The sequence below is a fragment of the Entelurus aequoreus genome, linkage group LG02 (assembly GCF_033978785.1).
Source record: "Entelurus aequoreus isolate RoL-2023_Sb linkage group LG02, RoL_Eaeq_v1.1, whole genome shotgun sequence".
Lineage (NCBI taxonomy): Eukaryota > Metazoa > Chordata > Actinopteri > Syngnathiformes > Syngnathidae > Entelurus > Entelurus aequoreus.
Window position 1 is genome coordinate 93,639,654 of NC_084732.1, and position 71,222 is coordinate 93,710,875.

General features: G+C 33.8%; 3 protein-coding genes across 7 annotated transcripts in view; all 3 read left to right on the plus strand.

The window, feature by feature from the left end:
- The window catches only part of LOC133641460 (ephrin type-A receptor 6-like), a 212,922-nt gene extending 210,597 nt beyond the window's left edge, over positions 1–2,325 (plus strand). For all 4 annotated transcript variants that reach the window (XM_062035201.1, XM_062035204.1, XM_062035209.1 and 1 more), the window contains one exon: positions 1,775–2,325. In XM_062035201.1, the coding sequence (XP_061891185.1) occupies positions 1,775–1,889 (115 nt within the window). In that variant the 3' untranslated portion in view covers positions 1,890–2,325. The remainder of the gene's footprint in view (positions 1–1,774) is intronic.
- A 4,318-nt stretch (positions 2,326–6,643) lies between these two features.
- Positions 6,644–19,650, plus strand: LOC133665024 (ADP-ribosylation factor-like protein 6). 2 transcript variants are annotated; one of them, XM_062070171.1, is made up of 8 exons: positions 6,644–6,816; positions 10,268–10,415; positions 13,549–13,610; positions 13,695–13,763; positions 13,841–13,935; positions 15,440–15,569; positions 18,419–18,474; positions 19,263–19,650. In XM_062070171.1, exons 2-8 carry the CDS (start codon positions 10,296–10,298, stop codon positions 19,286–19,288), a joined length of 558 nt encoding a protein of 185 aa, XP_061926155.1. In that variant the 5' UTR covers positions 6,644–6,816; positions 10,268–10,295; the 3' UTR covers positions 19,289–19,650. The 2 variants fall into 2 exon arrangements, with proteins under 2 accessions (XP_061926155.1, XP_061926164.1); XM_062070180.1 differs by having other exon boundaries at positions 6,644–6,778.
- A 9,642-nt stretch (positions 19,651–29,292) lies between these two features.
- Positions 29,293–60,614, plus strand: LOC133665035 (high-affinity choline transporter 1-like). Its single transcript, XM_062070191.1, has 9 exons — positions 29,293–29,334; positions 29,683–29,894; positions 41,693–41,806; positions 48,102–48,257; positions 48,351–48,499; positions 51,542–51,685; positions 54,653–54,806; positions 57,548–57,765; positions 59,001–60,614. The coding sequence occupies exons 2-9, from the start codon at positions 29,711–29,713 to the stop codon at positions 59,670–59,672; spliced, it is 1,791 nt and encodes a 596-aa protein (XP_061926175.1). The 5' UTR covers positions 29,293–29,334; positions 29,683–29,710; the 3' UTR covers positions 59,673–60,614.
- Positions 60,615–71,222: the final 10,608 nt, after the last annotated feature.

A 71,222-nucleotide genomic window follows, 5' to 3' on the forward strand; every position in this document is an offset into this window, starting at 1 on the left:
TCAAATCAACGTCAGGACCCAATATTGATTTAACGTTGTTGTTTCGACGTTGTATTTGTGTTGTGGAATATTTGTTGGGAAATGACCAAAATTCAACGGTCAAATCAACGTCAGGACCCAATATTGATTTAACGTCGTCAAAAAGCATGTTGTTTCAACGTTGTATTTGTGTTGTAGAATATTGGTTGAGAAATGACCAAAATTCAATGGTCAAATCAATGTCACAACCTGACGTTGAATAAACGTCGTCAAAAAGATGTTGTAGAATATCCATCCATCCATCCATTTTCTACCACTTCAATGTCAGAACCCATCATTGAATAAACGTCAAACAGCATGTTGTTTCAACGTTGTATTTGTGTTGTAGAATATTGGTTGGGAAATGACCAAAATTCAACGGTCAAATCAACGTCAGGACCCAATATTGATTTAACGTTGTTGTTTCGACGTTGTATTTGTGTTGTGGAATATTTGTTGGGAAATGACCAAAATTCTACGGTCAAATCAACATCAGAACCCAACATTGATTAAACGTCATCAAAAAGCATGTTGTTTCAATGCTGTATTTGTGTTGTAGAATATTGGTTGGGAAATGACCAAAATTCAACGGTCAAATCAATGTCACAACCTGACGTTGAATAAACGTCGTCAAAAAGATGTTGTAGAATATCCATCCATCCATCCATTTTCTACCACTTCAACGTCAGAACCCAACATTGAATAAACGTCAAACAGCATGTTGTTTCAACGTTGTATTTGTGTTGTAGAATATTTGTTGGGAAATGACCAAAATTCTACGGTCAAATCAACATCAGGACCCAACATTGATTTAACGTCGTCAAAAAGCATGTTGTTTCAACGTTGTATTTGTGTTGTAGAATATTGGTTGGGAAATGACCAAAATTCAATGGTCAAATCAACGTCAGGACCCAATATTGATTTAACGTCGTCAAAAAGCATGTTGTTTCAACGTTGTATTTGTGTTGTAGAATATTTGTTGGGAAATTACCAAAATTCAATGGTCAAATCAACGTCACAACCTGACGTTGAATAAACGTCGTCAAAAAGATGTTGTACAATATCCATCCATCCATCCATTTTCTACCACTTCAACGTCAGAACCCATCATTGAATAAACGTCAAACAGCATGTTGTTTCGACGTTGTATTTGTGTTGTGGAATATTGGTTGGGAAATGACCAAAATTCAACGGTCAAATCAACGTCAGGACCCAATATTGATTTAACGTCGTCAAAAAGCATGTTGTTTCAACGTTGTATTTGTGTTGTAGAATATTTGTTGGGAAATTACCAAAATTCAATGGTCAAATCAACGTCACAACCTGACGTTGAATAAACGTCGTCAAAAAGATGTTGTAGAATATCCATCCATCCATCCATTTTCTACCACTTCAACGTCAGAACCCATCATTGAATAAACGTCAAACAGCATGTTGTTTCGACGTTGTATTTGTGTTGTGGAATATTGGTTGGGAAATGACCAAAATTCAACGGTCAAATCAACGTCAGGACCCAATATTGATTTAACGTCGTCAAAAAGCATGTTGTTTCAACGTTGTGTTTGACTTGCTCGACGTCAGGACCTAATTCAACAAGTTCTCAACGTTGTTTCAACGTCTTATGTTTCTTATGGGAACATTTTCACGCCGAACCTTTAGGAGCTACATTTGTTTGCCGAACCTTTAGGAGTTAAATACTCCCAAAGACTGCTGCTGTTTTTCCCAACAATTCCACTCAAACTGTTTTCTCCCTCAGCGACATCCGGCGAATCGGGATCTGCCTGATCGGCCACCAGAGGAGGATCATAAGCAGCATCCAATCCCTGCGCCTGCAGTTCCACCACATCCAACAGAGCGGCTTTCAAGTGTAACGGACCGCGTGGGCAGACTGCTGGGTTTAGGGGGTTGGGCGTCACACGACCAGAGCCAGCCGCCGTCTGGTCCCTCATCATCTCATCGGTCTTCGGACCGCCGCCGACCTCAGCCGGCTCTCGTTAGCTCAGCAAACATTAGGCCAGCTTTGAATTGAGTGTGTGGGTTGAAGTGGCGGTCAGCGAAGGCCTCGGCTCTCTCCGAGCTTCTCATCCACTTGAATCTGATACCTCAACACCAGAGCAACGTGTGGTGTTTTCAGAGCAAATTTGAGGCTGGTTTATTGAGTTGTGTCATGACAAAAATGGTAAATACGATCCTATTAATGAACTGAAGACCACTGAATGTCAAAAGATTTTATAGATCCACATCCATGGTATTAAAGTGCGTCTTGTACTGGAAGTCATGTAAAAGGTGTATGTCTCTTCCTTAATAAACGACTCTATTTTAACTCCCTTTTAATGACTCCCTACACACACACACACGTGTGTATCTATGGAAACGTCCTCTTAGCCGTTACTCAAGAGACTGACACGTTTTGTGGACATGGAGTGTTGTCAGGTGAGTTTGTCAAGCAGGTGCTTATGTGGGCTACACACCACACCGGTGTGGTGTCCAAAGTACGGCCCAGGAGCCTGTAGCTCATTTTTGTAGCTACCTGTGGCACATTCTTAATAAAACAAAAACCTCCATATTCAATAAAAGTGAAATAGAAGAGAAAAAGTTGCAATGTTGGCTCCAATAACACAAAGGCTGTTTTTGTTCCTTTAAAACTGTCATTGCTCAAAAATAATAATGAATAAACATCAATGTTGTTATGAATTATTGACCTATTCAAGGCTCAAATTACGTCACATCAATTGAATTATTTTTAGGAACATATTGCATATTTTGTGTGTTTACCATGAAAAAAACAAAGTTTTCTTTGACGAAAAGGCATAAAAACAGCAAAAAAAAATAAAAATTATTGGATCACTGAGAATTTTAGTGTGATTTTCTTTTTTAATTGTCACTACTCAAAAAATAATAATGAATCAAAATCAATGTTGTTGTTTATTATTGACATATTTAAAAACCAAGCTGTTTGTTCACATGCTTTTTTTATTTCTCTTTGGGCTTATTGGACCCTAAGTAGAATAACAAACTAAGAATCATCTTTTTATATGATGTACTTAAGTCCATAAGTAAAAACGTGTACTTCATGTGTAGTGCTAATTTGCTAATTCTTATTTTTACACTTTTTCCCCCCAAATTTCATTGTATGTTATACTCTTCTGACACCACCAGATGGCAGTATAAGTGTCCACATAAGTGGCCATAAGACCCCAATTCAGTAGTGTACACAATTTTGGAAATAAGAGCTAAAAGGTGCTGTCCACGCATGTGGCCACTAAGCCATTAGAGGTGTTAAGGCTTCAATTACTTCACATCAAATATTCCACTTTGAAATATAATTTGTGTTTGTGATATAAAATTAAAAAAAATTTGACAAAAGGGCATAAAACAAGCAAAAAAACAAAACAAACTAAAAAAATGTATTGGATGCCTGAGAATTTTAGTGCGATTTTCTTTTTTAATTGTCATTACTCAAAAAATAATAATGAATCAAAATCAATGTTGTTATATATTATTGACATATGTAAGGCTTCAATTACTTCACATCAAATATTCCACTTTGAAATATTTGTTTGGGAAACATATTGCATATTTTGTGTGTTTGCAATATAAAAAACAAAGTTTTCTTTGACGAAAGGGCATAAAACAAACAAACAAAAAAACATTTGAAAAAAATAAAAATGTATGACTTTTTAACACTTTTATGAGTGTGTGCCTTTTGGATCCCTGAGAATTTTAGTGCGATATTCTTTTTTAACTGTCATTGCTCAAAAAATAATAATGAATCAAAATCAATGTTGTTATGAATTATTAACATTTTTAAGGCCTCAATTACTTCACATCAAATATTGTACATTGAAATATTTTTTCGGAAAAACATGGCATGTTTTGTGTGTTTGCAATATAAAATATGAAGTTTTCTTAGACAAAAAAGGCATAAAACAAACACAATTTCAAAAAAGATATAATTAATGAATACATCTGAAGTTGATATAGCTTTAAATTTTAAAAAGTCACCAAAAAAAATGCTCAAAAAATAATAATGAACCAAAATCAGTGTTATGAATTATTGACCTATTTCAGACTCCAATTACTTCACATCAAATATTACACTTTGACATATTTATTGGGGAAAATGTTGCGTAATTTGTGTTTGCGATATAAATTAACATTTTATTTGACAAAAAGGCATAAAACAAGCAAAAAACAAAACAAACAAAAAAAATGTTTTGGATACCTGAGAATTTTAGTGCGATTTTGTTTTTTAATTGTCACTACTCAAAAAATAATAATGAATCAAAATCAATGTTGTTATATATTATTGACATTTTTAAGGCTTCAATTATTTCACATCAAATATTCCACTTTGAAATATTTTTGTGGAAACATATTGCATATTTTGTGTGTTTACCATAAAAAAAACAACGTTTTCTTTGACAAAAATGCATAAAACAAGCAAAAAAAATTAAAATGTATTTGATCCCTAAGAATTTTAGTGCGATTTTCTTTTTTAATTGTCACTACTCAAAAAATAATAATGAATCAAAATCAAAGTTGTTATATATTATTGACATATTTAAGGCTTCAATTACTTCACATCAAATATTCCACTTTGAAATATTTTTTTGGGAAACATATTGCATATTTTGTGTGTTAGCAATATAAAAAACAAAGTTTTCTTTGACGAAAGGGCATAAAACAAACAAACAAAAAAACATTTAAAAAAAATAAAAATGTATGACTTATTTTTTAACACTTTCATGAGTGTGTGCCTTTTGGATCCCTGAGAATTTTAGTGTGATTTTCTTTTTTAACTGTCATCGCTCAAAAAATAATAATGAATCAAAATCAATGTTGTTATAAATTATTGACATTTTTAAGGCCTCAATTACTTCACATCAAATATTGTACTTTGAAATATTTTTTCGGAAAAACATGTTTTGCAATATAAAATAAGAAGTTTTCTTAGAAAAAAAAAAAGGCATAAAACAAACCATTTAAAAAAATATATAATTGATGAATGGATCTGAAGTTGATCTTGGAATTTAAGCTTTAAAAAGTAAAAAAAAAATGCTCAAAAAATAATAATGAATCAAAATCAGTGTTATGAATTATTGACCTATTTCAGACTCCAAATACTTCACATCACTTTGACATTTATTGGGGAAAATGTTGCATATTTTGTGTGTTTGCAATATAAAATAACATTTTGTGTGACAAAAAGGGCATACAACTAACAAACAAAAAAAAACATTAAAAAGTTATAAAAACGTTTATTCGACGGAGAGATCTGAAGTTAAACTGGACACTTATGCGTTTAATGTTATTTTAAAATGTATAAACTTTTTCCCAACAGTTTTTGGATTCCTCTAAATTTTTACAGATTTTTTTTTTACTGTTATTACACACAAAATAATAATGAATCGAAATCAATGCTGTTAATTATTGAACAATTCATAGCTCACATTACTTCACATCAAATGTTCCACTTTGACATTTTTGGGGATTTCTATGACAAAAAGGACATAAAACAAAAAAAATGAAAACAATATATAAAACTTATAATTGATATATAGATTTGAAGTTGATCTAGATATTTGTAACACTTTTATGAGTGGGGCCTTTTTGGATCCCTGAGAAGTCTAGTGAGATTATTTTTAAACTGTCATTGCTAAAATAATAATAATAAATTAATATCAATGTTGTTATGACTTATTGATCCATTTAAAGCTCCAATTAATTTGAATCAAATGTTTCACTTAAACATTTTTGAGGAGTAAATGTTGCACATTTTGTGTTTTTGCCATAAAAAAATTGGTTTTCTTTAACAAAAAGGGCACAAAACGTAACTAAAAAAAAGTAAACTTTATATTGACTGATAGATCTAAAGCGTTGAATGTAAAAAAAATATATATATATATATATATATATATATATATATATATATATATATATATGACTTATTTTTAACATTTTTATGACTGAGACCCTTCCGGTTCCCCGGGACCAAACTTAAGAGGAGAGCTGAAGGTTAAAAAAAATACAATATTTTTTTTATGGTTTTAAAAATGTTTTGTTTTTTTTAATGCTATGATTTTTCAGTATGCAGTGTATCATAAAAATTATCAGAAAATAATATATAAAACATTTTAATTTTTTTTTTTTTTTTACATATCCTTGATGCTTTCTTTTTGAGCAATACCTTCATTTGGCCTGCAGGTGTCAGGATGGAGTCGGGCGCTGTGGTCGCCCGGCAACAACAGTGCGTGTTTAAAGGACCCACGGAAAGTAGAGTACTTTGATCAATTGCATCTAATTCGCGCGCACACGTACAATTACGTCAAATACACGAATGATTTATACAATTAAAATGCATCAATAAAGATCAAGCTGACCACATAGGATCATTTGTTTATTTATCTGATTATTTTTCGCCCCTCCGAATGCGAGCCAACACACTGAGGTAAGTTTGCTTAGTTTATCGACATCAACCCACATAAATGATCAATTGTTTCCACGTTAGTGTAAATTTAAGTAGTTTATGCCCACTCTAAAGCCGAGGGACGCAAATTCGTAGCTGAAGGGGGCGTTCCGCGCACTGTCAACTGCCTTGATACTCCAAAATCCCGCACCCGCCAGTGCAATTGAAGGCAGCATAAATCAGGAGCGTATCCTGGTCACCATGAGAGAAACAATAATGAAACATTGGACTTACTGCTGATGGAATAAACTTGCTTGTGGCATCAACAACTCGGAGTTAAATCCCAGCCAGGTACAATCCAGCACATTCCAAGCAATACAAGCATCTGGGTAAGAGTTACAGGTTGCATGTTAGCGTTAGCCCAGCTAGCTTGAATATTAGCTGTTTACGTGCTTCTACGTTGTTTTTGTGACTTGCCTAAGTTCTTGTGTTTTGTCTTCGAAAACACGATTAATTGTGTCGCACGTATACAAACTGAAGCGTGAAGCCGTGCGGTGTTAGCGTGGTGGCATGTAGAGAAGATTAACATAATGGCACTGCGGCTGTTAATTCTCTTTAGCCCCGTTAGCGGATAACCAGCTAATGAACCCTTTTTTTTAAAACACCTGGCCAACAAAAACATTACCATGTGACTCTTCGATAACGTGTTCTCTATAAACTGTAAGTTCAGAATACCTGGCCAACAAAAACATTACCATGTGACGCATGACTCTTCTATAACGTGTTCGCTATAAAGTGACATTTCAGAATACCTGGCCAACAAAAACATTACCAAGTGACACTTCGGTATTTGTTCGCTATGAAGTGTAATTTCAGAATACCTGGCCAACAAAAAAATTACCATGTGACACATGACTCTTCGATAACGTGTTTGCTATAAAGTGTAATTTAAGAATACCTGGCCAACAAAAACAAAACCATGTGACGCATGACTCTTCGATAACGTGTTCGCTATAAAGTTTAATTTCAGAATGCCTGGCCAACAAAAACATTACCAAGTGACACTTCGGTATTTGTTCGCTATAAAGTGTAATTTAAGAATACCTGGCCAACAAAAACAAAACCATGTGACGCATGACTCTTCGATAACGTGTTCGCTATAAAGTGTAATTTCAGAATACCTGGCCAACAAAAACATTACCATGTGACACATGACGCTTTGGTATTTGTTTGCTATAAAGTGTAATTTCAGAACACCTGGCCAACAAAAACATTACCATGTGACGCATGACTCTTCGATAACGTGTTCGCTATAAAGTGTAAGTTCAGAAACCCTGGCCATCAAAAACATTACCGTGACTCTTCGATAAAGTGTTCTCTATAAAGTGTAATTTCAGAATACCTGGCCAACAAAAACATTACCATGTGACGCATGACGCTGTGGTATTTGTTCGCTATAAAGTGTCATTTCAGAACATCTAGCCAACAAAAACATTACCATGTGACACATGACTCTTCGATAACGTGTTCGCTATAAAGTGTAATTTCAGAATGCCTGGCCAACAAAAACATTACCATGTGACGCATGACTCTTCGATAACGTGTTCGCTATAAAGTGTAAATTCAGAATACCTGGCCAACAAAAACATTACCGTGACTCTTCAATAACGTGTTCGCTATAAAGTGTAATTTCAGAATACCTGGCCAACAAAAACATTACCATGTGACGAATGACGCTGTGGTATTTGTTCGCTATAAAGTGTAATTTCAGAACACCTGGTCAACAAAAACATTACCATGTGACACATGACTCTTCGATAACGTGTTCGCTATAAAGTGTAAGTTCAGAACACCTGGCCAACAAAAACATTACCATGTGACGCATGACTCTTCGATAACGTGGTCGCTATAAAGTGTAAATTCAGAATACCTGGCCATCAAAAACATTACCGTGACTCTTCGATAAAGTGTTCTCTATAAACTGTAGTTTCAGAATACCTGGCCAACAAAAACATTACCATGTGACGCATGACGCTGTGGTATTTGTTCGCTATAAAGTGTAATTTCAGAACACCTGGCCAACAAAAACATTACCATGTGACGCATGACTATTCGATAACGTGTTCGCTATAAAGTGTAATTTCAGAATACCTGGCCAACAAAAACATTACCATGTGACACATGACTCTTTGATAACGTGTTCGCTATAAAGTGTAAATTCAGAACACCTGGCCAACAAAAACATTACCATGTGACGCATGACTCTTTGATAACGTGTTCGTTATAAAGTGTAAATTCATAATACCTGGCCAACAAAAACATTACTGTGACTCTTCGATAACGTGTTCGCTATAAAGTGTAATTTCAGAATACCTGGCCAACAAAAACATTACCATGTGACGCATAACGCTTCGGTATTTGTTCGCTATAAAGTGTAAGTTCAGAATACCTGGCCAACAAAAACATTACCATGTGACACATGATTCTTTGATAACGTGTTCGCTATAAAGTGTAAATTCAGAATACCTGGCCAACAAAAACATTACCGTGACTCTTCAATAACGTGTTCGCTATAAAGTGTAATTTCAGAATACCTGGCCAACAAAAACATTACCATGTGACGCATGACTCTTCGATAACGTGTTTGCTATAAAGTGTAATTTCAGAATACCTGGCCAACATATACATTACCATGTGACACAAGACTCTTCGATAACGTGTTCGCTGGAAAGTGTAATTTCAGAATACCTGGCCAACAAAAACATTACCATGTGATGCATGACTCTTCGATAACGTGTTCGCTATAAAGTGTAATTTCAGAATACCTGGCCAACAAAAACATTACCATGTGACACAAGACTCTTCGATAACGTGTTCGCTGGAAAGTGTAATTTCAGAACACCTGGCCAACAAAAACATTACCATGTGATGCATGACTCTTCGATAACGTGTTCGCTATAAAGTGTAATTTCAGAATGCCTGGCCAACAAAAACATTACCATGTGACGCATGACTCTTTGATAATGTGTTTGCTATAAAGTGTAAATTCAGAACACCTGGCCAACAAAAACATTACCATGTGACGCATGACTCTTCGGTATTTGTTCGCTATAAAGTGTAATTTCAGAACACCTGGCCAACAAAAACATTACCATGTGACGCATGACGCTTCAGTATTTGTTCGCTATAAAGTGTAATTTCAGAATACCTGGCCAACAAAAATATTACCTTGTGACACATGACTCTTCGATAACGTGTTCGCTATAAAGTGTAATTTCAGAAAATAATACCTGGCCAACAAAAACATTACCATGTGACGCATGACTCTTCGGTTGGAATTGGGGGTTAAATCACCAAAAATGATTCCTGGGCGCGGCCACCGCTGCTGCTCACTGCTCCCCTCACCTCCCAGGGGGTGATCTAGGGTGGTGGGTCAAATGCAGAGAATAATTTTGCTACACCTCGTGTTATGTGTGTGACAATCATTGGTACTTTAACTTAATATAATCTATAAATAAAATGTATTTTTGTGAGCTCACGATTCCTGATCGAACCGAAAGTTTTGATATCCGAACGGTTCCGATCGGATGAAAACTGGACTGTGAAAGCGGACGAACTTTGGCGGAATAAGAATTGGAATAACAGATTGTTTGGTGTAGAATAGCATATGTATATGTGTATATATATTTATATATATATATATATATATATATATATATATATATATATATATATATATATATATATATATATATACAGCATATGTATATACAAGAATAGCATATATATATATATACACAAGATGAGCGTTCACACAGTGAGATGTTACTTGTGTTGCAGAGCGGACGACAGCGGATGGTTGCTGCCAATGGGGCTGTTTGACAAGTTGGCAGGATGGCTGGGCTTCAAGAAGGAGGTGAACGTGCTTTGTCTGGGCCTGGACAACAGCGGGAAAACCACCATCATCAACAAACTCAAACCTTCCAACGTAGGTCCACTTCTGTTTGTTGGGCTCTTTCTATATATCAACAATATAATGCCAAATGAGTGAAATATTACCCAAACTACAGCTTTCTTTCTAGGTGAAATACAAAAACTTAGGTATGTTGAGGGTTCCATACTGCCGATTGTGATACTGATTGTCCGTAAATGAGATTGGCCGATACCAAACACATTTATTAGCTGTACATATTTCAGTTTATATATGGTGACTGTTATTGACAGTTTAACCATATCAACACAATATTTAAACTAGTTCCTTATTCTCTTTTATCACATACAATTGTTTGAACATAACAAAAGTATTAAAGGCCTACTGAAACCCACTACTACCGACCACGCAGTCTGATAGTTTATATATCAATGAGGAAATCTTAACATTGCAACACATGCCAATACGATTAGATTAGTAAAGTGCAATTTTAAATTTCCCGCAAAATATCCTGCTGAAAACATCTCGGTATGATGACGTCTGCGCGTGACGTCACGGATTGTAGCGGACATTTTGGGACACCATTGTGGCCAGCTATTAAGTCGTCTGTTTTCATCGCAAAATTCCACAGTATTCTGGACATCTGTGTTGGTGAATCTTTTGCAATTTGTTTAATGAACAATGGAGACAGCAAAGAAGAAAGTTGTAGGTGGGAAGCGGTGTATTAGCGGCCGGCTGCAGCAACACAAACACGTAGCCGGTGTTTCATCGTTTACATTCCCGAAGGATGACAGTCAAGCTTTACCATTGGCTTGTGGAGAACTGGGAAAACAGAGACTCTTACCAGGAGGACTTTGAGTTGGATACGCAGTACCGTGAGTACGCAGCTGCGGCTTCCAAACATTTGATCGCTTGCCCGTACGTGCGTGCCGCTATGTGCATGTCACGTACGTAACTTTGGGGACTTTGGGAAAATATATGTGCTGTATGAACTTTGCGGAGGTGAACGGTACTTTGGGATTGAGTGTGTTGTGCGGGTGTTTGAGTTGTATTGGCGGGTTATATGGACGGGAGTGGGGAGGTGTTTGTTATGCGGGATTAATTTGTGGCATATTAAATATTAGCCTGGTTGTGTTGTGGCTAATAGAGTATATATATGTCTTGTGTTTATTTACTGTTTTAGTCATTCCCAGCTGAATATCAGGTCCTACCCGCCTCTCACAGTATCTTCCCTATCTGGATCGCTTCCACTGCCCTCTAGTCCTTCACTTTCACTTTCCTCATCCACGAATCTTTCATCCTCGCTCAAATTAATGGGGAAATCGTCGCTTTCTCGGTCCGAATCGCTCTCGCTGCTGGTGGCCATGATTGTAATCAATGTGCAGATGTGAGGAGCTCCACAACCTGTGACGTCACGCTACTTCCGGTATAGGCAAGGCTTTTTTATCAGCGACCAAAAGTTGTGAACTTTATCGTCGATGTTCCCTACTAAATCCTTTCAGCAAAAATATGGCAATATCGAGAAATGATCTCATTTCAGTAGGCCTTTAATATATAATAACTAATCAAGAATAGAAACTACTATCTACTAGGGTTGTACGGTATACCGATACTAACAAAGTACTGCGGTACTAATTAATTAAAAACGGTACTACACTGCTTCTGAAAAATACCGATGGATGGATATAACTTTATTGATTCCTTCAGGAGAGTTCCCTCAGGAAAATTAACATTCCAACAGCAGTGTACAGAATTGAGATCGAATTTAAAAAGTCAATAATGGGGGTATAAATGGAAACAAAATAGAAAATTATTACAATAAAAAATAAAAACAACAATGACAATAAAAATATAACAGTCAAATAAGAATATAACAAGAGAAACTAGGCAGTAGTGACCATGTTATGAAAAAGTATTGCACTGTCATTGTTTACTAATTGATACTAATATACTAAGAAATGCAGTTTATTTGCTGCAATGAATGTGATTATTATTAGCTTAGAAGAGCGGCTCCACACTGTGTATGGAGACACATAATTAGCTGATATTAAATACAGTATCGGCCAGAGGGGCAATAACCAACAATGGCGATTACCAATGTTCCCTCTAATTGTTCATGTGTGTGAGCAAACACAAAAACTCCCTGAGCATTCAGTGGAGCACATGTGAGCAACATCACACGTGGCAATGCCAGCAGCACCCCTGTCTCAAACCAATCTTTTATTATAACACTCAAATGACAGGAGTCATTTTCATGAGATTATTTTGTAATATTAGTGATTTGGCCCACTTGTAATGAAAATAAAAGAAATCTTGTTTTTCATAAGCTATGGATGAGTATTGTACAATATGTCTGGGTGGGGGTCCTGCTTTGGAAATCATTTGTACCCCTTTCAGAGATCACATTTAGTTCCCCTTAAACATCCTCATGTTGCACAATGAAATGTAAGCATAGGATGAAGTGTGCATTCCTGTAACTTTCTCTAGTAACAGCATTCCATGATTATTATCAATAAATTAACATTAATAATAAATGACAGTAGAATAAGCACATGTATGACTGAGGAGTCATAGTGTAACTTTGTGTGGTGTTTGAGTTTTCAGACTTTTTGTGTGGCCATAAACGCACCAGTGGTTTAGTGGTATGCGTGTTAGTGACAGATGACAAGTTGGTTTTGGCCTGGTTTGTACGGCAGAAAATGACTAGTTTTTCGAGATAGAAGTGTTTTACTCATGTTTTTGGTGTGGTTATGGCCGAATATAAACAGTTTTGCTCAATAAAATGATCGATATAATTCCTGTCCTCGAAGCATCTCGATAGACGTTACAATAATTGAACGGTGTTCAATTGAACGGTGTTGACGAACACCGTTAGGACCGCTTGTTGTCACTGTCACTCAGAGTTGCATTGCAAAATTACACAGAATAAATGTGTTTATTTTGTTTAGAATTCAGACGGGGATTTGATTTGGTGCGCGGCATATATTTGCTGTGCGCAGAGGACGCTTGAGCAGTGCGCAATTGCGCAGGCGCGCACCTTAGAGGGAACGTTGGCGATTACATACCTTTTTGTACTGATCTGTGGCCAATGGATCGGCACATCCCTAAAAAAATTAATGCAATAAGTCATTTTTCCTGTATGTGTTCACCATGAAGACTTGAATAATAACGTACAAAATCTGTCTCCCAGGCCCAGGCACAAGACATCGTCCCGACCATTGGGTTCAGCATAGAGAAGTTCAAGACATCCAGGTAGCTTTTCATATTAACACAGCAGCGTGTTGTTGTTGATTCAGTCCAGCTTGAAATGAAACATGTGTCCCTGTCTTGGTGCAGTCTCTCCTTCACGGTGTTTGACATGTCTGGCCAAGGCAGATACAGAAACCTCTGGGAGCACTACTACAAGTCAGTGTGCAGACTTTTTCTTTCCCTCACTATTGTTATTATGTTTACTAATGTCGCTGCGATGTTTGTGTTGTCAGGGAGGGCCAGGCTGTCATATTTGTCATCGATAGTGCAGATAAGCTTAGGATGGTTGTGGCCAAAGAAGAATTGGACACTTTATTAAATCATCCTGGTAAGTTGTGGGCTACCTTTTACATTTTTAGTACAGCTAGCAGATACTATACACTGTAACAACGCTCAACGGGACAACAACTCTCTGTTTGTAAGATGATTTTTTTCCCAAAATGTCTCTTTAAAGGCCTACTGAAATGATTTTTTTTTTTATTTAAACGGGGATAGCAGATCCATTTTATGTGTCATACTTGATCATTTCGCGATATTGCCATATTTTTGCTGAAAGGATTTAGTAGAGAACATCAACGATAAAGTTCGCAACTTTTGGTCGCTGATAAAAAAAGCCTTGCCTGTACCGGAAGTAGCGTGACGTCACAGGTTGAAAGGCTCCTCACATTTCTCCATTGTTTACACCAGCAGCGAGAGGGATTCGGACCGAGAAAGCGACGATTACCCCATTAATTTGAGCGAGGATGAAAGATTCGTGGATGAGGAACGTGAGAGTGAAGGACTAGAGTGCAGTGCAGGACGCATCTTTTTTCGCTCTGACCGTAACTTAGGTACAAGCTGGCTCATTGGATTCCACACTTTCTCCTTTTTCTGTTGTGGATCACGGATTTGTATTTTAAACCACCTCGGATACTATATCCTCTTGAAAATGAGAGTCGAGAACGCGAAATGGACATTCACAGTGACTTTTATCTCCACAACAATACATCGGCGAAGCACTTTAGCTACGGAGCTAACGTGATAGCATCGGGCTTAACTGCAGATAGAAACAAAAGAAATAAACCCCTGACTGGAAGGATAGACAGAAAATCAACAATACTATTAAACCATGGACATGTAACTACACGGTTAATGCTTTCCAGCCTGGCGAAGCGTAACAATGCTGTTGCTAACGACGCCATTGAAGCTAACTTAGCTACGGGACCTCGACAGAGCTATGCTAAAAACATTAGCTATCCACCTACGCCAGCCAGCCCTCATCTGCTCATCAACACCCGTGTTCACCTGCGTTCCAGCGATCGACGAAGGACTTCACCCGATCATAGATGCGGTCGGCGGCCCGGAGACGGAGTCAAGGTGAGGTCGGCGGCTAGCGCGTCTGCTATCCATCTCAAAGTCCTCCTGGTTGTGTTGCTGCAGCCAGCCGCTAATACACCGATCCCACCTACAGCTTTCTTCTTTGCAGTCTTCATTGTTCATTAAACAAATTGCAAAAGATTCACCAACACAGATGTCCAGAATACTGTGGAATTATGTGGTGAAAACAGAGCTTTTTGTATTGGATACAATGGGGTCCGAATACTGCCGTTCACTCCGTGACGTCACGCGCAAACGTCATCATACCGAGACGTTTTCAACCGGAAGTTTCGCGGGAAATTTAAAATTGCACTTTATAAGTTAACCCGGCCGTATTGGCATGTGTTGCAATGTTAAGATTTCATCATTGATATATAAACTATCAGACTGCGTGGTCGTTAGTATTGGCTTTCAGTAGGCCTTTAAGAGTACTGCTGAAAGTATATTTTCCCAACACTGTCCTGTCCGCACAACAGACATCAAGCACAGGAGAATTCCCATCCTGTTCTTGGCTAACAAGATGGACGTCCGAGACGCTTTGTCTTCGGTCAAGGTCTCCCAGCTGCTCTGCTTGGAAAATATCAGGGACAAACCCTGGCAAATCTGGTAAAACATATTATTATTATTATTAGGGATGTCCGATAAATGCTTTAAAATGTAATATCGGAAATTATCGGTATCTGTTTCATAATTATCGGTATCGGCTTCAAAAAGTAAAATTCATGACTTTTTAAAACGCCGCTGTGTACACGGACGTGGGGAGAAGTACCTTATTTTCCGCACTATAAGGCGCACCTTCAATGAATGGCCTATTTTAAAACTTAGTTCATATATAAGGTGCACCGCATTATAAGGCGCATAGAATGGAGGATACAGTAGAGGCTGGGGTTGCGAGACCTGTTGTGGCTCAATATTGGTCCATATATAAGGCGCACCGTATTATAAGGCGCACTGTCAGCTTTTGAGAAAATTGGGAGGTTTTTAGGTGCGCCTTATAGTGCGGAAAATACGGTACAGAGCACCAATAAACCTTAAAGGCACTTCCTCTGCGTGCCGGCCCAGTCACAGGATATCTACGGCTTTTCACACACACAAGTGAATGCCATGCATACTTGGTCAACAGCCATACAGGTCACACTGAGGGTGTACGTATAAACAACTTTAACACTGTTACAAATATGCGCCACACTGTGAACCCACACCAAACAAGAATGACAAACAGAGAACATCCGCACCGTAACACAACATAAACACAACAGAACAAATACCCAGAACCCCTTGCAGCACTAACTCTTCCGGGACGCTACAATATACACCCCCCGCCCAACCCCGCCCACCTCATAGTCTCTCTCAGGGAGAGCATGTCCCAAATTCCAAGCTGCTGTTTTGAGGCATGTTAAAAAAAACAATGCACTTTGTGACTTCAATAATAAATATGGCAGTGCCATGTTGGCATTTTTTTTTCCATAACTTGAGTTGATTTATTTTGGAAAACCTTGTAACATTGTTTAATGCATCCAGCGGGGCATCACAACAAAATTAGGCATAATAATGTGTTAATTCCACGACTGTATATATCGGTATCGGTTGATATCGGTATCGGTAATTAAGAGTTGGACAATATCGGTGTCAGAAAAATTGTATTTAAATTATCAAAAAACTTTCCATTGTGAGTTTCCATTGAACAGACAAGAAGCTGTCTTTGTGGCACCAAGCCAAACGCTCGGAAGATTCCGCTGTGTACGATGGAATCAGACGGGAGGGGTCATCCATTGTCCTCCAAAACCTGCCAAAGCTGAATCCACGACAAGCCCAGGCCCGAGGGATCTTCTTCTTTTGTCTTCTAATGTGACCGAAAACAAGGACTGTTTACATACTACCCATTCCTGTTGAGACAGGTGTTGTTGCGTAAACATTGAACATCTAAATAAAAGAGAGGACGAAAACCTTCTTCGTCAGAGCGTGGTGCAGGACTGTACAGAAAGTACAGTGGCCATGTCTCTCCTCAATATTGAGTCCAAATTTAATTCTGTCTCTGTTTGATTCCTTGTCTTTTGTCTTGTTTAATACATGTCATCAGTGTTTGAACCTAACAATCGGAATATCGGTAAAAAATCCATTATCGGACCTCTCTAATTATTATTATTATTTTCATTAGGTCTGCTCTCATTTTATGCTTTCTGCTGTTCGTGTACATTGTAGCGTTAAATGTATTGTGTTCATTACTGGACTATTTTCACACAAAATGTGTAAGCAACCTCAAAACACTTTCTACAATAATGTGCCGAAACATTTATCAGTAGAGATGTCCGATAATGGCTTTTTAGCCGATATTCCGATATTGTCCAACTCTTAATTACCGATTGTGATATCAACCGATACCGATATATACAGTCGTGGAATTAACACATTATGATGCCTAATTTTGTTGTGATGCCCCGCTGGATGCATTAAACAATGTAACAAGGTTTTACAAAATAAATCAACTCAAGTTATGGAAAAAAAAGTGCCAACATGGCACTGCCATATTTATTATTGAAGTCACAAAGTGCATTATTTTTTTTAACATGCCTCAAAACAGCAGCTTGGAATTTGGGACATGCTCTCCCTGAGAGAGCATGAGGAGGTTGAAGTGGACGGGGTTGGGGGGGGGGGGGGGGGGGGGGGGGGGGGGGTGGGGGGGGGGGGGGGGGGGGGGCGGGGGGGGTTTGGTAGGGGTAGCGAGGGGTGTATATTGTAGCGTCCCGGAAGAGTTAGTGCTGCAAGGGGTTCTGGGTATTTATTCTGTTGTGTTTATGTTGTGTTACGGTGAGGATGTTCTCCCGAAATGTGTTTGTTTGGTGTGGGTTCACAGTGTGGCGCATATTTGTAACAGTGTTAAAGTTGTTTATACGGCCGCCCTCAGTGTGACATGTATGGCTGTTGACCAAGTATGCTTTGCATTCGCTTGTGTGTGTGACAAGTCGTAGATATTATGTGATTGGACCGGCACACTAAGGCAGTGCCTTTAAGGTTTATTGGCGCTCTGTACTTCTCCCTACATCCGTGTACACAGCGGCGTTTTAAAAAGTCATACATTTTACTTTTTGAAACCGATACCGATAATTTCCGATTTTAAAGCGTTTATCGGCCGATAATACCGGCAGTCCGATATTATCGGACATCTCCAATTATTATTATTATTATTTTCATTAAGTCTGCGCTCACTTTCTGCTTTCTGCTGTTTGTGTACATTGTAGCGTTAAATGTATTTTGTTCATAACTGGACTATTTTCACACAAAATGTGTAAGCAACCTCAAAACACTTTCCACAATAATGTGCCGAAACACTTATCAGCTTTATTAAACTTGTGTCACTTTAATTACATCTGACTTATTTATTGTTCGTTTGTACTAAAACATGGTCATGTAAAGTGAAATGTCGTGATGTTAATGTAAGTGTTGATATGTTTCAGTGGCACTGACGCTCTAAGAGGAGATGGTTTACAGGAGGGAGTGGAATGGTTACAAGGTAAACTTGACACGAGGTGTGTGTTTGTGCGCGTGTGCTTGTAGTTTTTGCATTAACATGCTAATATTTTCCAAAAGTAATTCATGTCATCAACTACAGCTGGGTATTGGCAAGGACTTTTTGATATAATAAGTATCACGATAGATGTGTACGTATCGTACATTTCACAATAGGGAGAATTTGTGTCGCGATACGTGTCACAATAAGTAACACAATATTCGAGTCACAATACGTATCACAATATGGTACAGTATTGTTTTTTTAATTTTTATCAGGGTCATTTGGGTACTTTCTTTTGTCATTTTGATTTAAAAAGAGTAAACATAGTTGTTTGCTAATAAATAGCTTCACACAACCATTAAGTATGAGTGGAAGAAAGGTTTTTGTGTTATCAGTCATATTCTCTAAAGAAGGCCAAGAAATCATAAATTCTCCCAGGGTATGTAAACTTATGAGCACAACTGTATACAAATATTTATTTAGAAATAATGAAAATATAAATGTTTCCTAAATAAACTGTCAACAAGATTAAAGTGCAAATGAAAATGAAGCTTCATCACTTTGGTCATCATTTTAGCGCTTAAACGCAACCGTGACTTTTATACCAGACTTCTTCTCATTGTTTGACATTGTCACGCGTCAACTGACTGACTCGTTACTGCCACTAGTGGTGGAAAAGTGTAAAACATTTTTAAAAAATGGATGTTGTATAGTCAGAGTGTTTTCCCCCCCCCCCCCCGTCCCTATAAACAACTGTACAATGAAATGTGTGTGTATGTTATTTCCAGATCAAATCAAGTCATTGAGGACATGAGGACGTGAAGACGAGAAGAAGGTACCAAAAACATTTCAGATGTGGTTGACTTGAAATCTGAGCGCAATTGGGACGATTCCCAAATATTTATTAGAACAGATCACGGACACCAATTGTGCTAAGTCGGCAAGAATCACAATCGCGGTGTTTTTGGGCAAATATATTCTATTACAAGTGTAATTTGCTTCTGTCTAAATCATCAATATAATTCATGTTTGAAAATATTCTTGGTTTCTGCGGATTGTTTGGAGTACTGTAAAACATTTACTCGTGTGTATTTTATTTTCTATACAATTTTGTATATTGTGTATATTGGCAATAGTTATCTTGGGAAAACATGTTGTCTAATAAAATATTTCAAACCATCACAATGATCATATACACATGCACTGTACCTCTGCATAAAACAACACTGCACACAAAATGGGCCAATATAAAATTATGATAGTTTAATAGCTTATTTGCTTTTTAAAGAAACACAACAAATATGTCATTTAGTAAAGAAAGTAAAAACCATGGGTAATATAATAATATAATCACATACAATGTAACAATATACTTCAAGTAGTATTGAAACATTCACACGCAATTACTTCAGGAATTGCTTCATCTAGTTATAATTTGTTATTATTCAATCTATAGATCAACTTGAAGTCTATCTGTCAAAGTAAAACAATTGTTTTTATGTTTTGTGTCAAAGAAAACACTGTTTTTAATGGCAGAAACACAACATATGCAATTTCCCCCATCAAAAAATATTTTAAAGTGGAATATTTGATTCAATTAGAGCCTTAAAAAGTGCAATATTTCATAACAACATTGATTTTAATTCATTATTATTAATTTGAGCAATGAAAGTTTAAAATGAAAAATTCCACTAAAAATGATTGCGGCTCCAAAAGTCCCACTCATAAAAGTTGTATTTTTTTAATTTCATTTTTATTTATTTTTCAACACTTAAGTCTGTTGATCAACTTCAGATCTAGTAAAAATTAAATAAAGAAATAAATTATGTTTTATGCCTTTTTTGCTTAAGAAAACCTTTGTTTTGTTTTGTTTTATGGCAAAAACACAACATATGCAATTTCCCCCATCAAAAAATATTTTAAAGTGGAATATTTGATGTGAAGTAATTAGAGCCTTAACAAGTGCAATATTGATTTTAAATTATTATTAATTTGAGCAATGACTGTTTAAAAGGAAAAATCCCACTAAAAATGATTGCAGCTCCAAAAGTCCCACTCATAAAAGTGTTTATTTTATTTATTTTTTTGTCAACACTTAAGTCTGTAGATCAACTTCAGATCTAGCCGTCAAAAAGTGAAAATTAAATAAAGAAATAAATTATGTTTTAAGCCCTTTTTTGCTTAAGAAAACCTTTGTTTTGTTTTGTTTCATGGCAAAAACACAACATATGCAATTTCCCCCATCAAAAAACATTTTAAAGTGGAATATTTGATGTGAAGTAATTAGAGCCTTAAAAAGTGCAATATTGATTTGAATTCATTATTATTTATTTGAGCAATGACAGTTTAAAATGAAAAATCCCACAAAAAATTATTGCGGCTCCAAAAGTCCCACTCATAAAAGTTGATTTATTTTGTTTTTTATTTTCAACACTTAAGTCTGTAGGTCAACTTCAGATCTAGCCGTCAAAAAGTGAAAATTAAATAAAGAAATAAATGATGTTTTATGCCCTTTTTTGCTTATGTAAACCTTTGTTTGTTTTGTTTTGTTTCATGGCAAAAACACAACATATGCAGTTTCCCCCATCAAAAAATATTTTTAAAGTGGAATATTTGATGTGAAGTAATTAGAGCCTTAAAAAGTGCAATATTGATTTTAATGTATTATTATTTATTTGAGCAATGACAAGTTTAAAATGAAAAATCCCACTAAAAATCATTGCAGCTCCAAAAGTCCCACTCATAAAAGTTGATTTTGTTTTGTTTTTAATTTTCAACACTTAAGTCTGTAGATCAACTTCAGATCTAGCCGTCAAAAAGTATAATTTAAATAAATAAATTATGTTTTATGCCCTTTTTGCTTAAGAAAACTTTTGCTTTGTTTTGTTTTATAGCAAACACACAAAATATGCAATATTTTCCCCAAAAAATATTTTGATGTAAAGTAAATGGAACCTAAAACTTGTTCAATAATCCATAACATTGATTTTGATGATTATTTTTTGAGCAATGAGTTTTTTTTTAATCCCACTAAAACTATTGTGCCAACTTGTTCAATCATTCATAACATCAATTTTAATTATTAATTTTTTGAGCAATGACCGTTTTTTTTAATCTCACTTACATTATTGTGACTACTTGTTCAATGAATCATAACATTAATTTTAATTATTATTTTTTGAGCAATGACATTTTTTTTTTAATCCCACTAAAATTCTTGTGGCAACTTGTTCAATAATTCATAACATCAATTTTAATAATTTTTTGAGCAATGACAGTTTTTTTTTAATCCCACCAAAATTATTGTGGATCGAAAAGGGCCCCGCTCATAGAAGTGTTAAAAATAAATCACGTTTTATTTTTGTTTGTTTTAACTCTCACTTAAGTCTCCAGATCAACTTCAGATTTATTTGTTAATTATTAATTTTGACTTTTTTTTCTAATTTGTTCTATTTCCTTTTTGTCAAAGAAACATGTGTTTTTGACATGGCAAACACAAAATATGCACAATTTCCACCCCAAAATATTTTAAGGTTCAATATTTGATATGAAATAATTGGAGACTTGATCAATAATTGATAACAACATTGATTTTGATTCATTGTTTTTTGAGCAATGACCTTTTTAAAGAAAAAAAAAACAGCCTGCATGGCAACTTTCTGTTATTGGAGTCAACATTTCACCTTTTTATTTTTTATATAGTATTTTTAGAATGTGCCATTTAATATCGCAGATAAGCTGATGTATGGTTTGTAACTGTCCATGGTGCTGAAAGGCGCCATACCGCTGCTCTACCAGCAGGGGGCAGTGCAAGTGCTCAAAGTCTTCAATATGGTTTTCTTTCAATTAGCTCTGAGAGCAGCAATGTGGATGTTTGTGTGCTCCTGCACTTGGCAGGCGAGCATCATGTGTGCGCCAGGAAGACTTTAAAAGTCAGATGTGTCATTAGAGTTTCTCCCCACCATCCATCCTAATTGGCTACCTGTCAGCTCGCACATGCGCTAACTGCACATCTCATGCAGGACGCCATTAAGCAGCTACACTTTATTCACATTTACACTGTGTGAAGGCAAAGTGGCACTTTTGGGTTTACCTTGAAACAATATACACTTAGGTGTGTTATGAGGGTGAATACACGTCATTACTTGCTAAATGTACGGAGATCTTATACAAAGCCATACAAAAAATGTTGGCAGGTATATTAATACGGCCGAGGAGAGAAGTTATTGTATTGTTTAAATGTTTTTTGTGGTTGGAACATTACAAGATTACGTACATATTTTAATTTTCAAGTTTGCTCACTCCCTGTGTTTAATTGTTGCTGTTTTGTATTTGAAGAGAAAGGAATAATTGCAGTAAAAATTAGATATGTTAAAATAAAAGTGAAAAAAAATGTTATGACAGTAAATGAAATAAGACGAAACAGAATTAGTCTTAGTTAATTTAAAAAAAAAAGTGTATATATATATATATATATATATATATACTTTTTTTTTTTTAAATGAACTTAGCCGAATATATTAAGACTTAATTAATGAAGAGATACTGGAGGAAACTGTTTGACTAAAAAGCAACATTTATTTATAAAAAAAAGCATATCAAATTTATATATATATATTTATATATATATAAAATAATTTTATATATTTACATTATTTATATATATATATATATATATTTTTATATATATATAATCATTTTTTAAATAAATTGGGCTTTTTTGTCAAAACAGTTTCATCCAGTATCTCTTCATTAATTAAGTCTTAATATATTCAGCTAAATTAATCAAATTAAAAAAGGTGTACATGTATATATATATATTTATATATATATATATATGTATATATATATATATATATATTTATATATATATATATATATATATATATATATATATATATATATATATATATATATATATATATATATATGTATATATATATTTATATATATATATGTATATATATATATATATGTATATATATATTTATATATATATATATATACATATGTATATATATATATTTATATATATATATACATATATATATATATATACATACATATATTTTTCTTTTTCTTTATACTTATATATATATATATACATACACTATATACAGTATATATTAATATATATACCTGTATACATATATATTTAAATAAATATATATATATGTATATTTTTTAATAAATTGTGCTTTTTTGTCAAACAGTTTCCTCCAGTATCTCTTCATTAATTAAGTCTTAAGAATATTCAGCTAAATTAATCAAATTAAAAAAGGTGTATATATATATATATATATATATATATATATATATATATATATATACACACTACCGTTCAAAAGTTTGGGGTCACCCAAACAATTTTGTGGAATAGCCTTCATTTCTAAGAACAAGAATAGACTGTCGAGTTTCAGATGAAAGTTCTCTTTTTCTGGCCATTTTGAGCGTTTAATTGACCCCACAAATGTGATGCTCCAGAAACTCAATCTGCTCAAAGGAAGGTCAGTTTTGTAGCTTCTGTAACGAGCTAAACTGTTTTCAGGTGTGTGAACATGATTGCACAAGGGTTTTCTAATCATCAATTAGCCTTCTGAGCCAATGAGCAAACACATTGTACCATTAGAACACTGGAGTGATAGTTGCTGGAAATGGGCCTTTATACACCTATGTAGATATTGCACCAAAAACCAGACATTTGCAGCTGGAATAGTCATTTACCACATTAGCAATGTATAGAGTGTATTTCTTTAAAGTTAAAACTAGTTTAAAGTTATCTTCATTGAAAAGTACAGTGCTTTTCCTTCAAAAATAAGGACATTTCAATGTGACCCCAAACTTTTGAATGGTAGTGTATATATATATATATATATATATATATATATACATATATATATATATATATATATATATATATATATATATATATATATATATATATATATATATATATATATATATATATATATATATATATATATATATATATATATATATATATATATATATATATATATATATATATATATATATATACACATGTATATATATATATATATACATATTTTTATACATACATATATATGTATAAAAATAAAATAAATATATATATAAATATATATACACTATATATATTAATATATATATATATTTAAATAAATACATTTAAAAATATATATATATATATATATTAATAAAAATATATATATATTTAAATAAACATATATATACATATAAAATATATATAATATATATTTGTATTTAGTTTTTTAAATTTGATTAATTAAGCTGAATATATTAAGATGAAGAGATACTGGAGGAAACTGTTTGACAAAAAAAGCACAATTTATTTTAAAAAAAAATGGATGGGCCATTAATGAAAGACACGTGTTGGGGAAAATGCCAGTAACCAAATATGAGTTGGGAGGAAAGAAAGAAATGTTAAAAATAAATACAAAATACATTGTAATCTCCCTCTTTGTTACATGCATATCCATTGTAATCATTTAATATTGTTTTTATTTGTATTTTTTTAGGGCTGTCAAAAATAACGATTGAAGGCGTGATTAATCGCAGAAAATATCACACTAATGATGTATAGTTTCTGATTAACCACACAATTGGTTTAGATTTTTATGAAATTATTTTTTTCTATGAATTAATTTTGAGCCTCTACATTACCCGTGCCTGGATGGCAGCATGCGTTGACACAAGGTCAGTGATCAGGTCCCAGAATGTTGTTTTCAAAATAAAGGACTTTAGATCATGCTTTTACTAGCTTTTCAGCAAATACATTTCGTACATTTCAGTAAAAACATTTTATAAAATGTTTGTGGATGACATTGCATTTGTGTCAATGATGTAACTTTTGCAAGCAAGTAATTGACTGTGAATAATCACGATTAATTTAAACTGAAAAGTGCGATTAATCTGATTTTTTTTTAAATGCATCATAAGGACTACTTGTTATGTATTTGTTTAATTTTTTGGGTTGAGTGGAAGTCTGTTATAACAAAAAATCAAAGTTTTTGTTTATCCATGTACTGTGTTGTATTGCATAATATTAAAACATTTTTTTTTATAATAAATACAAAAATGCAATTAAAATGTAATGCTTTACCATAAACTAAACCATTACGGTTTAGTTAAGTTATATAAGTTATAAGTATAAGCGATTCTTAAAATGCATGTTCTGATTAGTGACGTCTTCAACCCCCCCCCCCCCCCCCCCCCACCCCCCCAAGTTGTCCCGTTTGTTTGTGCTGCAAAACTAGTTTGTTCACAATCGCATGAAAACTATTTTGTTGTTATTGTTATTTAATGTGTGTTATTATGTGTTTTATTAATGTGTTATTATCCACAATCAGCCCCATTACATGAAAACTATTTTATGTTATTAACGTTATTTAATGTGTGCGTTGTTATTCACAATCGCATGAAAACTATTTTGTTATTAATGTTACTTAATTTGTGTCATTCATGTGTTATTATTCACAATCAGCCCCATTACATGAAAACTATTTTATGTTATTAACATTATTTAATTTGTTTATTAACGTGTTGTTATTCACAATCGCATGAAAACTATTTTGTTATTAATGTTATTTAATGTGTTTTTATTCACAATCAGCCCCATTACATGAAAACTATTTTATGTTATTAACATTATGTAATTTGTTTATTAACATGTTGTTATTCACAATCGCATGAAAACTATTTTGTTATTAATGTTATTTAATGTGTTTTTATTCACAATCAGCCCCATTACATGAAAACTCTGTTATGTTATTAACGTTTTTTTAATTTGTTTATTAACATGTTATTATTCATGATCGCATTCAAACGACTTTGTTAATGTTATTTAATATGTGTTATTAATGTATTATTCACAATCAGCCCCATTACATGAAAACTATTTTATGTTATTAACGTTATTTAATTTGTTTATTAACGTGTTAGTCACAATCGCATGAAAACTATGTTGTTATTAATGTTATTTAATGTGTTATTATTCACAATCAGCCCTATTACATGAAAACTATTTTATGTTATTAACGTTATTTAATTTGTTTATTAATGCGTTATTATTCACAATCGCATGAAAACTATTTTGTAAATGTTATTTAATGTGTGTTATTCATGTATTATTCACAATCAGCCCCATTACATAAAACAATGTTATGTTATTAACGTTTTTTAATTTTTTTATTAGCGTGTTATTATTCATAATCGCATGCAAACTATTTTGTTAATGTTATTTAATATTTGTTAATGTATTATTCACAATCAGCCCCATTACATGAAAACTATTTTATGTTATTAACGTTATTTAATGTGTGTTATTATTCACAATCGCATGAAAACTATTTTGTTATTGTTATTTAATGTGTGTTATTATGTGTTTTATTAATGTGTTATTATCCACAATCAGCCCCATTACATGAAAACTATTTTATGTTATTAACGTTATTTAATGTGTGCGTTGTTATTCACAATCGCATGAAAACTATTTTGTTATTAATGTTACTTAATTTGTGTCATTCATGTGTTATTATTCACAATCAGCCCCATTACATGAAAACTATTTTATGTTATTAACATTATTTAATTTGTTTATTAACATGTTGTTATTCACAATCGCATGAAAACTATTTTGTTATTAATGTTATTTAATGTTTTTTTATTCACAATCAGCCCCATTACATGAAAACTCTGTTATGTTATTAACGTTTTTTTAATTTGTTTATTAACATGTTATTATTCATAATCGCATTCAAACGACTTTGTTAATGTTATTTAATATGTGTTATTAATGTATTATTCACAATCAGCCCCATTACATGAAAACTATTTTATGTTATTACCGTTATTTAATTTGTTTATTAACGCGTTAGTCACAATCACATGACAACTATTTTGTTATTAATGTTATTTAATGTGTTATTATTCATAATCAGCCCCATTACATGAAAACTATTTTATGTTATTAACGTTATTTAATTTGTTTATTAATGCGTTATTATTCACAATCGCATGACAACTATTTTGTTAATGTTATTTAATGTGTGTTATTCATGTATTATTCACAATCAGCCCCATTACATAAAACAATTTTATGTTATTAACGTTTTTGAATTTTTTTATTAGCGTGTTGTTATTCATAATCGCATGCAAACTATTTTGTTAATGTTATTTAATATGTGTTATTAATGTATTATTCACAATCAGCCCCATTACATGAAAACTATTTTATGTTATTAACGTTATTTAATGTGTGTTATTATTCACAATCGCATGAAAACTATTTTGTTATTAATGTTACTTGATGTGTGTTATTCATGTGTTATTATTCACAATCAGCCCCATTACATGAAAACTATTTTATGTTATTAACGTTATTTAATTTGTTTATTGACATGTTATTATTCTTAATCGTATGAAAACTATTTTGTTAATGTTATTTAATGTGTGTTATTAATGTATTATTCACAATCAGACGCGTCACAAAGTTCACTTTTCCAAACAACAACAACAACAACAACACTACTACTCATGGCAGACTCCATGACAGCCAGCCAACAAAGACTACTTTGGGACAAATGATTATATATTTTTGAGCCTGAATATAAGGAGGATGACCTACAAACAGACCCAGCTTCAGTGAAACACTACGCATCATGCAGCATAATTGCTAAACACAAACTACTGTATGAACGTATTAAAACAATCACTTATTGTACAACGTCTGCTCTCACTGGGATGCCGACTGATGGGATGTTTATATCTTCCAGCACCGGACTTGTGTCCCCTGTTTAAATGGAAAATTCATTATAACCCTCTGGTTACAAAAAAAATAGGAGCAAACAAGTCTCTTTTTACGTCTTCTTTGTGATGTTTTCAGGTCGAGACTAAAGTTGACCAACTTCTCGATTTATGGCCATATACCCTTCTACTACACAAGTATGATTTATAATCTTGAATTCACTTTGACCAACTCCGAGGCGACGCAGCAGCTCAATACGCCAATAGCTGCATTACAATGTGCCACGTTACAAGAAGTAGTTCCTCTGCTTTAGCTCGTATAATAACAATATCACCGATCCGTGGTTGTTATGTAGGTTTACCACATGTAAATAGAGTATTGTTGGCGGTTTTGGGATGATTTTTTTAGAGGGTTTTACAGACTGAATAAATGGCTGCATTGTTAGCCGCCTCTTGCTAGAGTTTTTTTGTGATTTAGAGTCAACAAAAATGGGGATTGGTAATGATAGGTTGGTTTGTAAAATCTTAAGAATACATTTTATAAGCAGTACAGTCAACAAAAAAGTGCCATTTTTATGCAATATATGCTTCTAACCCAGTGGTTGTCAAACTGTGGTACGCCAGAGAATCACTTAATTGAATATTCAAAGCCAGTGTTACTGTTCAAACTGCGGCGCAAAAGCAAAAATATTAAATATACTTGTTAAATAAAACCTCCGTCTCTTTTTTTAACGAATACTTAGGCCTACTACGCTACTGTATTTGAATGTTGGCGGTACTTGGTAGAGCCGAGTGTTGGTGGGAAAAAAAGGTAGTGAACCACTTTTTGTAAGCCATGAGAGACTTTTGATATAGACAAAAAAAAATAGTCCATCCATCCATTTCCTACCGCTTGTCCCTAGTCAAATTGTGTAAACGTATCATTGCATTTCCTTTGACGCATGTTACCGGTCCTCTGACGTAAGCCCTCTGTAAAAAAAAAAAAAAAAAGAGCCACCAAAGTCACCCGGCAGACCCTCCGCCATTGTCTCATTGGCGCGCTCCACGCAGGATCTCCCACGGAGCCGTCGGCACATGTTTCTAGACGCTCCTCAGGTACGTTGGAAAATACTTTTTAACCTTTTTGTCATAATATTTACCTTTTTTTTTTTGCAAGTCTAACGTGGTCGCGGAAGAAGTCACGTCTACGTGCGTAATGCGCCAAATTACGCACGGATTTGGTTCATTACAAAGTAACGCAAACATAATTGTAACCACTCTTTTATTTTTAATAACTTCTTTTAAAATCAAATGTCTTGTTTTATGTGTTTTATGAGCATTTTTTTCCCCACATTTTAATGCGTTTTATGTATTTGCGTAATTGTGACATTCCGTCCCTCATTTGATGTACAAACCATGTTTTATTCTTTACGCACATGCGCGCGCGTACTCGCACCCACGCAGGTCCTCCGTGCGTCCTCGCTGCGCGGCCATGACCATCCACGTGGAAGGACTGGTGGCCATCGCGGTCTTCTACCTGCTCATCCTCTTCGTGGGCATCTGGGCGGCGTGGAAGAACAAACACTCGGGGGAGGCGGAGGGCACGGACCGCAGCGAGACCATCATGGTGGGAGGCAGAGACATCGGCTTGTTCGTCGGGGGATTTACCATGACGGGTAATTATTGATTTACTTTCACTTTCACTTCTGAAATAACATGTTTTGTAATTATTGCAATACACATATTTATTTACTTTCACTTTCACTTCTGAAATAACATGTTTTGTAATTATTGCAATACACATATTTATTTACTTTCACTTTCACTTCTGAAATAACATGTTTTGTAATTATTGCAATACATATATTTATTTACTTTCACTTTCACTTCTGAAATAACATGTTTTGTAATTATTGCAATACACATATTTATTTACTTTCACTTCTGAAATAACATGTTTTGTCATTTTTGCAATACACATATTTATTTACTTTCACTTTCACTTCTGAAATAACATGTTTTGTAATTATTGCAATACACATATTTATTTACTTTCACTTTCACTTCTGAAATAACATGTTTTGTAATTATTGCAATACACATATTTATTTACTTTCACTTTCACTTCTGAAATAACATGTTTTGTAATTTTTGCAATACACATATTTGTTTACTTTCACTTTCACTACTGAAATAACATGTTTTGGTTTTGAGGAGTTTTGTTGACACGTTTGATTTAGATGGACGCCGACGGCCAGTTCATTAGGTACACCAGCACAACAATTATCTACAAACTACTATTACATTAAACCTCGTTAAAATAAATGTATATGTTTTTGTTAAAATATAATTTTTGTTTGGCCCCCCTGGTCGTTGTCAATATTAAAATAGCACTGCTGTAAACATTGGCATTCGTGCCATTACGGTTTAGTTAAGTTATACAAGTTGTAAATATAAGCGATTGTAATATACATTTTTCTGACTAGTGACGTCATACACCCCCCCCCCGCCCCCACCTTGTCAAAATCCCCCCCAAAGTTGTCCCGTTTGTTTGTGCTGCAAAACTAGTTTGTTCTTTTTGTTATTAACGTTATTTAATGTGTGTGTTATTATTCACAATCGCATGAAAATTATTTTGCTATTAATGTTACTTAATGTGTTATTATTCACAATCAGCCCCATTACATGAAAACTATTTTATGTTAACGTTATTTAATTTGTTTATTAACGTGTTAGTATTCACAATCGCATGAAAACTATTTTGTTATTGTTTTTTAATGTGTGTTATTATGTGTTATTATTCACAATCAGCCCCATTACATGAAAACTATTTTATGTTATTAACATTATTTAATTTGTTTGTTAACGTGTTATTATTCACAATCGCATGAAAATTATTTTGCTATTAATGTTACTTAATGTGTGCTATTCATGTGTTATTATTCACAATCAGCCCCATTACATGAAAACTATTTTATGTTAACGTTATTTAATTTGTTTATTAACGTGTTAGTATTCACAATCGCATGAAAACTATTTTGTTATTGTTTTTTAATGTGTGTTATTATGTGTTATTATTCACAATCAGCCCCATTACATGAAAACTATTTTATGTTATCAACATTATTTAATTTGTTTGTTAACGTGTTATTATTCACAATCGCATGAAAATTATTTTGCTATTAATGTTACTTAATGTGTGCTATTCATGTGTTATTATTCACAATCAGCCCCATTACATGAAAACTATTTTATGTTAACGTTATTTAATTTGTTTATTAACGTGTTAGTATTCACAATCGCATGAAAACTATTTTATTATTGTTTTTTAATGTGTGTTATTATTCACAATCAGCCCCATTACCTGAAAAGTATTTTATGTTATTAACGTTATTTAATGTGTGTGTTATTATTCACAATCGCATGAAAACTATTTTGTTATTAATGTTACTTAATGTGTGTTATTAATGTGTTATTATTCACAATCAGCCCCATTACATGAAAACTTTTATGTATTTTATGTTATTAACGTTATTTAATGTGTGTTATTATTCACAATCGCAGGAAAACTATTTGGTTATTGTTATTTAATGTGTGTTATTCATGTGTTATTATTCACAATCAGCCCCATTACATGCAAACTATTTTATGTTATTAACGTTATTTAATTTGTTTATTAAAGTGTTATTATTCACAATCGCATGAAAACTATTTTGTTATTAATTTTATTTAATGTGTGTTATTAACGTGTTATTATTCACAATCAGCCCCATTACATGAAAACTATTTTATATTATTAACGTTATTTAATTTGTATATTAACGTGTTGTTATTCACAATCGCATGAAAACTATTTTGTTATTGTTATTTAATGTGTGTTATTAATGTGTTATTATTCACAATCAGCCCCATTACATGAAAACTATTTTATGTTATTAACATTATTTAATTTATTTAACGTGTTATTCACAATTGCATGAAAACTATTGTTATTAATGTTATTTAATGTGTGTTAACGTGTTATTATTGACAATCAGCCCCATTACATGAAAACTTTTGTTATTAACATTATTTAATTTGTTTAACGTGTTATTCACAATCGCATGAAAACTATTTTGTTATCAATGTTACTTAATGTGTGTTATTCATGTGTTATTATTCACAATCAGCCCCATTACATGAAAACTTTTGTTATTAAAGTGATTTGATTTGTTTATTAACGTGTTATTATTCACAATCGCATGAAAACTATTTTGTTATTAACGCTATTTAATGTGTGTTAACATATTATTCACAATCAGCCCCATTACATGAAAACTATTTTATGTATTTTATGTTATTAACGTTATTTAATGTCTGTTATTATTCACAATCGCATGAAAACTATTTTGTTATTAATGTTATTTAATGTGTGTTATTAATGTGTTATTATTCTCAATCAGCCCCATTACATAAACTATTTTATGTTATTAACGTTATTTAATTATTTTATTAACGTGTTATTATTCACAATCGCATGAAAACTATTTTGTTATTAATGTTATTTAATGTGTGTTATTAATGTGTTATTGTTCTCAATCAGCCCCATTACATGAAAACTATTTTATGTTATTAACATTATTTAATTTGTTTATTAACGTGTTATTATTCACAATCGCATAAAACTATTTTGTTATTAATGTTATTTAATGTGTGTTATTAATGTGTTATTGTTCTCAATCAGCCCCATTACATGAAAACTATTTTGTTATTATCGTTATTTAAATTTGTTTATTAACGTGTTACTATTCACAATCGCATGAAAACTATTTTGTTATTAATGCTATTTAATGTGTGTTATTAACGTGTTATTATTCACAATTATTACATGAAAACGTATGTTATTACCGTTATTTAAAAGTTGTATGTTTTTAACGTGTTGTTATTCACAATTTTCCCTATTACATGAAAACTATTTTGTTATTAACGTTATTTAATGTGTATGTTATTAACGTGTTATTATTCACAATCAGTCCCATTACATGAAAACTATTTTGTGTTATTAACATTATTTCATTTGTATGTTATTAGCGTGTTATTATTCACAATCAGCCCCATTCCATGATAACTATTTTATGTTATTAACGTTATTTCGTTTGTTTATTAACGTATTATTCACAATCGCATAAAACTATTTTGTTATTAATGTTATTTAATGTGTGTTATTAACGTGTTATTATTCATAATCAGCCCCATTGCATGAAAACTATTTTATTTTGTTATTTTTTTAATGTGTGTTATTAACGTGTTATTATTCACAATCGCATGAAAACTATTTTGTTATTAATATTACTTAGTGTGTGTTATTCATGTGTTATTATTCACAATCAGCCCCATTACATGAAAACTATTTTATGTTATTAACGTCACTTAATTAGTTTATTAACGTGTTGTTATTCACAATCGCATGAAAACTATTTTATTACTAACGCCATTTAATGTGTGTTATTAACATATTATTCACAATTAGCCCCATTACATGAAAACTTTTGTTATTAACGTTATTCAATTTGTTTTTTTAACGTGTTATTATTCACAATCGCATGAAAACTATTTTGTTATTAACGCCATTTAATGTGTGTTATTAACATATTATTCACAATCAGCCCCATTACATGAAAACTTTTTGTTATTAACGTTATTTAATGTGTGTTATTAACATGTTATTATTCACAATTATTACACGAAAACGTATGTTATTGCCATTATTTAATGTGTATGTTATTAACGTGTTATTATTCACAATTTTCCCCATTACATGAAAACTATTTTATGTTATTAACGTTACTTAATTTGTGTGTTATTAACGTGTTATTATTCACAATCAGCCCCATTACATGAAAACTATTTTTATTTTATGTTATTTAATGTGTGTTATTAACGTGTTATTATTCACAATCAGCCCCATTACATGAAAACTATTTTATGTTATTAACGTTATTTAACGTAATGTGTATGTTATTAACGTGTTATTATTCACAATAAGCCCCATTACCTGAAAACTTTTAAGTTATTAATGTTATTTAACGTGTATGTTATTAACGTGTTATTATTCACAATCAGCCGCATTACATGAAAACTATTTTATGTTATCAACATTATTTAATTTGTTTATTAACGTGTTATTATTCACAATCGCATAAAACTATTTTGTTATTAATGTTATTTAATGTGTGTTATTAATGTGTTATTGTTCTCAATCAGCCCCATTACATGAAAACTATTTTGTTATCGTTATTTAAATTTGTTTATTAACGTGTTACATTCACAATTGCATGAAAACTATTTTATTATTAATGCTATTTAATGTGTGTTATTAACGTGTTATTATTCACAATTATTACATGAAAACGTATGTTATTACCGTTATTTAAAAGTTGTATGTTTTTAACGTGTTGTTATTCACAATTTTCCCTATTACATGAAAACTATTTTATGTTATTAACGTTATTTAATGTGTATGTTATTAACGTGTTATTATTCACAATCAGTCCCATTACATGAAAACTATTTTATGTTATTAACGTTATTTCGTTTGTTTATTAACGTATTATTCACAATCGCATAAAACTATTTTGTTATTAATGTTATTTAATGTGTGTTATTAACGTGTTATTATTCATAATCAGCCCCATTACATGAAAACTATTTTATTTTGTTATTTTTTTAATGTGTGTTATTAACGTGTTATTATTCACAATCGCATGCAAACTATTTTGTTATTAATATTACTTAGTGTGTGTTATTCATGTGTTATTATTCACAATCAGCCCCATTACATGAAAACTATTTTATGTTATTAACGTTACTTAATTAGTTTATTAACGTGTTGTTATTCACAATCGCATGACAACTATTTTATTATTAACGCCATTTAATGTGTGTTATTAACATATTATTCACAATCAGCCCCATTACATGAAAACTTTTGTTATTAACGTTATTCAATTTGTTTTTTAATGTGTTATTATTCACAATCGCATGAAAACTATTTTTTTATTAACGCTATTTAATGTGTGTTATTAACATATTATTCACAATCAGCCCCATTACATGAAAACTTTTGTTATTAACGTTATTTAATGTGTGTTATTAACATGTTATTATTCAAAATTATTACACGAAAACGTATGTTATTGACATTATTTAATGTGTATGTTATTAACGTGTTATTATTCACAATTTTCCCCATTACATGAAAACTATTTTATGTTATTAACGTTACTTAATTTGTGTGTTATTAACGAGTTATTATTCACAATCAGCCCCATTACATGAAAACTATTTTTATTTTATGTTATTTAATGTGTGTTATTAACGTGTTATTATTCACAATTTTCCCCATTACATGAAAACTATTTTATGTTATTAACGTTATTTAACGTAATGTGTATGTTATTAACGTGTTATTATTCACAATAAGCCCCATTACCTGACAACTTTTAAGTTATTAATGTTATTTAACGTGTATGTTATTAACGTGTTATTATTCACAATCAGCCGCATTACATGAAAACCATTTTATGTTATCAACATTATTTAATTTGTTTATTAACGTGTTATTATTCACAATCGCATAAAACTATTTTGTTATTAATGTTATTTTATGTGTGTTATTAATGTGTTATTGTTCTCAATCAGCCCCATTACATGAAAACTATTTTGTTATTATCGTTATTTAAATTTGTTTATTAACGTGTTACTATTCACAATCGCATGAAAACTATTTTGTTATTAATGCTATTTAATGTGTGTTATTAACGTGTTATTATTCACAATTATTACATGAAAACGTATGTTATTACCGTTATTTAAAAGTTGTATGTTTTTAACGTGTTGTTATTCACAATTTTCCCTATTACATGAAAACTATTTTATGTTATTAACGTTATTTAATGTGTATGTTATTAACGTGTTATTATTCACAATCAGTCCCATTACATGAAAACTATTTTGTGTTATTAACATTATTTAATTTGTATGTTATTAGCGTGTTATTATTCACAATCAGCCCCATTCCATGATAACTATTTTATGGTATTAACGTTATTTCGTTTGTTTATTAACGTATTATTCACAATCGCATAAAACTATTTTGTTATTAATGTTATTTAATGTATGTTGTTAACGTGTTATTATTCACAATCGCATGAAAACTATTTTGTTATTAATATTACTTAGTGTGTGTTATTCATGTGTTATTATTCACAATCAGCCCCATTACATGAAAACTATTTTATGTTATTAACGTTATTTAATTAGTTTATTAACGTGTTGTTATTCACAATCGCATGAAAACCATTTTATTATTAACGCCATTTAATGTGTGTTATTAACATATTATTCACAATCAGCCCCATTACATGAAAACTTTTGTTATTAACGTTATTTAATTTGTTTTTTTAACATGTTATTATTCACAATCGCATGAAAACTATTTTGTTATTAACGCTATTTAATGTGTGTTATTAACATATTATTCACAATCAGCCCCATTACATGAAAACTTTTGTCATTAACGTTATTTAATGTGTGTTATTAACATGTTATTATTCACAATTATTACACGAAAAACGTATGTTATTGCCATTATTTAATGTGTTTGTTATTAACGTGTTATTATTCACAATTTTCCCCATTACATGAAAACTATTTTATGTTATTAACGTTACTTAATTTGTGTGTTATTAACGAGTTATTATTCACAATCAGCCCCATTACATGAAAACTATTTTTATTTTATGTTATTTAATGTGTGTTATTAACGTGTTATTATTCACAATTTTCCCCATTACATGAAAACTATTTTATGTTATTAACATTATTTAACGTAATGTGTATGTTATTAACGTGTTATTATTCACAATAAGCCCCATTACCTGAAAACTTTTAAGTTATTAATGTTATTTAACGTGTATGTTATTAACGTGTTATTATTCACAATCAGCCGCATTACATGAAAACTATTTTATGTTATCAACATTATTTAATTTGTTTATTAAAGTGTTATTATTCACAATCGCATAAAACTATTTTGTTATTAATGTTATTTAATGTGTGTTATTAATGGGTTATTGTTCTCAATCAGCCCCATTACATGAAAACTATTTTGTTATTATCGTTATTTTAATTTGTTTATTAACGTGTTACTATTCACAATCGCATGAAAACTATTTTGTTATTAATGCTATTTAATGTGTGTTATTAACGTGTTATTATTCACAATTATTACATGAAAACGTATGTTATTACCGTCATTTAAAAGTTGTGTGTTTTTAACGTGTTGTTATTCACAATTTTCCCTATTACATGAAAACTATTTTATGTTATTAACGTTATTTAATGCTTATGTTATTAACGGGTTATTATTCACAATCAGTCCCATTACATGAAAACTATTTTATGTTATTAACATTATTTAATTTGTATGTTATTAGCGTGTTATTATTCACAATCAGCCCCATTCCATGATAACTATTTTATGTTATTAACGTTATTTCGTTTGTTTATTAACGTATTATTCACAATCGCATAAAACTATTTTGTTATTAATGTTATTTAATGTGTGTTATTAACGTGTTATTATTCATAATCAGCCCCATTACATGAAAACTATTTTATTTTGTTATTTTTTTAATGTGTGTTATTATCATGTTATTATTCACAATCGCATGAAAACTATTTTGTTATTAATATTACTTAGTGTGTGTTATTCATGTGTTATTATTCACAATCAGCCCCATTACATGAAAACTATTTTATGTTATTAACGTTACTTAATTAGTTTATTAACGTGTTGTTATTCACAATCGCATGAAAACTATTTTATTATCAACGCCATTTAATATGTGTTATTAACATATTATTCACAATCAGCCCCATTACATGAAAACCTTTGTTATTAACGTTATTTAATTTGTTTTTTTAACGTGTTATTATTCACAATCGCATGAAAACTATTTTGTTATTAACGCTATTTAATGTGTGTTATTAACATATTATTCACAATCAGCTCCATTACATGAAAACTTTTGTTATTAACGTTATTTAATGTGTGTTATTAACATGTTATTATTCACAATTATTACACGAAAAACGTATGTTATTGCCATTATTTAATGTGTATGTTATTAACGTGTTATTATTCACAATTTTCCCCATTACATGAAAACTATTTTATGTTATTAACGTTACTTAATTTGTGTGTTATTAACGTGTTATTATTCACAATCAGCCCCATTACATGAAAACTATTTTTATTTTATGTTATTTAATGTGTGTTATTAACGTGTTATTATTCACAATCAGCCCCATTACATGAAAACTATTTTATGTTATTAACGTTATTTAACGTAATGTGTATGTTATTAACGTGTTATTATTCACAATAAGCCCCATTACCTGAAAACTTTTAAGTTATTAATGTTATTTAACGTGTATGTTATTAACGTGTTATTATTCACAATCAGCCGCATTACATGAAAACTATTTTATGTTATCAACTATATTTAATTTGTTTATTAACGTGTTATTATTCACAATCGCATACAACTATTTTGTTATTAATGTTATTTAATGTGTGTTATTAATTTGTTATTGTTCTCAATCAGCCCCATTACATGAAAACTATTTTGTTATTATCGTTATTTAAATTTGTTTATTAACGTGTTACTATTCACAATCGCATGAAAACTATTTTGTTATTAATGCTATTTAATGTGTGTTATTAACGTGTTATTATTCACAATTATTACATGAAAACGTATGTTATTACCGTTATTTAAAAGTTGTATGTTTTTAACGTGTTGTTATTCACAATTTTCCCTATTACATGAAAACTATTTTATGTTATTAACGTTATTTAATGTGTATGTTATTAACGGGTTATTATTCACAATCAGTCCCATTACATGAAAACTATTTTATGTTATTAACATTATTTAATTTGTATGTTATTAGCGTGTTATTAGTCACAATCAGCCCCATTCCATGATAACTATTGTATGTTATTAACGTTATTTCGTTTGTTTATTAACGTATTATTCACAATCGCATAAAACTATTTTGTTATTAATGTTATTTAATGTGTGTGATTAACGTGTTATTATTCACAATCGCATGAAAACTATTTTGTTATTAATATTACTTAGTGTGTGTTATTCATGTGTTATTATTCACAATCAGCCCCATTACATGAAAACTATTTCATGTTATTAACGTTACTTAATTAGTTTATTAACGTGTTGTTATTCACAATCGCATGAAAACTATTTTATTATTAACGCCATTTAATGTGTGTTATTAACATATTATTCACAATCAGTCCCATTACATGAAAACTATTTTATGTTATTAACATTATTTAATTTGTATGTTATTAGCGTGTTATTATTCACAATCAGCCCCATTCCATGATAACTATTTTATGTTATTAACGTTATTTCGTTTGTTTATTAACGTATTATTCACAATCGCATAAAACTATTTTGTTATTAATGTTATTTAATGTGTGTTATTAACGTGTTATTATTCATAATCAGCCCCATTACATGAAAACTATTTTATTTTGTTATTTTTTTAATGTGTGTTATTAACGTGTTATTATTCACAATCGCATGAAAACTATTTTGTTATTAATATTACTTAATGTGTGTTATTAACGTGTTATTATTCACAATCGCATGAAAACTATTTTGTTATTAATATTACTTAGTGTGTGTTATTCATGTGTTATTATTCACAATCAGCCCCATTACATGAAAACTATTTTATGTTATTAACGTTACTTAATTAGTTTATTAACGTGTTGTTATTCACAATCGCATGAAAACTATTTTATTACTAATGCCATTTAATGTGTTATTAACATATTATTCACAATTAGCCCCATTACATGAAAACTTTTGTTATTAACGTTATTTAATTTGTTTTTTTAACGTGTTATTATTCACAATCGCATGAAAACTATTTTGTTATTAATGCTATTTAATGTGTGTTATTAACATATTATTCACAATCAGCCCCATTACATGAAAACTTTTGTTATTAACGTTATTTAATGTGTGTTGTTAACATGTTATTATTCACAATTATTACACGAAAACGTATGTTATTGCCATTATTTAATGTGTATGTTATTAACGTGTTGTTATTCACAATTTTCCCCATTACATGAAAACTATTTTATGTTATTAACGTTACTTAATTTGTGTGTTATTAGCGTGTTATTATTCACAATCAGCCCCATTACATGAAAACTATTTTTATTTTATGTTATTTAATGTGTGTTATTAACGTGTTATTATTCACAATTTTCCCCATTACATGAAAACTATTTTATGTTATTAATGTTATTTAACGTAATGTGTATGTTATTAACGTGTTATTATTCACAATAAGCCCCATTACCTGACAACTTTTAAGTTATTAATGTTATTTAACGTGTATGTTATTAACGTGTTGTTATTCACAATCGCATGAAAACTATTTTATTATTAACGCCATTTAATGTGTGTTATTAACATATTATTCACAATCAGCCCCATTACATGAAAACCTTTGTTATTAACGTTATTTAATTTGTTTTTTTAACGTGTTATTATTCACAATCGCATGAAAACTATTTTGTTATTAACGCTATTTAATGTGTGTTATTAACATATTATTCACAATCAGCCCCATTACATGAAAACTTTTGTTATTACCGTTATTTAATGTGTGTTATTAACATGTTATTATTCACAATTATTACACGAAAAACGTATGTTATTGCCATTATTTAATGTGTATGTTATTAACGTGTTATTATTCACAATTTTCCCCATTACATGAAAACTATTTTATGTTATTAACGTTACTTAATTTGTGTGTTATTAACGAGTTATTATTCACAATCAGCCCCATTACATGAAAACTATTTTTATTTTATGTTATTTAATGTGTGTTATTAACGTGTTATTATTCACAATTTTCCCCATTACATGAAAACTATTTTATGTTATTAACGTTATTTAACGTAATGTGTATGTTATTAACGTGTTATTATTCACAATCAGCCGCATTACATGGAAACTATTTTATGTTATTAATGGTATTTAATTTGTATGTTATGTTGGCCTGTGATGAGGTGGCGACTTGTCCAGGGTGTACACCGCCTTCCGCCCGATTGTAGCTGAGATAGGCTCCAGCGACCCCCGCGACCCCGAAGGGAATAAGCGGTAGAAAATGGATGGATGGATGAACGTGTTAATTATTCACAATCAGCCCCATGGATGACGTCACTAGTCACCAGTCAGAAAATGTGTTCTAAAATAATTTCAGGAGCTCGTTAGGTGTACCTAATGGAGTGGCCCCACGCGTAGGTAATAATAAAACATAATAATATTCGTTATTAAAAATGTGCTTACCGTGTTGCCTTTTTAAAATGTGATTTCAGCAACTTGGGTGGGAGGAGGATACATTAACGGCACTGCTGAGTATGTTTATCTCCCGGATAACGGCTTGGCTTGGGCACAAGCCCCCTTTGGATACGCCCTCAGTCTCGTGGTTGGTGAGTGACGCTCCACTGTAGCCGTGTGTCATCAGCGCATGTGTGTCATCCTCTCTTTAAAGGAAAACATCAATATCTACATTTAAAACACTTCCTTGTGCTCTACATAATATGTATTGGATATGATTTGGTGTACATTTCAACAGTGTCACATTTGGACTTTCCCTGATTACATGGCAACAGCTGTTTCTAAGGGACGTGGGTCGTAAACAGCCATCGCCTTTGGTTACAGAACAGTTGAAAGAAAAGGTTGTAAAACAGTTCAAACAAGCGGTTCCTGCCCTGCTTCCTCTCCTCTTTGTTGTTCTTGGGTCAGACAATATCTTTCTCTTGATTACAATACATGAAAGAAACAGAACACCTTCATGTTGATTCTCATCCTACACAGTGGAGTTTTACAAGCCGTCTGCTTGGTAGGTTCAAAGACAGCTTTTGTCTTCTCGCCGGGAACTAATTTCAACACTAAGTTTTGTGATAACTTAGATACAATTATTCTAATTATAGCATGCTTAAAGTTAGCATTAGTGAAATACTAAAACTAAAACTGAGGCACAAACCTGCTAAATTAGCCAAAACAGCTGAAGAATGTGTTTAAAATGCTAGCATGCTAACATTAGCATGCATCAAGTACCAAAACATAGATGACGTGTATATCTACAAAATTAGCTTAACAAAAAACAAAATAAGTGAGCATACTAATGTTAGCATGCTAACAGGTATCATCTGTCAGGTAACAAGGTATTTGACATTAAGGTGTATAGCTGCTAAATTAGTTAAAAAAAGCTAGAATGCTAACAGTAACATGCGTCAAGTACCAAAATATATTACTCTGAGGTGTGTACCTGAAGAATGTTTTTAAAATGCTAGCATGCTAACGTTAGCATACATCAAGTACCAAAGATATGACTGAGGTGTATATCTGCAAAATTAGCTAAAAAAAAAAAGCAAGCTGACTAATGTTAGCATGCTATCATCTGTCAAGTAACAAGATATATGACACTGAGGTGTATACCTGCTAAATTAGCTAAAAAAGCTAGAATGCTAAAATGCAACCTGTAACATGCATCAAGTACCCAAATATATTACTCTGAGGTGTGTACCTGACGAATGTGTTTAAAATGCTACAATGCTACTGTTAGCATACATCAAGTACCAAAACATGACTGAGGTGTAAATACAAAATTAGCTTAAAAAAAAAAAACTAGCAAACTAACGTAGCATGCTAACATTCGTCAAGTAACAAAATATTTGATGCTGAGGTGTACACCTGCAAAACAAGCACAAAAAAAAGATAACATGCTTGTCAGGTTCAAACACTGATGACATCTATTAAACAAGACAAGAAGCAAGGAATCAAACAGAGACAGAATAAAATTTGGCTCAGTGAGGAGAAACGCGTACACCTGTACCCTTGGACAGAGTCACCACGCTCTGACGAAAGATTGTACGCCTCCTCTTTTATTTGGACTTTCCCTGATTACATGGCAACAGCTGTTTCTAAAGGGACGGGGGTCGTAAACAGCCATCGCCTTTGATTACAAAACAGTTCAAAGAAAAGGTCGGTTCAAAGAAAAGGTCGTAAAAGAGTTCAAAGAAGAGGTGCCTGGAGGGGGGAAGTCAGGCTCTGCTTCCTCTCCGCTTTGTAGATCTCGGGTCAGGACAAAATATTTCCGTGGATTACAATGCATCAAAGAAACAGAACACCTTCATGTTGCTTCCCATCCTACACAGTGGAGTTTTACAAACCTTCTGCTTGGTAGCATCAAAGGCAGCTTTTGTCCTCTGGCAGGGCGAGCTGAACTCAATGTAACACAAAGTTGTGTGATAATTTAGATACAATTATTCTGACAATGCTAATATTCCAATGCTTAAAATTGTGCGTTAAAAAAAATTAGCCACGGGCTGCAAAACTCCTGTTTTAGGGTGACTTTTATCGTCCTTCTCGAGCAAGGGTGTCCAAATTACAAGTGTAGCCCCTGCGACGTCTTCAAATTGGCCCGTGAGACGCCATGAGTCGAATAAGAAATCTTGCATTTGCATCTTGCTGGTATCTCTCGTTCATTTTAAAAGTACTAAAATGTTGATACTGCTATTTTTGTCACCATTTAATACACATCTGTTTTTACCTTCTATCATGCTGCTAATAACCTATGCATATAATGTATTTGTATGACCAAATGCAAACAACCTTCCCTAGTCATGGTGCAAAAAAAAAAAAAAATACAAAAAAAAATACAAAAAAAAATCCAACCAAGACAAAACGTCAACAGAAATGTTCACTGAACTTTGTGGATATTATAAAAAAAAGCGTCCATTCACCATAAAAAAGTCACCATTTAATACACACCTGTTTTTACCTTCTATCATGCTGCTAATAACCTATGCGTATAATGTATTTATATGACCCAATGCAAACAACCTTCCCTAGTCATGGTGAGAAAATAAATAAATAAAATCCAACCAACACAAAACGTCAACAGAAATGTTCACTGAACTTTGTGGATATTATAAAAAAACGTCCATTCACCATAAAAAAGTCACCATTTAATACACACCTGTTTTTACCTTCTATCATGCTGCTAATAACCCATGCGTATAATGTATTTGTATGACCCAATGCAAAAAACCTTCCCTAGTCATGGTGCAAAAAATAAAAAATTTAAAAATCCAACCAAGACAAAACGTCAACAGAAATGTTCACTGAACTTTGTGGATATTATAAAAAAAAACGTCCATTCACCATAAAAAAGTCACCATTTAATACACACCTGTTTTTACCTTCTATCATGCTGCCAATAACCTATGCGTATAATGTATTTATATGACCAAATGTAAACAACCTTCCCTAGTCATGGTGCAAAAAAAGAAAAAAAAGAAAAAAATCCAACCAAGACAAAACATCAACAAAAATGTTCACTGAACTTTGTAGATATTATAAAAAAAAAACATCCATTCACCATAAAAAAGTCACCATTTAGTACACACCTATTTTTACCTTCTATCATGCTGCTAATAACCTATGCGTATAATGTATTAAATGACCAAATGTAAACAACCTTCCCTAGTCATAGTGCAAAAAAAAAAAAATCCAACCAAGACAAAACGTCAACAGAAATGTTCACTGAACTTTGTGGATATTATAAAAAAAAACGTCCATTCACCATAAAAAAGTCACCATTTAATACACACCTGTTTTTACCTTCTATTATGCTGCCAATAACCGATGCGTATAATGTATTTATATGACCCAATGCAAACAACCTTCCCTAGTCATGGTGCAAAAAAATAAAAAAACGAAAAAAATCCAACCAAGACAAAACGTCAAAAAAAAGGTTCACTGAACTTTGTAGATATTATAAAAAAAAAACATCCATTCACCATAAAAAAGTCACCATTTAGTACACACCTGTTTTTACCTTCCATCATGCTGCTAATAACCTATGCGTATAATGTATTAAATGACCAAATGTAAACAACCTTCCCTAGTCATGGTGCAAAAAAAAAAAAAAAATCCAACCAAGACAAAACGTCAACAGAAATGTTCACTGAACTTTGTGGATATTTTAAAAAAAACTTCCATTCACCATAAAAAAAGTCACCATTTAATACACACCTGTTTTTACCTACTATCATGCTGCTAATAACCCATGCGTATAATGTATTTATATGACCCAATGCAAACAACCTTCCCTAGTCATGGTGCAAAAAAAAAAATCCAACCAAGACAAAACGTCAACAGAAATGTTCACTGAACTTTGTGGATATTATAAAAAAAAAACGTCCATTCACCATAAAAAAGTCACCATTTAATACACACCTGTTTTTACCTTCTATCATGCTGCTAATAACCTATGCGTATAATGTATTTATATGACCCAATGCAAAAAACCGTCCCTAGTCATGGTGCAAAAAATTTAAAATTAAAAAATCCAACCAAGACAAAACGTCAACAGAAATGTTCACTGAACTTTGTGGATATTATAAAAAAAACGTCCATTCACCATAAAAAAGTCACCATTTAATACACACCTGTTTTTACCTTCTATCATGCTGCTAATAACCTATGCGTATAATGTATTTGTATGACCAAATGTAAACAACCTTCCCTAGTCATGGTGCAAAAAAATAAAAAAATGAAAAAAATCCAACCAAGACAAAACGTCAACAAAAATGTTCACTGAACTTTGTAGATATTATAAAAAAAAACATCCATTCACCATAAAAAAGTCACCATTTAGTACACACCTGTTTTTACCTTCTATCATGCTGCTAATAACCTATGCGTATAATGTATTAAATGACCAAATGTAAACAACCTTCCCTAGTCATGGTGCAAAAAAAAAAAAATCCAACCAAGACAAAACGTCAACAGAAATGTTCACTGAACTTTGTGGATATTATAAAAAAAACGTCCATTCACCATAAAAAAGTCACCATTTAATACACACCTGTTTTTACCTTCTATCATGCTGCTAATAACCTATGCGTATAATGTATTTATATGACCAAATGTAAACAACCTTCCCTAGTCATGGTGCAAAAAAATAAAAAAAATAAAAAAAATCCAACCAAGACAAAACGTCAACAGAAATGTTCACTGAACTTTGTGGATATTATAAAAAAAAACGTCCATTCACCATAAAAAAGTCACCATTTAATACACACCTGTTTTTACCTTCTATCATGCTGCTAATAACCTATGCGTATAATGTATTTGTATGACCCAATGCAAAAAAACCTTCCCTAGTCATGGTGCAAAAAATTACAAATTAAAAAATCCAACCAAGACAAAACGTCAACAGAAATGTTCACTGAACTTTGTGGATATTATAAAAAAAACGTCCATTCACCATAAAAAAAGTCACCATTTAGTACACACCTGTTTTTACCTTCTATCATGCTGCTAATAACCTATGCGTATAATGTATTAAATGACCAAATGTAAACAACCTTCCCTAGTCATGGTGCAAAAAAAAAAATCCAACCAAGACAAAACGTCAACAGAAATGTTCACTGAACTTTGTGGATATTTAAAAAAAAACTTCCATTCACCATAAAAAAGTCACCATTTAATACACACCTGTTTTTACCTTCTATCATGCTGCTAATAACCTATGCGTATAATGTATTAAATGACCAAATGTAAACAACCTTCCCTAGTCATGGTGCAAAAAAAAATATCCAACCAAGACAAAACGTCAACAGAAATGTTCACTGAACTTTGTGGATATTATAAAAAAAACGTCCATTCACCATAATAAAGTCACCATTTAATACACACCTGTTTTTACCTTCTATCATGCTGCTAATAACCTATGCGTATAATGTATTTATATGACCAAATGTAAACAACCTTCCCTAGTCATGGTGCAAAAAAATAAAACAAATCCAACCAAGACAAAATGTCAACAGAAATGCTCACTGAACTTTGTGGATATTATAAAAAAAACGTCCATTCACCATAAAAAAGTCACCATTTAATACACACCTGTTTTTACCTTCTATCATGCTGCTAATAACTTGTGCGTATAATGTATTTATATGACCTAATGCAAACAATCTTCCCTAGTCATGGTGCAAAAATAATTAATAAAATAAAAATCCAACTAAGACAAAACATCAACAGAAATGTTCACTGAACTTTGTGGATATTATAAAAAAACGTCCATTCACCATGAAAAAAGTCCCCATTTAATACACACCTGTTTTTACCTTCTATCATGCTGCTGAGAACCCATGTGTATAATGTATTTATATGACCCAATGGAAACAACCTTCCCTAGTCATGGTACAGAAAAAAAAATAAAATAAAAAATCCAACCAAGACAAAACGTCAACAGAAATGTTCACTGAACTTCGTAGATATTATATAAAAAAACGTCCATTCACCATAAAAATTTCAAAATTACACCCACATGTCGATTGCAAAGCATGATGGGAAAAATGCAAAACTCCCTACACTTACCCATTTTTGGTGCATTTTAGCTGCTTGATATTTGTGATTGATTACAAAACTTTGAGGGAAGTAAAAAAGGTAGGAGTTGAACTTTCACACACTCTTAATATCCAATTATACTAATGTTATATTTATTATATTAATTATACATCCATTATATTAATATAGTATGTACACACTAATGTGTATAGGTACTTTACATGCAGTTGACTTTCGGCCCTCCACCAAACTTTTTCAAGTCCAAAAGTTTGGACACCTGGCGTATTGACAGAAACATTTGTGACTATTCAAATAAACTTGAACAAATAATAATGCAATTGTCCCATTTTTGTCATTTAGGCGGACTCTTTTTCGCCAAGCCCATGCGCTCCCGAGGTTACGTCACCATGCTGGACCCCTTCCAGCAGCTGTACGGGAAACGCATGGGCGGCCTCCTCTTCATTCCCGCTTTAATGGGGGAGATCTTCTGGTCCGCCGCCATCTTGTCCGCTCTCGGTAGGTTTTATTTTCATTTATTTATTCACCGTCTACGTGCGGCCCCCGTGAAAATGATTAATTGCGAGTGACATCATCCGTGTGCGCCCCCAGGTGCCACGCTCAGCGTCATCGTGGACATCAACATCAAAATGTCGGTGGTCCTCTCGGCCCTCATCGCCATCTTCTACACGCTGGTGGGCGGACTTTACTCGGTGGCGTACACGGACGTGGTGCAGCTCTTCTGCATCTTCGTGGGCCTGGTAGGTCGATGATGGCCTAACTGTTGTTTTTATTGTGGCTGAAGCATGGCGACAGACAATATATTAGGAACACCTCCCTGTGCTACTGCACGTAGCATTTAGCATCGTAATAGGAATAGGGATGTATAGAGGGTACCGGTATTTGTTGGTACCTATTCCTAACGTCCTAAGGTCGGGAAGATTCTGGACTAACGATTAGAGATGTCCCATAATATCAGACTGCCGATAGTGGGGCAACCATTCTCCCGAATTTCTCCCGATTTCCAGCCAGACAACAATTTTGGGGGTGTGCCTTAAAAGGTACTGCCTTTATGTGCCGGCCCAGTCACATAATATCTACGGCTTTTCCACACACACAAGTGAATGCAATGCATACTTGGTCAACAGCCATACAGGTCACAGAGAGAGTGGCCGTATAAACAACTTTAACACTGTTACAAATATGCACCACACTGTGAACCCGCACCAAACAAGAATGACAAACACATTTCGGGAGAACATCCGCACCGTAACACAACATAGACACGACAGAACAAATACCCAGAACCCCTTGCAGCACTAACTCTTCCGGGACGCTACAATATACACCCCCACCCCCCCAACTCCTCATGCATGTCCCAAATTCCAAGCTGCTGTTTTGAGGCATGTTAAAAAAAAATAATGCACTTTCTGACTTCAATAATGAAAATATGGCAGTGCCATGTTGGCAGTTTTTTCCCATAACTTGAGTTGATTTAGTTAGGAAAACCTTGTTACATTGTTTAATGCATCCAGCGGGGCATCACAACAAAATTAGGCAAAATAATGTGTTAATTCCACGACTGTAAATATATCAGTATCGGTTGATATCGGAATCGGTAATTAAGAGTGGGACAATATCGGAATATCGGCAAAAAAGCCATTATCGGACATCTCTACTAACGATACTGCGATCGGTATTTTTTGTTCCAGATGACCGTCGTAATTATGAGACGTTGTCAGGTGCTACGCATTAAAATCAGCTAGGAATGAGGACAAATAAGGAAGCAACACCACACAAAAGTGTGTTAACGACAATATTTCCTACTCAAAGGTTCCTGTGTCAGTTTGAAGTGAAGGCACTTTACTCACGACCGCGTTTTATTAACCGCCCTCCTAGCGATCCATTATTCCACAGGCCAATATTAATCCTCTCATGAAAAATTGAGGTGATATAATAATCCATAAAGTTGCTGTGACTGATGGTGTCTGATTGCCGTCTGACGTCACTCCATTGCGTCTCATTAAAACACTTGTTGCTAAAAAAAAAAAATAAATAAAAAAAATAAAAAAAAGAATAAAATAAATAAAAATAAATAAATAAAAAAAAGAATTAAAAAAAAAGAAAAATAAAAAATAATAATAATAAAAAAAAATAATTAAAAAAATAAAAATAAAAAAAAACATTAAATTAAAAAAATAAAAATAAATAAAAATAAATAAAAAAAATAATAAAAAATAATAATAAAAATTTAAAAAAATAAATAAATAAAAAAAATAAATAAAAAAAAATAAATAAAAAAAAATAAATAATAAAAATAAAATAAATAAATAAATAAATTTAAAAAAAAAAAAAATAATAAAATAAAAAAATTAAAAAAATTAAAACATTTTAAAAAATTAAAAAAAATTACAAATTTAAAAAAAAAAAATAAAAAAAAAATAATAATAATTTAAAAAAAAAAAAAAAAAAAAAAAACACTTGTTGCTTAGTTCCTTCTGTCGCTCGTGCATTATACTTGCTCACCGAGTCTTTTTATTGATATAATATACACAATACACACACACACACACACACACACATAGGTAGCTGTTAACACTCAATATGGCTTCCGGTCCGCCACTCAAATATGTCCGTGTGCAACATAAACACAAATAACAGTTCCTATGGTTACAAAATGCACACCCACATAACATGCTAATTGATGGTATTGATTTATAAGATATATTTAATATGATGTATCATGTAAAGTGTCTGTGTTTTGCACATGCATGCCATATATCAGTCCTGGGCAATTATTTTGACTTTGGGGGCCAAATTTAGACAATAAATGTGTCTGGGGGCCGGTATATCTATCTATCTATCTATCTATCTATCTATCTATCTATGTCAGTGGTTCTTAACCTTGTTGGAGGTACCGAACCCCACCAGTTTCACCCTTCTTTAGTGAAAAATAAAATGTGTTGTTTTTTCAAATTCAAGACAAAGTTATAGGTTTTTTTTACTGGTGCATAAAATGAACCGTGCATGAACATCACCTTGTTCAAATGGTAAATGGTTGTACTTGTATAGCGCTTTTCTACCCCTAAGCGCTTTGACAGTATTTCCACATTCACTCATTCACACACACATTCACACACTGATGGCCGGAGCTGCCATGCAAGGCGCTACCAACACCCATCAGGAGCAAGGGTGAAGTGTCTTGCCCAAGGACACAACGGACGTGACTAGGTTGGTAGAAGGTGGGGATTGAACCAGTAACCCTCAGATTGCTGGCACGGCCACTCTCCCAACTATATATATTCATACGTGTACATATATATATATATATATATATATATATATATATATATATATATATATATATATATATATATATATATATATATATATATATATATATATATATATATATATATATATATATACACATATATATATATATGCATATATATATATATATATGCATATATATATATATATATATATACATATATATATATACACATATATATATATATATATATATATATATATATATATATATATATATACATATATATATATGTGTATGTATATAAATATATATATATATATATATATATATATATGTGTGTATGTATATAAATATATATATATATATATGTATGTGTATTTTTCCACATCTTTATTTCCACAAATTACACATAGCACCAATAAGAGTACCAATAAATATGGATAAGGGTGTCGTATCGATAAAATCCTAATGATCTACATCTCTAAAGAGGAATGTGCTAATTTGCATAAATTGCACTTGTTTGCAGTGGATCAGCGTTCCGTTCGCTCTGACCAACCCGGCCGTGTCGGACATCACGGTGACGGCAGTGCGGGAAGTGTACCAGGCGCCATGGAGAGGCAGCATCAACAAGAGTGACACCTGGGTCTGGATCGACAATTTTTGCCTGCTGGTACTCTGATCTCTCTCTCTCTAGTTTTTTAAATTAAATAATAACGACGTTGTGGATTATGGAATTTTGCTGCTGGTTTAGTTGGAGTTAAAGGGGAATTTGGCCTATCGTTCACAATCATTATGAGAGACAGGAAGACAAAAACATTCATTTAAATTTTTTTTTCATAACATATAAAAATTGTCCCGTTCTTAGTGACTAGCAATGCATCTAAAGGGAGCAATTAATTATACCTCTAAATCATTTTAAAAATGCATTCAAAAACCGTCAAAAATACTTTCATTTACGTTCCGTAACCTGTATAATGACCAGAATGTAGCAACATTGTTATTGTAAGAGCGAACTCTGAGGAACTCTTTTTCTAGCGTAGTAACACATCGGCATGGTTCGATATTAGCCGTAAAAGCCAGCTACAGAAAGAGATAAGCTGTTTAGAGTTTGTAATGCACAACACAATGCGATTTGATACCAATGTGTACTGACTGAAAAACATGAACAATCATATTACAGTATCTGTAAAGTATTATTTCATGTTTTGCTTGTGCACAGCTAGCCAGACAGAATATGTACTCATGATCAATATTTAAATGTGACTCACTCGATGGACAGTTGTGCATTTTTTTCCCTGTTTATTTGGGTAAGCACTCCATTTATGTCGAAAATGGCATGGCTTCAAAGTCCACATTTTGCAGCTTCGAGTCACTTTCACCTCGCTCTCTCTCGGCTTCCGTCTGCTCCAACGTCTCACTCTTGCTTGTGCTCGCTTCCAGAAGTGGTAGTTCATCCTCATTACATTCAGCTTCAAAAACATAAGGTTGTGAATCCTCATTTGTTCGATAATAGTCGTCTTCGTTGTTTGTTACTGAATCCGGAAGTGGGACACACATTTGTTGCCAGGAGTCGGAAGTACGCTGCTGTGGAATCGGAAATAAATACGCCAAGGAATTAGTTCCGGCAATGATTAAAACAATGTTTTTCAACCTTTTTTTAAGCCAAGGCACATTTTTTGCGTTGAAAAAATGCGGAGGCACACCACCAGCAGAAATCATTAAAAAACGAAACAGTAAAAAGTTGTTGTCGCAATTGTTGGATATGACTTTAAAGCATAACCAAGCATGCATCAATATAGCTCTTGTCTCAAAGTTGGTGTACTGTCACGACCTGTCACATCACGCCCTGACTTATTTGGAGTTTTTTGCTGTTTTCCTGTGTGTACTGTTTTAGTTCTTGTCTTGCGCTCCTATTTTGGTGGCTTTTTCTCTTTTTTTGGTATTTTCCTGTAGCAGTTTCATGTCTTCCTTTGAGCGATATTTCCCGCATCTACTTTGTTTTAGCAATCAAGAATATTTCAGTTGTTTTTATCCTTCTTTGTGGGGACATTGTCGATTGTCATGTCATGTTCGGATGTACTTTGTGGACGCCAACTTTGCTCCACAGTAAGTCTTTGCTGTCGTCCAGCATTCTGTTTTTGTTTACTTTGTAGCCAGTTCAGTTTTAGTTTCGTTCTGCATAGCCTTCCCTAAGCGTCAATGCCTTTTCTTAGGGGCACTCACCTTTTGTTTATTTTTGGTTTAAGCGTTAGACACCTTTTTTACCTGCACCCTGCCTCCCGCTGTTTCCGACATCTACAAAGCAATTAGCTACCGGCTGCCACCTACTGATATGGAAGAGTATTACACGGTTACTCTGCCGAGCTCTAGACAGCACCGACACTCAACAACAACACATCATTTGCAGATTATAATTACTGGTTTGCAAAAAAATATTTTTAACCCAAATATGTGAAATTAGATCATCTCAAAGTTTTCCGGCACCCGGACCTGAGGCCGAGGGTCTATGCCTTTTACCACCCCAGGCCCGGGGGGCCCTCCCGTTCATATGTCAGGACACACAGAAGTGAGCCAGGTCACCGAGCAGTCATCCAGGTCCGCCAGGCCACGCAAACCATTAGGAGCACGATAAATCGGGCAACGCAGGATCACGTGGTCGGCAGTCTGCTCCTCCGCGCCACACTCACACGTCGCGTTAGGTGCTAAGCCCCACTGGAACATGTTTGAGCGAAAGCGACCGACACCAGTTCGGAGGCGGTTAAGCCTCACCCAGGCCACTCGTGGTAGTGAGAGGCCTGGTATTGAGCCGGTGTCAGGTATGAAGTCACGGAGTCTGGAGGAGATGGTATGCTCCAGGTCCGTGCTCCATTTGTGATTCGCCCAGTGGTTGAAAAACACTGGATTAAAATGACCAAAATGGGGTAAATAATGCACATATTACATATTGTTATTAACATGTCGGTTACTACATTATATATACACTTGCAGTGTGTATATAAGACGTTGATGGAGGGTTTTTGTCAGGTTCAAACACTGATGACATCTATTAAACAGACAAAGAAGCAAGGAATTAAACAGAGACGGAATTCAATTTAGCTCAATTGAGGAGAAACGTCTGGGCTGTACTCTTAGCACAGTCTTCCACCACGCTCTGACGAAAGATTGTACGCCTCCTCTTTTATTTGGACTTTCCCTGATTACATGGCAACAGCTGTTTCTAAAGGGAGGGGGGTCATAAACAGCCATCGCCTTTGGTTACAAAAAAGATCAAAGAAAAGGTGCCTGGAGGGGGTGGTCAGGTGCTGCTTCCTCTCCGCTTTGTAGATCTCGGGTCAAGACAAAATCTTCCTGTGGATTACAACACATCAAAGAAGCCGACACCTTCATGTCGCCTCCCATCCTACACAGTGGAGTTTTACAAGCCTTCTGCTTGGTAAAATCCTCAAATTGTGATAACTTAGATACATTTATTCTGACAGTTTTAAAGTTGTTTTAGAGGCTACAACGGTGACTCCCATTAGCCGCGTCTTTAAAATAAAAACTAGAAATGTCTCTCATAATGATTGTGAACGATAGGCAAAGTTCCACAAAAAGTGCAGTTCCCCTTTAAGATTGTCGGTGTGTAATTTGCCTCCAGATGCTCGGAGGCATTCCTTGGCAGGTGTACTTCCAAAGAGTCCTGTCCGCGTCCTCCGCCACCTACGCACAAGTCCTCTCCTTCCTGGCGGCGTTCGGGTGCCTGGTCATGGCCGTCCCCTCGGTTCTCATCGGAGCCATCGGGGCCTCAACAGGTGAGGAGGTTCCCGCGCACGCCAGCTTGTGTAGCGGTCGGCGTCGCTCAGCACGCACGGCAGATCTGAGAGAGCCGAGTAAATAGCAGCTGCTTCGCCTCATTCATTATGGAGCAGCGCGAGGTTTTAAATATTACATCAGACGCAGGCGAGGGACCAAATTAGTGCATTGATCAACAGCGTGTGGTATCGGTATGTGCACACCTGAAACACCTCAGTTATGTACGTCCTCATTTGGTAACACACAGGATATCTGTTTTAAGCCGTGCCAAGACTTTTAAATCGTAAAATAATCATAACATATGTTCAATAGGGGTGTCCCGATAAAATATTAGCCGATATTGATATCGTACATCTGTCCGATATCATTTAGATGTCAGATGGCTGTCCAACTTTGCATAAGTAAACACACTGCGATACTGCTTGTATCGCATATTTTAGATGCAAGCCGATATTACCCGACAATTTTTTTATGGCTGATATCGGACAGATGTATATGGAGCCCCTAAAGGGACATGGGGGAAACATTTTTTCAAATTTTTTTTAAAACATTTTTTAGACATGTATCTCTATAACTTTTTATAAAGTTATAAATAAAAAAAAGTATAATTTTTTATTTTATTTTATTTTTTTAGACATGTATCTTGTGCGCACGAGATACATATCTAAAAAAATATATATATATATATATATATATATATATATATATATATATATATATATATATATATATATATATATATATATATATATATATATATATATATATATATATATATATATATATATATATATTTATAACTTTATAAAAAAGTTTCTCGTGCGCACAAGAAAGTTTCTATAAAGTTATAAAAAATTTAAAAAAAGTTTATAATTTTTTTTTAGACATGTATCGCCTGTGCACAAGATAGTTTCTCGTGCGCACGAGATACATGTCTAAAAAAATTTTTTTTTAAATTATAAAATATATATATATTTTTTTATAACTATAAAAAAGTTTCTCGTGCGCACAAGAAAGTTTTTATAAAGTTATAAAAAATTTTTAAAAAGTTTATAATTTTTATTTTTTAAATTTTTTTTAGACATGTATCTCGTGTGCACGAGAAACTCTCGTGCGCACAAAAAAGTTTCTCGTGCGCACGAGATACATGTCTAAAAAAAAACTTAAAAAAACAATTATAAAATATATATATATATATTTTTATAACTTTATAAAAAAGTTTCTCGTGTGCTCGAGAAAGTTTTTATAAAGTTATAAAAAATTTTTAAAAAGTTTATAATTTTCTATTTTTTTGGACATGTATCTTGTGCGCACGAGACACTATCTCGTGCGCAAAAGAAAGTTTCTTGTGCGCACAAAATAGTTTCTCGTGCGCACGCGATGCATGTCTAAAAAAAAAACTAAAAAATAAAAAAAATAATAAAAATAAATATTTCCCCCATGTCCCTTTAGGGGCTCCGTAGATGTACTATATCAGCCGTAAACAAATTGTCGGCTTGCATCTAAAATATGCGATACAAGCAGTATCGCAGCGTTTATTTATGCAAAGTTGGACAGCCATCTGACGTCTAAATGTCCTTCAATAAACACACAATGTCTTCTATTTTAGTCAAGTCACTTACAAAAGGTAAACATGCTCGGCTATAGGCTACTAGGAGCTAGCGGTTGCACAACAGCTAAGCACACAGTAGCAAACTAGCAAGACATACATCATGAGTGTCTTTCATTGATCAATATTGCCGGCAAAAATGTGTAATTTCAAAAAAAATTTTTTTTAAAGATAACTCGAGCACCCCCCCCCCCCATCTTATTTTATTTTATTAATTTTTTAAAAAAGGACCTTATCTTCACCATACCTGGTTGTCCAAATTAGGCATAATAATGTGTTAATTCCACGACTGTATATATCGGTATCGGTTGATATCGTAATTAAGATTTGGACAATATCGGAATATCGGATATCGGCAAAAAGCCATTATCGGACATCCCTACCCCTAATCGCTAAATCCCATGAAATCTTATACGTCTAGTCTCTTACGTGAATGAGCTAAATAATATTATTTTGATATTTTACGGTAATGTGTTAATAATTTCACACATACACTACCGTTCAAAAGTTTGGGGTCACCCAAACAATTTTGTGGAATAGCCTTAATTTCTAAGAACAAGAATAGACTGTCGAGTTTCAGATGAAAGTTCTCTTTTTCTGGCCATTTTGAGCGTTTAATTGACCCCACAAATGTGATGCTCCAGAAACTCAACCTGCTCAAAGGAAGGTCAGTTTTGTAGCTTCTGTAACGAGCTAAACTGTTTTCAGATGTGTGAGCATGATTGCACAAGGGTTTTCTAATCATCAATTAGCCTTCTGAGCCAATGAGCAAACACATTGTACCATTAGAACACTGGAGTGATAGTTGCTGGAAATGGGCCTCTATACACCTATGTAGATATTGCACCAAAAACCAGACATTTGCAGCTAGAATAGTCATTTACCACATTAGCAATGTATAGAGTGTATTTCTTTAAAGTTAAGACTAGTTTAAAGTTATCTTCATTGAAAAGTACAGTGCTTTTCCTTCAAAAATAAGGACATTTCAATGTGACCCCAAACTTTTCGACGGTAGTGTAAGTCGCTCCCGAGTATAAGTCGCACCCCCAAACTATGAAAAAAACTGCGACTTATAGTCCGGAAAATACGATAATTAATTTGTAATTCCGCTCCTTGGTCTTCCTCCTTCAGACTGGAACCAAACCACATATGGCGCCATTCCCCCTAAGGACAAGGAGCAGGCGGACATGATCCTTCCCATCGTTCTCCAGCACCTCTGCCCGCCGTTCGTCTCCTTCTTCGGCCTGGGCGCCGTCTCCGCCGCCGTCATGTCGTCCGCCGACTCCTCCATCCTGTCCGCCAGCTCCATGTTTGCCAGGAACATCTACCAGCTGGCCTTCAGACAGTCGGTCAGTGCTTCTTCACCTTCCCTGTTCAGGGGTGGATCTTTCTTCTAAAGCAGGTTTCACCAACCTTTTTGAAACCAAGAGCTACTTCTTGGGTACTGATTAATGGGAAGGGCTACCAGTTTGATACACACTTAAATAAATTGCTAGAAATAGCCAATTTGCTCAATTTACCTTTAACTCTATGTTATTATTAATAATTAATGATATTTACACTTAATTGAACGGTTTAAAAGAGGAGAAAACACGAAAAAAAATGACAATTAAATTTTGAAACATAGTTTATCTTCAATTTCGACTCTTTAAAATTCAAAATTCAACCGAAAAAAAGAAGAGAAAAACTAGCTAATTCGAATCTTTTTGATTAAAAAAAATTTTTAAAAATTAAATAAAAAAAATAATTTATGGAGCATCATTAGTAATTTTTCCTGATTAAGATTAATTTTAGAATTTTGATGACATGTTTTAAATAGGTTAAAATCCAATCTGCACTTTGTTAGAATATATAACAAATTGGACCAAGCTATATTTCTAACAAATCATTATTTCTTCTAGATTTTCCAGAACAAAAATTTTAAAAGAAATTCAAAATACTTTGAAATAAGATTTAAATTTGATTCTACAGATTTTCTAGATTTGCCAGAATAATTTTTTTGAATTTTAATCATAATAAGTTTGAAGAAATATTTCACAAATATTCTTCGTCGAAAAAACAGAAGCTAAATTGAAGAATTAAATTAAAATGTATTTATTATTCTTTACAATAAAAAAAAATAATTACTTGAACATTGATTTAAATTGTCAGGAAAGAAGAGGAAGGAATTTAAAAGGTAAAAAGGTATATGTGTTTAAAAATCCTAAAATAATTTTTAAGGTTGTATTTTTTCTCTAAAATTGTCTTTCTGAAAGTTATAAGAAGCAAAGTAAAAAAAAAAAAAATTTATTTAAACAAGTGAAGAACAAGTCTTTCAAATATTTTCTTGGATTTTCAAATTCTATTTGAGTTTTGTCTCTCTTAGAATTAAAAATGTCGAGCAAAGCGAGACCAGCTTGCTAGTAAATAAATACAATTTAAAAAATAGAGGCAGCTCACTGGTAAGTGCTGCTATTTGAGCTATTTTTAGAACAGGCCAGCGGGCTACTCATCTGGTCCTCACGGGCTACCTGGTGCCCGCGGGCACCGCGTTGGTTACCCCTGTTCTAAAGTCTCCGCCTCCTCCCTTTCTCTCCCCCGCCAGGCGTCGGATCGCGAGATCGTGTGGGTGATGCGCATCACCATCTTTGTGTTCGGCGGCCTGGCCACGGTGATGGCGCTGGTCACCGGCACGGTTTACGGCCTGTGGTACCTCAGCTCCGACCTGGTGTACGTCATCATCTTCCCTCAGCTCCTCAGCGTGCTCTTCGTCAAAGGCACCAACACGTACGGCTCGGTGGCCGCCTACTTTTTCGGCATGGTGCTGCGCATCGGCGGAGGCGAGCCCTACCTGCAGCTGCCGCCTTTCATTTACTACCCGGGCTGGACCGTGGAGCAGCGCAAGCATCACATCACCGGAGAAATGGAGGACGCGGTCATCCAGAAGTTCCCGTTCAAGACGGCCTCCATGCTGGCCTCCTTCCTCGGCAACGTGGCCTTCTCCTACCTGGCCAAGTACCTCTTCGAGAGCGGCAAGCTGTCCCACAAGTACGACTTCCTCGACGCCGTGGTGTCCAAGCACAGCGGCGAGATCATGGATAAGACCACGCTCGTGACTCGGGGCAACGACATCGGGCTGTCGGAGATGGCGCCCGTCAAGCCGCGGCTGAGCGTGACCCTGGCGGCCGCCTTCACGCGCCGCGACACGCTGCCGGCGGAAACGGTGGAGGAGGAGGAGGAGGAGTCGAGCCCCGACTCCTCCCATCACGATGAATAAAACAACAACTCAGGGTGTGATTTTTAAGGCGACCGGATCTGGTCATGCTGTCAATCAAAGACGAAGAGCCAAAGTCCTCTCACCGACAGTGAGGGACCACACGGACTGGAATAACATTTTTCACACTCATTTAGCGGGGAGTCGTGCAACTGGACTTTTTTCTTCTTCACCAACAGCGTCATGTAGTTCAACAACACCCGGGGCCGCTCTTCCCTACACGCAGATCACACCGGGGGCCCCCCGAAATAAATGTTCGATTTAGCCAGCGGCAGCCCTGACAACATGTAAACAACAATGTATAAATATTGTTGAAAATACTTGATGGATAAATACTAGGGGTGTAACGGTACACACAAATTTCGGTTCGGTACGTACCTCGGTTTAGAGGTCACGGTTCGGTTGATTTTCGGTACAGTAAGAAAACAACAAAATTTTTTGGTTACTTATTTACCAAATTTGTCAACAATGGCTGTATCCTTTTAACACTGGGAACACTATAATAATTCTGCCCACGTTAATCAACATTAAACTGCCTCAAGTTGTTGCTCAGATTAAATCAAATGACAAAACTTTTCTTCTACATATAAAAAGTGCAACATTAAACAGTTTCAAGTCAACTCATCATGATTTATTATAGCATTTGGGAAGCCTGCAGGGACCCTGCCATTCAAAACTAGGCTGCTACATTACTAATGATTCATGTAACTATAGCTGAAAAAAATAGTACACTAGCAATAGGAGAGACTATTCATCCCTGAACACCGTGGAGTTCATGTAGGCTTAATGATGCAGTTACATTATTATATCAACTATCAGAGACAGAAACTCTTCATTTAACATAATGTCCTTTTTTGCTGCTTCAACACAGCTCAATCAACACAGAAAAAGGTCAAGTGAAATAACAGACAGACAGGGCTTTGCTGTCCGTAACACACACGCACGCACCGCAAAATGAGCTAACGTTACGCTAAAAGCTAATTAACCTTCACCTCAAGCCAGGACTGCGAGCGAGCTGAGCTGCTGTTCATGTTTCTAGAAGGTCAACGGGCTCATAGTGATGTTACTAGTAGTTGACTGGGAGGTGTTTATCATCATTTGGGGAGAGTCCGCTGCCTGATGCTTACCTGCTCATCACGACGCTAAGCACTGACTACATGCGCTCTGAATACGCACTGCTGATTGGCTGTTACCGCTCTGTTTGTAACCAATCAGATGGTTGTGTGGGTGGGACAATGCTGGGTGCTGTGTAGAGTCCTGACAGAGACAGAGGCAGAAGAAGCGGAGCAGCTTGTTAAGACTTTAGCTTAGGCGGCTACTTAATATGTTCGTGTGGAAACTCATTCGGTACACCACCGAACCGAACCGGAACCCTCGTACCGAAACGGTTCAATACAAATACACGTACCGTTACACCCCTAATAAATACATCAGAAAACCTAAGTATCGGGGCCACGCAGTCCTATACACAAATCAAATGCTGTGTATAGGGCCCCGTGATCCGTGGGTGTATGGTGTCAGAACAGTGCCACAATCCCTGCACAAATAAACAAAAAAAAACACACTAGAGATTGACCGATATGTGGAGCCGATATGCATTTGCACTAAAAGTTACTTAAACACGAATAGTATACGTCAGCAAAGGCAAGGCTATAAGTTGTTTCCAGAAAAAGTTAAGTTCAGGAAACGTCGGACCAGTAGCGACATAATGTTCTATGTGGCGCTTATGTTGTGGCTAGTTTGGCAGCAGAACATATGCAACACAGAACACAGACGGTAGGAGCGGGAAGAACTGTAAGGGGGAGCACAAAAGAGGAAGGGATCGTGTCACACATCAGATTAGGACACACCAGAATTAGGGGTGTAACGGTACACAAAAATTTCGGGTCGGTACGTACCTCGGTTTAGAGGTCACGGTTCGGTTCATTTTCGGTACAGTAAGAAAACAACAAAATGTACATTTTTGGGTTATTTATTTACCAAATTTGCAAAATCTTCCACCAAAAATATTTTTCTTAGTGGAATATTTGATGTGACGTAATCGGAACCTTGGATAGGTCAATAATTCATAATAACATTGATTTTGATTCAATATTATGTTTTGAGCAATGACAGTTTGAAAGAAAAAAAAACAGCTTTGTTTTATTAGTCAACATTGCAACTTTTTCTAAATTACATTTCACCTTTAAGCTTTTCTATTTCACTTTTGTTATGTTTTTGTTTATTTTAGTAGTATTTTTAGAATGTGCCGTGGGCCTTTAAAACATTAGCTGTGGGCCGCAAATGGCCTCCGGGGCACACTTTTGACACCCGTGCTATAGATAATAAAACATTAAATCTATGGATAAAAAGCAGAGCCTGGCGACGCATGCGCGTTTATCATAACTCTCTCGCTCTCGCTGTCTCTGTCTCTATCTTTTGTTTTTAACCCCTTCTTAACCCTTAACGTACATTGAAAATACACGCAACCCTAACTCAAAATGCCGGACATTTGAGGCATTTAAGAAACTCCGCCCTGACAGCTCCGCAAAAGAGGACATGTCCGGTGAAAAGAGGATGTATGGTCAGTCTATCGTAGCCTGTTAGCTGCTAGCATGCCGAGTGTTGTGCCTCGGTTTGCATTGTTTACACAACGTGCGTTACGCTACTTAATATGTCCGTGTGGAAACTCGTTCGGTACACCTCCGAACCGAACCGGAACCCCCGTACCGAAACGGTTCAATACAAATACACGTACCGTTACACCCCTAATAAATACATCAGAAAACTAAAGTATTGGGGCCACGCAGTCCTATACACAAATCAAATGCTGTGTATAGGGCCCCGTGATCCGTGGGTGTATGGTGTCAGAACAGTGCCACAATCCCCGCACAAAAAAACACACTGCGCGCACTAGAGATTGACCGATATGTGGAGCCGATATGCATTTGCACTAAAAGTTACTTTAAACATGAATAGTATACGTCACTAAAGGCAAGGCTTTAAGTTGTTTTCAGAAAAAATTAAGTTCAGGAAACGTCCAAATAGTAGCGACATAGCAGCAAAACATATGCAACAGAGAACACAGACAGTAGGAGCGGGAAGAACTGTAAGGGGGAGCACACAAAGAGGAAGAACTGTAAGGGGGAGCACACAAAGAGGAAGGGATCATGTCACACATCAGATTAGGACACACCAGAATGAACAAAACATTCATGTGACAGCTGCAAATGAGGTAGAGTCAGTGGAACATGCAAACATTCTTTGTGGGAGCTACAGTGGAGAAAGGAGAACAAATAAAAGAGGACGTGGTGAGTGTCAAAGTTCTGCAACCAGAACATTTTAGCCAAGTTTCTCAAAGAGACGTTTTTATGGAATACAATTTAGTACAGGAAGGATTTTAGTATGTATGTGAGGGAGGGGACTCTGATTCACACTCTAAACGGTAATGTACCGAAATGTTGAGTGCCCCGCTATAAAAGAAGAAGAAGAAGATCAGGGGAAATCTCCTGGGAAATTGGTAATAATATTTCTGCATTACAATAACTCACCACCTACTCAATTTTATAACAGTTTATGGATTTAATACAATGTTACGTTAAAGTACAGTTAAAGTACCAATGATTGTCACACACACACACTAGTTGTGGTGAAATTATTCACTCTTGATCACCCCCTGGGAGGTGAGGGGAGCAGTGAGCAGCAGCGGTGGCCGCGCCCGGGAATCATTTTTTTGGTGATTTAACCCCCAATTCCAACCCCTTGATGCTGAGCGCCAAGCAGGGAGGTAATGGCTCCCATTTTTATAGTCTTTGGTATGACTCGGCCTGGGTTTGAACTCACAACCTAGGACCGGACGGACACTCTAACCACTAGGCCACTTAATGTTGCGGTTTTCCTGCGAGGAACTCTGAAATATTGCAAACATTTAAATACAAAACAATTCCGGGCTCCTTCGTGTAGATTACAGTTGAGATACTCTTTCAAGACAAAACAAACAAAACGGTTTCGGGGAAATCAGCAGGAAAGAAGGACAAAAACTGGATTTACCCCCAAAAACTCAAAAGCAGATGGGACGTAATAAAGGCGAGCAGCACTGCATTCGGAGAGAAAGGAGGCGTTCTCACAAGTAAATTAATGTTCTTTCCGATATCAAAACATATTTGGAGAGAATTTTTGACATTAACCCTTGTGTAATGTTCATATTGTTGTTACTCAGCCAGCGTTTGTGGGTCTGAGGGACCCCTTGCATTTTGTGGCTTTTTAATGCCTCACAATCAAACACTTTTATGTTAAAATACTGAACAGATGTTTACCTTATCCCAATAAACATCTGTTCAGTATTTTAACATAAAAGTGTTTGATTGCGAGGCATTAAAAGCCAAAAAATGCAAGGGGTCCATTAGACCTACAAACGCTGGCTGAGTAACAACAATATGAACGTTGCACGGAAAATTTCCCTGCCAGTTTCTGCATCCCACAGGGATTCTTCTTTTGTGTTTCTGCACCTGCGGTTCCCACACAAGGTTGCGAAAATTGTTTGTCAACACTGTCTGCTCTCATTTTCTCGCACATTTGACCCTCTGATGTTCTGTGTACCTACACTCTGTCCTCCTCCTGTCTAGGCCTGCTGTGTGTGCGTGTGTGTGTGTGTGTGTGTGTGTGTGTGTGTGTGGTACACAGAACATCAATTTCCACACTTCTATTAGCCCCGGGTCCAGTGGACCCGGACATCTTATATGTAATAGAAATGTGTGGTCATTAAATATGTATTCTGATATATGTTCTTCACAGAAAATGAGCCAAAGTCAGTGAGTCTCAGTTTGAAAAATTAATTAATTGTATCATTTTTCTTTTAATAAAAAATTAAAAACGGGTCCCACAGACCCGAACACTATTGAGCCCCTAAAGAGACATGGGGGACATTTTTTTTTTAAATAATTTAAAAAAATTTTTTTTTTTTTTTTAGACGTGTATCTCGTTTGCGAGAAACTTTTTATAAAGTATAAAAAATAAAAATTAAATTTGTATTATTTTTTTATTTTTTTTATTTTTTTAGACATATATCTCGTGCGCAAGAGAAACTTTCTCGTGCGCATGAGAAACTTTTTATAAAGTATAAAAAATAAATTTTTATTATTTTTTTATTTTTATTTATTTTTTTAGACATGTATCTCGTGCGCAAGAGAAACTTTCTCGTGCGCATGAGAAACTTTTTATAAAGTATAAAAAATAAAAAATAAATTTTTATTATTTTTTTATTTTATTTATTTTTTTAGACATGTATCTCGTGCGCAAGAGAAACTTTCTCGTGCGCACGAGAAACTTTTTATAAAGTATAAAAAAATTTAAAATAAATTTTTATTATTTTTTTATTTTTATTTATTTTTTTAGACATGTATCTCGTGCGCAAGAGAGACTATCTCATGCGCAAAAGGAACGTTTTAGTGCGCACAAAATATATGTCTAAAATTTTTTTTCAAAAATAATAATAATTATAAAAACTTTATAACTTTATAAAAAGTTTCTCGTGCGCACGAGATACATGTCTAAAAAAAATAAAAATAAGAATGATAAAAAATAAAATTTCCCCCATGTCCCTTTAGGGGCTCCGTAGAACACTACACAAGGGTTAAGAGTAATTTTTATTCTTAAATGAATAATAAAAAAAATGTATATATTTTTGAAAATAATAAGTACAGCTTATTGTATCCACTTATGTTAAAAAAAAATTTTTTTAAAAAGTCAGATGTCGCTCTAAGTCAAAATGCCAAATATCGGCGTCAATAACTGGTCGATCTTTAGCACGCAAAACATGTTACACTGTGTTTTAAGCGCGAGCACTATTCTATTTACGCGAGCGTAAAATGATCTCCCGCACGCTACTTATTGCGTGTTTTTTTGCACGCACGGATTTTGGCACTGTTCCGACGCCATATGGGGGCGGGGAGGGCTTGTTTTGCGGGAGGAAGTGCATGTAAAAAGGTCAATAATGAAAGACGGGGCGCTTGTTACGTAGTTTACCTAGCCCCTCCCTGCTCTGTCATTGATACAAATATAATGGTAAATGTCCCCCTGCATTCTCACCGTCCCCTGTGGCGCTCAGCGTTAGTGCTGGCCTTCTAAACTGACATACCGGTCGAAAATGCGCTTTTGCAGATTTGTGTTTAATTTGTTATTTTGCACACACAAGAATGCAGAAAAAATTTATTTGCCATGATTCCACTTTAGTAGGAAATATGCATCAATTTAAATTGAAGTTTCATTTGAAAAAAAATGATAGTTTACCCACAAACATGGTGGGTGTACTGCACTAAAAACTAAATATAATATATTGTGAACAATAATTTACAATAAAGCAGGAATGAGGTAGGATTATGTCCAATTATCATTTGAACCATTTTTGGTTAATTTCCAGTGTAAAATCCGACTAAATTCTAGCAAGGACAAACTGTCAAATTGATTACAGTATAATATCCACCTGTTTGGAAAAAAATCCGTCTCAATTTCATTATGATTTCATCCCCGACAACAATCAGACAATATCCAACTGCACAAGCACGACGAAGAGAGGTTTGGAGTTTGACAGAGCACAAATGGAGTCTGCAAGGAACAAATACTTAACATATTTGTAAAAACTCCTAAAAAAAAAAAAAAAAAAAACATGTGCGGGAAAGAAAATCTCAAGTTATGATTGAAAAATTCTGATATTCAGTTTGGGAAATTGCGTCGTCATTAGTATGTTCCTCAGTCACACTTTGGATGCAGGTGGTCATCGGGTTACGAACCAGTTCTCTTCCTAGACTTGAGTTGTTAAATCATAGTGAATGAAGTCACTCACATTGTACACAGTACACTTAAAATATGTATAAAATACACTCATAAAAAACCTTAAATGTAACGTAACTACAAAAAACCTAAAAGTCTTACTTTAATTCATTACACACTAGAAGAGGCGTTGCACGAAAGGCAGACACTCGATAATGAGACCATGAAGATGCTTAGTTATCAATATCTATTTCTTATTATATCAATTATATATATTCATATATATATATATATATATATATGTGTGTGTGTGTATACAGTACAGGCCAAAAACTTCTCATTTCAATGTGTTTTCATGACTATTTACATTGTAGATTGTCCCTGAAGGCATCAAAACTATGACTACCTCTTGAAGCTCATCGAGAGAATGCCAAGAGTGTGCAAAGCAGTAAATCAGAGCAAAGGGTGTCTATTTTGAAGAAACTGGAATATGAAACATGTTTTCAGTTATTTCCCCTTTTGTTTGTTAAGAACATAACTCCACATGTGTTCATTCATAGTTGTGATGCCTTCAGGGACAATCTACAATGTAAATAGTCATGAAAATAAAGAAAACGCATTGAATGAGAAGGCGTGTCCAAACTTTTGGCCTGCACTGTACATACATATATATATACATATATTATATATATATATATATACATATATTATATATACATATATATTGACGTATATGTATATATATATATATATATATATATATATATATATATATATATATATATTATATATATGCATATATACATACAGAAAAATATACAAATACATTTATATACATGTACATAAATGTATGTACATATATACATAATATACATACATACGTGCATGTATATACATATATGTGTACATACATATATACATACATATTTATATATATGTATATATACATACATACATACATACATATTTATATATATGTATATATACATACATACATACATACATACATACATACATACATACATACATACATACATATATATATATATATATATATATATATATATATATATATATATATATATATATATATATATATATATATATATATATATATATATATATATTATATTGATCCGATACAATATCAGCACTAATTATACGTACTTGTATTATTTTGTAGTGTGGAATGTTAGAAAAGGTTTTATCAGGGAAATTGCCCAGAAAATATTTATTATTAGCCACCTGGAATATATTTATGCTGTTTTTAAGAAGAAATTGAGTGGTAATCTGTAATCAAGTTACCACGACAATTCATTAAATTAAGGTCACGGCGCAGCAAATTGAACGATGCGGACACATTTGTTACTGGATACCTTGTATCTCTAAGTATTATGCATCTATAATTATTTGGTCCTTGTTTATATTGACAAATGTGCCGTTTTCCACTGCAATATTGTTCCATGAAGGACACTCATTAAAAATGTCTAGCTACTGTGCTTTTCTGTGCTTAGCTGTTGTGTAGCTGCTAGCTGCTAGTAGCCGATAACCTAGCATGTTTACCTTTTGTAAATGACTTGACTAAAATAGAAGAAAAGAGCAACCTGGTGTGCATATTGGAGGATATTTAGCTGTTAACTGGCGGTCCGGTAAACAAGCCGATATCATCCGATTGTTGCCGATATCGGACTGATATCCGGGCAAATTTTTTGTTTACACACGGAAAATGTTGGTTTTGAGTTATGGGTCATAACACAGAACATCGTAAACCGAGGACCACCTTTGCTTTTCCACGTCTAAAGGAGGACCAGAAGTGGCGTAGAAGACATTCATCATTTTCACAAATAATTACCCTAAATCTGGGGTGTCCAAACTTTTCCCCAGCAAAATCCAACGATACGGGGGCCACTTTGATACGTTTTGTACACTAAAGATGCTAAAAGCATTTTACGTCAATGTATGCAAGTCGAAGAAAACATTTGCGTTAGCATTGTGTTACAACTTGGGCTGTCAAAAATAACATGCGGTTAATCACAAAATAATCACATTTACACTGCAGAAAGTCAGTATTCAAAAACAAGGGGAAAAAAATACAAAAATTAGGGGTATTTTATTTGAACTATGCAAAATTATCTGCCAATAGAATAAGAAAATGTGACTTGTCAAGACTTTCCAAAACAAGGAAAATTAGCTAACCTTGTTTGAAGCATGTTTTACTCAATATAGGTCACAACATCTCAGCTACAATATCTTACTGAGATCATTTAGGAGCAAAACCCTTAAAACAAGTAAAACACTCTAACATGAAATCTGCTTAGTGAGAAGAATTATCTTATCAGACAGAAAATAAGCAAATATCACCCTTATTTGAGATATTTCATCTTACTTAGATTTCAGTTTTTGGAGTTTATACGCAGATTAATCACGCTATTTATATTTTGCTCCTTTACTTTCTATCAATTCTAACAATCATTTGTGACCAAGTATTTGAGTCTTTTTTTTTTTTTCAAATTAATCGACATTTTTAAGTTAATTGAAATCATGCACGTAGTAATACTTATGATTAATCATGGTTAATCCAAATTCAAAGGTGTGATTATTCTGATTTAATCGTTTGACAGACTACTATTTTTTTTAATTTTTTTTGACAAGATTACCAATATCGCCATAATAATGAATTCATTTAACAAGTGTTGACTATAAATGTGTCTTTGTTATTGCCACACTGCAAAAACTGAAATCTAAGTAAGATGAAATATCTCAAATAAGGGTGATATTTGCTTATTTTCTGTCTGATAAGATAATTCTTCTCACTAAGCAGATTTTATGTTAGAGTGTTTTACTTGTTTTAAGGGTTTTGCTCCTAAATGATCTCAGTAAGATATTACAGCTTGTTGCTGAGATTTGATGACCTATATTGAGTAAAACATGCTTGAAACTAGAATATCAACTGTTGCAAAGCTGTGTCATCAACACTCACAAGTATAAAACGACTTTTTTAAAGTAATAATTTCTTATTTCAAGCATGAAAAAAAATGACTTTGACACAATTGTGTCTCATAATTAAAAACAGACGACAGCCAAATAGACTTTGCTGTTTTATTTTCAATGAAACAATAGAAAATAGGTACTCATATAGTAGTACAGTTGGCACAGTACAGTAAACTGACAGTTAATATTTAAACATTTAACAATTCAAACAATTTTGAACATAAATAGTTCATGCACATTCAGATAAATTCTTCAAAATTACAATAAAAAAAAAAATGTTGCACTAATTGACTGAAAGAGCACACACTTGGCGCGATGATGTCATGTTATCCATGGAAAAATGCATTTTTAGACCATATGATTTGCCTGAGCGGCTAGGAGACCCCGAGAGTAACAAGCGCTTGCCTTGTTGCCTTTCCATTAAGAACAATAAATTAGTTTTTAGTATAAGTTTGCTGGTTTCAAGAAATGTAATGCCGAGCGCATATCATTATGTCAAGATAATGGCACTAGCATTTACTTAATTTAAGAATATTTTTCAACATATTGAGCAAAGAGGACTCTTTTTTTCTTTCTATCAAGAAAATTGCACTTGTTATTAGTGAGAATATACTTATTTTAAGGTATTTTTGGGTTCATTGAGGTTAGCTAATTTTACTTGTTTTGGAATGTCTTGACGAGCCAAATTTTCTTGTTCTATTGGCAGATAATTTTGCTTAGTTCAAATAAAATACTCCTAATTTATTTATTTTTTTTCCCTTGTTTTTGACCTCTGACTTTTTGCAGTGCAACAGTGTTAATTTTGACAACCGTTTTAAATTGGTTTAAGTCAGTCTTTTGACAAAACTGTCTTTTGGTTTTAGTCATATTTCAGTCGTCTATTTGATGTATTTGATTTAGTTTTAGTCGACCAAATACATTAACATTTTAGTCGACTAAAATGACAGTAAATTTTGTCCCCTAAAATATAATGCGCTTTTGCGGCTGTGTTGAAACCACTTTTATTAAGGTTACTGCAGAGCATCTCAAAAACTAAATCCACACCAAGACCTGTCCAACTCAGGGAAAATTAGGTCGTTGACGTTAACTAAAACAACATTTTTTAGTAGAGATGTCCGATAAATGCTTTAAAATGTAATATCGGAAAATATCGGTATCGGTTTCAAAATTATCGGTATCGGTTTCAAAGAGTAACATATATGACTTTTTAAAACGCTGCTGTTTACACGGACGTAGGGAGAAGTACAGAGCGCCAATAAACCTTAAAGGCACTGCCTTTGCGTGCCGGCCCAGTCACGTAATAGAATGCAATTCAAACTTGGTCAACAGCCATACAGGTCACACTGAGGGTGGACATATAAACAACTTTAACACTGTTACAAATATGCGCCACACTGTGAACCCACACCAAACAAGAACGACAAACACATTTCGGGAGAACATCCGCACCGTAACACAACAGAACAAATACCCAGAACCCCTTGCAGCACTAACTCTTCCAGGACGCTACAATATACACCCCCCGCTACCCCAACCCCGACCACCTCAACCTCCTCATGCTCTCTCAGGGAGAGCATGTCCCAAATTCCAAGCTGCTGCTTTGAGGCATGTTAAAAAAAATAATGCACTTTATGACTTCAATAATAAATATGGCAGTGCCATGTTGGCATTTTTTTCCCCATAACTTGAGTTGATTTATTTTGGAAAACCTTGTTACATTGTTTAATGCATCCAGCGGGGCATCACAACAAAATTAGGCATAATAATGTGTTAATTCCACGACTGTATATATATCGGTATCGGTTGATATCGGAA

Bases quoted from the DNA above. Each gene is read 5' to 3' on its own strand.
- LOC133665024 (XM_062070171.1), top strand. From the start codon at position 10,296: ATGGGGCTGTTTGACAAGTTGGCAGGATGGCTGGGCTTCAAGAAGGAG. The intron at 13,936-15,439 runs GTAAGTTGTGGG...TCCGCACAACAG, and splicing joins CACTTTATTAAATCATCCTG to ACATCAAGCACAGGAGAATT. The intron at 18,475-19,262 runs GTAAACTTGACA...TGTTATTTCCAG, and splicing joins GGGAGTGGAATGGTTACAAG to ATCAAATCAAGTCATTGAGG.
- LOC133665035 (XM_062070191.1), top strand. From the start codon at position 29,711: ATGACCATCCACGTGGAAGGACTGGTGGCCATCGCGGTCTTCTACCTG. The intron at 41,807-48,101 runs GTGAGTGACGCT...TTTGTCATTTAG, and splicing joins CGCCCTCAGTCTCGTGGTTG to GCGGACTCTTTTTCGCCAAG. The intron at 51,686-54,652 runs GTACTCTGATCT...ATTTGCCTCCAG, and splicing joins TCGACAATTTTTGCCTGCTG to ATGCTCGGAGGCATTCCTTG.